General features: G+C 58.1%; 1 protein-coding gene across 1 annotated transcript; it reads left to right on the forward strand.

Annotated features, from left to right (window-relative positions):
* The first annotated feature begins 556 nt into the window (after positions 1–556).
* Positions 557–26,331, forward strand: RTN4R (reticulon 4 receptor). Its single transcript, XM_039242813.1, has 2 exons — positions 557–838; positions 24,658–26,331. Exons 1-2 carry the CDS (start codon positions 817–819, stop codon positions 26,055–26,057), a joined length of 1,422 nt encoding a protein of 473 aa, XP_039098744.1. The 5' UTR covers positions 557–816; the 3' UTR covers positions 26,058–26,331.
* The last annotated feature ends 43,766 nt before the right edge of the window (positions 26,332–70,097 follow it).

Here is a 70,097-nt window from a genome sequence, read left to right on the forward strand (position 1 = left end):
ATGGAGCAATCCTACTCCAGCAAAGGGTTGTTCGGCCCTGGAGGCTCCAGGATTTAGCGAGTCGAGGAAGCGAGTGGGCCAGGCAGAGGCCCACCGCCCCGTTCGGACCAAGTCCTTACCGGTGGCTGGACGCTTCGGTGACCCTCGCACCCCGGCCAGTCGGCGCCGCCACGCCCTCCAGCCCACGCCCTCGGCCCGCGCCCCCGGCCAGCTCCGACCCGCGCCGCCATCCCCGCGGCCGCCTGCAGGGGCCGCCGCCTCTTCAGAAATGCACCGCCTTTGTCTGGGGCCGCGCGCGGCGCCGGTGCACCGGGCGGGCTGAACACCTCCTGCGGCCCGGCCTGCGCGCCGGGGGACCCTGAGCCGCCCACGATCCCTTCTCTTTCCCGCGCTCCCCTACCCACCCCCCCCCCCCCCCCCGCCGCGCACCCTGCCCGGCCGAAGCCCAGGTGAGTGCCCCGCCCGCCGCGAGGCCCCGCCCCGCCCCGCCCCCGCCCCGCCCCGGCTCGGCCGGCGGGGGGACCGGGCGGATTCCTCGCGCGTCAAACCACATGATCCCATAAAACATTCATCTGATCCCGGCCCGCGCCGTGAGCGCCCCTCCAGTCCGCGCTGCCGCCGCCGCCCTCGCCCTCCGCGCCCGCGGCCCCGCCAGCCCAGCCGACCGGGCGGAGCGGAGCGCGCCCAGCCTCGTCCCGCGGCCGGGCCGGGGCCGGGCCGGAGCGGCGGCGCCTGGATGCGGACCCGGCCGCGGGGAGACGGGCGCCGGCCCCGAAGCGACTTTCGGTCCCCGACGCGCCCCGCCCGACCCTTAAGATGAAGAGGGCGTCCGCCGGAGGTGAGTGCCGCGCCGCGCCCGAGCCGGATAGGCGGGGTGGGGACGGTGGGGGCGGCCCCTCCTGGAGCCGCAGGGCCAGGCCAGGGCTGCCGAGGCAGGCGGAAGGGTCACCGGGCGGCCATGAGGGCCACCGCAGTGCCGCGCCGGACTGGGGCCGCGGGCGCCCCGGCCCCGGGAGGGCGGAGCCCGCGGCAGCAGGAAAAGTTGCCGCTTCCCGGGAAAGTTGGCCGCGGCGGCGGGGCCGGGGGGCGGCGGGGCCCTGTGGCCCCGAACTCCGAGCCCTGGTCGGGTGGGGTCTGCTGGCTGGAAGGGCGGGGTCCAGCCTCGGAGCGCCCTGGCCTCGAAGGGGTTAATGAGCAGGGTTTCAGAAACGTGGATACCGAGCAGGCGTGGGGGTACCAGATCGCTTCCACCTTTGCCCCTAGTAGTCCGCTCAGGACCTCTGGTTTCTCTGGGGTCAGGCCGCAGCGGGATGAAATGGGGGCGTTGGCGACAGTAGAGGGCGTGGGGTGGGGGCGGGACTGGCCCAGCGCTGTCCCCCAGAGGGCTGATGTTGAGATAAGGCAGGCTTAGCACCCCCACACCGGCAGCCTGAAGGCCCCCGGGGGCCTCAACTGAGTGGTTCCAGAAGTGGTGGGTCTGTCAGCACCCCCTCCCTGACAGCCCTCATGGGACCCCTGGTGTGAGGTCCTGAAAGTGGGGTCTGGAGGGTGACCTCCTATGGGGGAAATTGGGCATGCCCAGCCTAGAGGGTGCTCCCCTGGTGCCCACCCGGGCTGCCCTGCTGATGTCCACAGTGCCGCAGGCTGCACACACGTTTCCTTGCACGTGCACGTGTCTACAAGGGCTGCACACTTGTACATCGCGTGTGCACATGCATGCCAGACTGCCCCAGTGTGCCCGCGCACACATGCTGTGGATGCACATCCATGTCCTCACCCCCGCCCGCACGCCCACGGCCACGCATGCATGCACAGAGCGTGCCTGCTGTGGTCTCCACACTTGGCACATGCTGGGGCCCCTCAGTGAGACCCACTCCCTTGGCTACATGCACATGTGTTGAGGGGGAGGCTCTGGGCAGCCAGAGCTCACAGATGGAGGGGCGAGAAACCGGCTGCAGGAGCACGGCCCCACCTCTGTCTGCCTACCCCCGAGTCCTAGGAGTCTCCCCTCCACAGCCCCTTCGGGTCTTTGTGTGTGTGTGGGGAGGGGGGTTGTGTGTGTGTGACTCAGTATGCTTCTGCACGTGTGTCTCTGCACGCATGACCATATGTGCCTGTGACCGCATCGGCATGTGTCTCTTTGCCTCCAGTGTGGGTGCCTGTGTATGCCCAGACAGGCTGCGACCAGGTTTTACCCAGATCTTCAGCGGAGGCACTAAGGATGTGTGCTGGGGAGCTAATTCAGTGCGCCCAGCCTAGGGTGTGAAGCAAAAGGGCTCCCAGACACTCCTCCCCTTCCCCCCTTTCTGGGGCAATGGTGGCCGATGGGGGCTGGGACCCACCCGGCAGGGAAGGCTCATTTCAAACCTCGAGGTCAACACAGAGACACATAGACCAGACCCTTCCCCCACGCTCTGCAGTCACTGCCACTAAGCCCAATGGGGGACAGGTATGTGCCCACACTGAGGCTGACCCATGGTGATCTCAGGAAGGCCCTGCCCCACGGTCAGAGACTTACTGGTGAGGTGTTCTGCGGTGTGTCACCTGTCTCAGGTGCCATGTGCGGCACTGAGGTAAGGGTGTTGGTGATCCGCTCTCACTGTGGTGAGGAGGACCTTGGGCCGGGGCTTGGAGAGGCAGGGCCATACTGCCTGGTCCCCCAGCCACCATCGGTGTCCTTGTCTATAGATGCGGACAAGTGGGTCATCCTTACAGAGTGTGTGGGAGTAAAACAGAGGGGCAGGCCGGAGGTTGGGCCTCATGGGAGGGCAGACGGGGGAGCTGGCTTTTCCTCTTTTCTAAGTCTGTCAAGGTGAGGAAGAAGCCAGCTCCACGGGAGGGACGGAGCCAGGTGATGGCCAGCACCCTGCCACCTGGCAGAGGGCCACTCCTAAGCCCTGGCTGCTGGGTGTGGGATGGTAGAACAACAGCCTGGATTTGGGTCCTGGCTCAGCCACCCGTCGGTGGTATGACCTTGAGTGTGACCATTCACCTCTGTGTACCTCAGCCTTCTCACCCGTGACATGGGCCAGTAATCCCTCACGGGTTGTTAGGGGGTACTTCCAGGCCAAGGTCCCCATGGGCTTCTGATGCCAGGACTTTAGCCTTCAAAATACCCCAAACATCACCCCACCCCACCCCACCCCTGCCACCCCAGAAGCCCTATCGTGGTTCCCGCAAATGGAAGTCCTCCAAGAAACCTTGCACTGCCAGCCGGCCCTCCCTTGTGCCTGTCTGAGGATGGGGAAATAAAGGCCCATAGAGGGCACAGGGGAGTTGGAAAGCGGTTGGGGGGCAGGGAGTGAGGGAGAGCACTTCAGAAGGTGGGAAGTGGCCAGCAGTGTGCTTCCCCAGCTGGGCGGCATGCCTGCTATGCCCCTCACAGCAGGGAGCCCACAGAACACCTGGGCCTCAGTTTCTCTATGTGAGGATTAATAGCCGGCTGGGTGTCCTGCAGTTGGGACCGGCCCTCTCCCTGTGGTCACAGATGAAAGGAAGGGGAGAGGGCCCAGTGCGTCTCAAGAAGCAAGAGGGAGGGGTTTCTGTAGAAGACACCCCCCCCCCCACACACACACACAGGCTGTGCTGGGGCTCTAGAAGGCAGAAGAGGAAGTCTTGCTGTCCAAGGAACCCGAGGGCTGGGGCCGAGAGTTTGTTTGCTGTTACTCTCTGTGAGCAACGGACTATGAGGGGCTGGCCGTGTGTGGCCCTGGTTCCCCCATGCTCACTGGACTCCACTCCCCTTCCTCTGCTGCTTCCAGGCCAGAGGACTTGTGCTCAGCCATAAGCAGGGCTACCTCCTGGCTCTGGTCCCCCCTTGCTCCCTGCCCCAGGCCTGGATTCATGACTGTGGCATGGACGCCTGTGGCAGCTGGTGCAGCACCAGGAGGGTCCCAACTGGTGGGGGCAGAGGGAACCCATCTCCCAGGGCTGCATTTCCTGCTCTCCTGGGCCTGTGGCCAACGTCTCCACAGAGCCTCAGTCTGTACATCTGGAAAGGGGTCAGGAGAACAGGAGCACCAGGAAGCAGCTCTATGGTGAATGAGTGAATTGCATTGAAGGAGTGAATGGGTGTGTGAGTTAGTGTGTATGAGTGTGTGATGCCCCTGCCCCTGAGCCCTGTTGTGGGGCTCCTGAGGGCTCTTGACTGTGTCTGGTTAATGAAGTTCATGTCACCCCGCCCCTAGCCTGGTGGGCCCTGACCTCTGACTCCCAGGCAGGGCTGCCTCCCTCGGTGGCCACCAAGGGCCTGGGCCTCAAGGTCAACAGGAGCCGGCCTGGCTGTCCTCCGCTCTCCCCTAAGCTGTGCCGCAGCACTGGCCCCCCAGCCCCCCACTTTCCCTCTCAAGGTAACCCCTCAACAACCTAGACATCTCTCAGTGTCCCCCACCCTGTGTCCCACTTGCCCCATCCCAGACATTGTGACTGCTCCTGATTTACTCAGACACCCATTCATTTACTCATTCATTTGTTCCCTAGCCTGTTAGACCCTATTTGGAGCCTGACAGATAAAGGGATGTGATCCTTGCCCTCCTGAATTTATAGGACTCAATGCTTTAAGGGACAGGTGGTCATAGAGCCAAAACTGGAAGCCCAGCCAGAGGGTGGAGAGGCTGTCCACACCCGCTGTATCTCCCAGAGCCGTCACTGGCGCGTGTGGGCCCAGCCGGGTGTTGTGTGCTGCAGTTTCTTCTTTTGTCACTGTATTTTAAACATTTTGCACATTGGGAACTATTCTTGTGCATCATGGGCTTACTGGTATGTGTGGAATCCCTTCCTGAAGATTCGCTATCATTTATTTATCTGAACCTGCCTCAGTCTCTCGTGGTGTCCATAGTCCTGGAACTGGCCCTCAGGGAAATGCACTCAGCTCATGCCCCCAGTGTCCTCAGTGCAGGACTCCGAGGGTCTCCCCCAGGGTGTGGCCACAAGTCCCTTCCCCTGACGGTAGCAAGCCCTGATCCTCACCCCCTCCCAACAGTTTATGGATGGGCTCCCTGGGCCTCTCCCTCCCCTGGGGTGGAGTTTCTCACTGGTAGGGGGGAATCTGCTTCCAGGCTTTGATCCGGATTCTGACTCTGAGGATGGTCCTTATGCAGCTGGGCGTTAGGCTGCCTTTCTTCTGCCCGCTTCTCACAGCCTCTGCCCTTACCCTGCAGCATCCTGACAGTCCTGTCTCCACGTGGGCCTGCTGCCTTGCCCTGCGGCACCATCCTACAGCCTTCACCACCCCCTTCCCCCCAGGACAGGGCAGCCAGGCCCAGGAGGTAGAGCTGAAAGGCAGGGCTTGAGGCAGACCTCCTGGAGGGGCTGTGGAAGGTGCTGTGTGGACAGAAGCCAGGGGCTTGTGTTGGCTCAGGTGGGTCTGACAGGCTGTGAGCCCCATCTGGGCCTGGCACATGGAGCTGGGCCACTGGTGATACGGGGAGTCCAACTGGAAGGGCCGGGGTGTCAGGAACTGACCCAGCCTTATTTAGGCAGCTCGCCCAGCACCCTGGGGGTGCTTCTCTGCCTGCTGGTCAGCACTGAGGCATTCCTAACTGGCCATCACAGATCACACTCCGTGTAATTGAAGTTCCACAGAATGTTGGTGCAGATTGAACAAGGGTTTTGTGGTCAAGCAAATTTGGGACTGGCTGGGTTAAGTGGCACTGACAGAGCTCCTTTACTGCGGGGTGTCTCGGGGCCTCAGGTTTGCAAGTGGATTGGGCAGGGCCTCTGACGGGCACCCCATGTGACATGCTTCAGGGACTGGTGTGCCCAGAAACTGTTTTGGGCAACCGTGGCTCGGATTCTCAGAGGGCCTGGAAGGGGGACCTTTGGGCCCCTACTAAAGGCCCCAGCAATGGGTGGGCCATCCCACACAAACCCTGCAGCCATGGCACTAGTGGGTGGAGGGACCACGCTTCTCCTGGCAGTGTGAGGCAATGTGCAAATTTAACCTTTGGGTTTATGACTCTATTTCTTCGCGGCAAATGTCACGGGAAATGTCAGCCTGAGGCTGAAGCTAGTGAGGGGCCCATCGAGGAAGGGGGTGGAGTGCCTAGGGGCTCAGGCCAAGACAGAGCTCTGGGTCCCTCACCTCCTCCAGGGAGCCTTCTCGGATTGCCCTTTCACTTGCCCGGGCCCAGCTCCCTGTCCTCCATCTGTCCCAGCTATTGTGACCTTGTTGAGATGTTGTCTTTATTCACATCCTGCCAGGGCCCAGATGGGGCGGGCTCACGGACCTGCCAGAAGTCTCCCCATCCTGAAGTCTGGGCAGGCGTTGGATCAGCCTGTGCAGTGTCGGCTCACTGTGTGACCTTGGGCAGCACCCGCCCTTTCCTGGTCACCAGAGGCCTCATCCGTAATCAGCGGCTGTTGACCAAACGTGGTGCGCTCAGTTCAGTGCCTTAGTGGGTGGGAAAAACGCTCCAAGTCTGAGGCGTGTAGGGTGCTGGGCTCTGGGGGAGACCGGTGGGGGCTGGGAGGCTGTCTCATGGTGTCACGTGGCTGCTCCAAGCACACAGTATGTGCTCCATAAAGAGCAAGCGACAGTGAGTAGACATGAAAGGAGGGGTGGTGGGGGTCTCAAGGCCAGCTGGAAACCCAGAGCCCCCAAACTTACTTGCCTCCCCAGCCACCCTAGCAAGGCCAGCTCTGGGGCCTGGCTTGACCTGTCACAAAGTTCTGTTCTGGCCCTCTGGTCCCCATGATTGATTGCATAGCAAGCATTTATTGCCTCCTTGCTGTATGCCAGGCGTATGCAGTTGAGCAGGGGTCTCAGGCCCCTAGGCTGCCCCTACCCAGCAGTTCCACGTCTCTTCCCCCTGCATGTGTAGCTCTGCCCTACTGGAGTTACAGGTCCCCCAGACCCAGTCTGTCCAGTGGTCATCACCCCTGTACCACCTGCCTTCCATCCCCAACATTCACACCCTAGGCCCAGGGTCCTTGCTGCCTCCCATCCCCCAAAACAAGTCCAGTGTCAAGTTGGGCTCCAGGGAGGTCCATCCCCTTTTATCCCTCACTGAGGGCCTGCTGCAGGCCAGCCCCGTCCCAGGCCGAAGGCCACAGACCCCCATAGCTGCCTGGCTGCCATCTTGTCCTCCATTCAGGCTCTGAGATGCTTTCCGTGTCATGTTGCCTGGCAGCCAAGTTCCTCCTGCTTAAACTGCCACGTCTAGATGAGCCCCCCTTGTTTTCAGGGCCTGGGCCGGGGAGTCTCATTTGGGAAACTTGTCTTCTACCCTCCCTGGGAGAGGCCCCCAGTTCCCTGGTCTCAGTGCCTGACATGCACACCTGTGCCTACCTCCCTATCTCCACATCCCCAAGTCCAGCCCAGGCCTGGCACTGGGATATAGGGAGCCATGAACTGTGCCTTGAGTCAGTTCCCAGGAGACACAGGAGCTGGCAGGCGTGGCCCTTGGGGACAGCTACTGGTTGTCAAGTGTAGACCAGTTGCCTGCAAGAGGGCAGCCCCCTCTCCAGGACTCAGATGAGCAAAGTCATGGGTCTAGACACAGGCAGAGATGCCAACCTGTGAGGGATCCCCTCCGGGCAAGGGCAGAGCAGGCAGTGTCTGGCATTGGGACCCTCCTGGCTTTAGCCCAGAGCCAGGTGAGCACCTGGATGTGTCACTCACCTTCTGAGTCTTTCTGTCACAGGGGAGACTCTGAAGGGGGAATCAATGTTAAGTGCTACCCCCAAGGCCCCGCCCTTTATGGGAGCTTGATTGGCCCATTCAGATGGAACTTCCTGTGGAAAGAGAGGCTGGTGATGGGGTTTCTGGGGCCCTGAGTGGGTCAGGGGGCCTCCATCTCTTAGGGGCCCCCTCAGGTTCCCAAGTCCTTTGCAGCAGCCCTGCCCTAAGGGAGGGGGGGTCTTTGGTGGAACTCAGGAAGCAGGGTGTGCAGCCACTGTACTCCCTGAAGCCAAAGCCTCTGTTGAGCCATGGGAGCAAAGCAGGAGCCCCTGTCTGGGTCTGCCACTCCCCATCAGTCTTCTAGCCAGGAGGGTCCTTGCCACCTATCCCAAGGGGAGTCTGTGACATCAGTTCATGCTAAGGGGAGCCAAGTTAGGAGTTGGGGTGGGAACATGCATAAGTCCAGACAAGGCCGGTGGCCGGGGAGTCTGGAGGGGATGCTGGGACCCAAGTAAAACATCTCCACTTCTCAGCGAGGAGCCCAAGTCCCAGCAGGGCCTGGTCACTCCATGCTGACTTAGAAGGAAATTCAAGGTCCCTCTGCCTTCACAATGTGGAGACTTCTGCCCCACAGTTCATTTTGCAGCAGTTTTGTGGTCCAGCGGAAGGGCCAATGGTCATTGGCAGGGTGGGGTGCAGGCAGCAGAAGCACGGGCCACCTGCCCCCAGGGTGTGGCCTCCAGCCCAAAAGCACCTCCCATCCCCAACACGTGGCTGGAAGAAGCACTACGGAGAAAGGCCAGGCCAGGCCAGTCACCAGAATGGGCTGGACACCTCATCACAGCAGTCTTGGGAGGGCTGTGGGGCCCAAGGTCACACAGGTTGCTCGCACCTAGCTCTCCCACCTGCCTCCACAGCACACCGCAGCCAGGAACTGGGAGTGGGCCCTAGTGCTCTGCCCTGCCCCCACCCTTCCCAGGGCTCTGCCAAGTTCCTCCTACAGCTCCCCACTGTCCACTTCCCTCCGCCACCCTGTTTGAGGTCCCCCTGCCCTCCCAAGACACATTCGGCACCTTCCTTGTCCTCAGGGAGCACAGAGCTGGCTAGTCACCCCCCTGCCCAGCCCCCACTGAGGCTCCATGGGGCTTCCTGAAGGATGAAGCTGTGTGTGACTCAGTGGCCGATGAGCCTGGTGAGAACTCAGCTCTTAGGTCTCCTTCGGGGCTGAGGCCAAGACCCCAGGGCCATCTGAGGCAGCTAGAGGACTGTCACCGTCCCTCGGGCAGTGAGCGCTTCTCACCCCAGGGCACAGGTGGCTTTCCCCACCTGGCAGGAACTGATGAAGGAGCTGAAGGGTGCCCTGGGGCTGTAGTTCCTACATCTGGCAGGTCGCCTCCTCCCACCCCCCATCCCCTGGGCAGGACCCTCCTCACCTTTGATGGGGTTAGCTACGCAACAAGATGTATACCAGGGGTAGGGGCTGGGTGGAGGGGGTCTGGGCAGGTCCCTGGGGGTTACTTGTTTCTCCCTCCATTCTCTTGGTTAAGTGTTTTCTAGCCTTTAGTTTGAGGCCAGCCCTGTGTTGGGCCCAGCCCCAGCAGGAGGCCAGCCCGCTGCTCTGTGTGCTCCCGGCCGTATGACATGTGGCCCCTGCACACCGGCCGTGTCCAGGCTGTCTTTCATCTCCCTGCCTCAGCCCCAATTTATGTCAGGCAGAGGCTGACATGGGGACAGGTGTGACAAGTGTCTGGCTTCCAGTTCGAAAATTGGCAAAAGAAAAACTCTCCCCATAAAGATATTCTATCTACATACCTCCCGGATGTCACTGAGAGGACTCGTCACGGGCCGAGACAGATGGTGGCCCTAATGGACTCCATTCTTTACCTGCTGCCGGAGCCACAGCCCAGCCCCCGGGGATGGCCCGAGGCAGGTTGTGGCAGTGTGTGTGTGTGTGTGTGTGTGTGTGTGTGTGTACGTACTTCAGTGCCCCTATGGAACCCTTCCTGACGCTGTGACTGACTGTTCCCCCCATTCCAGATTACAGGAAGCCTGACGTAGACAGAAAGCCTGACAGAGACATGAGCTTCCCCATCAGTGACAAGGGGGTCTGGGGGTGGGGGGGGTATGTTCCTAGAGTAGGCCGTGGGAACTAGGGAGGGAGGGCTTCCAGACCTTCATTCTCAGGCCCTTGTGGCTCATTTCCTGCCACATGGCCAACACCAGCACTGGTAAATTCACTATCCCTACATTGCCCTAAGGCCCAGGTGGATTCAAGAGCTGCTTGGCATGTAACTCAATGTAGGACCCCTCAGGCCTAGCTGATGCTTCTTCCCTGCCAAGCACCCCGTGGTGGGAGCCCTTGGCTGAGACCCTGGCCAAGCTCCAGGGCTCTGCTTGTTCACCTGCTCCCTAAATGGCCCCATCGGGTCTGAGTCCAGCATTGGGGGTGGGTGTGAGGATGGACGGGACGCCTCAGGCAAGGCTGCGGTGTGGGAGGGGAACAGACTGGGAAGGGTCCATCCTCCAAGGGCTGGCATGGTGAGACTGTGAGAAGAGCCCTTCCAAAGGGGATGTGTCGGGATATGCAGGCATTCTGGAAAGGGGAACTGCCTACGCAAAGGCTCATGGAATTTGCAGGGTCCAGTGCACATGCCAGAGTCAGAGCCTAGAGGGAGGCCAGGTTAGGCACCAGCATGCCCTTTCTGGCTGTGACTTGACCACCCTTCTGTCAAGTGGGGGCATTGGGTCCCTGCCAGAGGTGACATGAGGCACTCCTGAGATGACCCCTCAGGTGGGCCACGCATGTCCTGCACCCACTGTGCAGCACCTCTGAGTGGGCTGTGTGGCCTCTCCATACCCTGTGAGGTGGGTCTTGTTATCTTCATTTTCCAGGTGAGGAAGCAGGTCCCAAGAGGTTGGGAGACCTGCCGGGGGCTCCAGAGAGGCAGAGGCGGCACCAAAGCCCTGCCTTCTCCAGCCATCCTGCAGGGCTGACTGTGGTGGGCGGGGACCCCATGGCATGGGGGTCTTGGAAGGGGGTCCTGGTGCCAGAGCACTGGCTCACTCACCCTTCTTGGGGCAAGGCTGCCCCATCCAGTGTTGGCACATGAGACGCAATAAATGAAACTAAAAACATTTCTGATTTTACCAGTTTGTGTGCATTGTAAAAAAGATCTGGGAAATCTATCAGAGATGTAAGAAAGAAGTTGTATTAGTCAGCTCAGGCTGTCATAACAAAATGCCACAGACTGGGTGGCTTAAACAACAGAAATTTATTTTTTCACAGTTCTGGAGGCTGGAGGTCTGAGATCAGGGTACCAGTGTGGTATGGTTCTGGTGAGAGCTTTCTTCCTGGCTTGCAGATGGCCACCTTCTCGCTGTGTTCCCATGTGGTGACAGTGAAAACAAGCCCTCCGCTGTCTCTTCTTATAAGGGGCCTAATTCTATCATGGGGGCCCCACCCATATGACGTCATCACATTGGGGGTTAGGGCTTCAACATAGGAATTTGGGGGAGACACAAACATTTCTGTAGCAGAAATGAATTGCCTTTGGCTTCCAGGTGCTGTTGCCACACTCCCCCCCCTGCCCACAGGGATGTCAGTACCCCATAGGCTCTCCTGGGCCTGCATATCCTTGGGGAATGCTGTCCCCACAGCCTCATAAAGTCTGCCACTTGTCTGTAGTGGTGGGCATTTCTTACATTCATGTGACAAACATCTGTGGTGTATGCTAGTCACCAGCTGTGGCCCTGTCCCTGTGGAGCCCACAGCCCATGGGGGCAACTGACAGAATCAAGCAACATGGAGACTTGGTAAGTTGACCAGCGAGGTGTGTGGTTAAGTGGGCACCCTGGCAGCGGAGGCAGTTGGGGGGTGTCAGGGACCCTAGGTCCACCAAAGTGCCCCCAAATCCCTGGGGACTTGTCAGACCCAACTTCTCCATTTCACAGATGACCAGCCCAGACCCAAGAGGCAAGGTCACTGCAGTGCCTAAGCTGAGCTGGGCAAAGTGGCTGAGCTGGGAGGTGCTGTGGCCTCTCAGGTCTGTAGCAGCAGTGATGGGGGACAGGGAGGCTGCTGGGGAGGAGCAGGAGTAGGGACAGGTGGGCACAGCCTGGTTTCCTGCAGCTGGCGCTGGGAGGCTGGGAGGGAGGCAGCTGACTGCCTGAGCAGTGGGTTGCAAGGTTTTAAGTACGCATTTCCGGGAAGAAGTCTGCTCTGGCACGTGGGCCAAAGACGCCCTGGCCTGTTCCCTGATCATCTGCTTCCTCCTCTGCACAGGGCTCTCCTGGCCCCATGTGGGGCCACCAAGGCTAAAGGGCCAATTTGAGGGGGGCCTTTGGGAGTGCAGTCTTTCTCACCTTTGCTTGGCAGATACTGAGTGCCTGCTGAGTACAGCCCCTTGCACAGATCAACAGATAATCAGGGCTGCTGAGCCCCTGGGGCTTGGGGCCCTGCCAGGGGCACTGCAGGGCTGGTGGGGGGTCAGACAGACCTCATCTCACACTGGAGACCCTCATGTGATGAGCTGGGGGAGGAGGGAATGAGGATGGGAAATCATTAGGAAAATCATTAGGAAAAAGGAAAATGCCTTTCCAGGCTTGATAAAGTTGAGCCATCATTGGTCTGGGTCGGAAGCCCAGCCGGGCACTGGGTATGTCCTCTGTGGGGGTGAAAGATCAGGCCAGCCCTGGCCTCAGGGTTACAAGGGGGAGGATGAGTGGAATGTGGCCTGCAAATGGCCCCTGACCCTAATGACCCAGCCATGGCCACCCATGCCTGTGGTGGTCCCCAGTAAGGGCCTGGGCTTTCAGGGGCTCCTCCCCTGGCCTGATACTCCTTTGGGTCAAGGTGCATACATGCCCTGTGTCTAGCGGGGTGGGCTCAGGACTTCCAGCAGGTGTTGGAGGTAGGGAAAGGCTGTGCCGGAGCACCTGCCCTGACCCTCCTGGATCCCAGGGGCAGGTGCTGAGGAATAAGGCTGCCCTCCTTAGCCCCCGCCCCCGGGGCAGCCAACCCCCTTCTGCATGCCAGCTCCTGGCGCATCAGCCTCAGGAAGTAGCCGAAATACACTGACCTGCTTTTCCAGGAGGCAGCGGCGCCTGGTCCTCCCACCCTCACTGGTGAGAAGCCGCCAACAATTTCCATCCCAAATTGATTTCAAATAAGGAAGAGTTATCACACACAATCATATAGGAATAATTTATCACTCGTTAATAAAAGAGCAATTACTTATTCACGTCGCCCCTGCCTGTGTGCCACAGGTTCCGTGGCAGAAAGGTAATCGGGGCTCCCACGGAAGCCGAGGAAAGCCCGTTTGCGCTCAGCCAAGGTCAGGGCAAGCCCTCCCCCGGGGCCACAGACCCCCACTCCAGAGGCACCATGTGCACACAGCCCCTGCCAGGTTTACCTGCCGGGCCTCCTGCTTGTGGGAGACGTGAACTGGGAGCCGGGTAGAGGCGAGGAGGAGCTAGGGTGAGACTTTGTCCGACTGTGGAAGGTCTAAGCACACAGCTGAATTTTCAGGCCAGAGCTGTCCTGTCAAGTGTCTAATTTGCAGAGGGCTCTGGAGCCAAGAGCCCAGAGTGTCTGTCCCTAGAGTTGGGAGCAACCTCAATGACCCTTGGCAGAGCATGGTGCTAAAGAGCTTTGTTCAGGGCCATGGAGATGCAGCTTGAGCATTCACAGTCCCACTTTGTCCTGCTGCACCTCAGACATGCCTACTTCTAGACCACATTCATCTCCACCTTCTGGCAGATAGACTTTCTCTTTTTTTATTTCTCTCTGTTTCTGAGACTTCAGTGCCAAATATGTGGCCATTTTGAAAAGACAAAATGGTCCACCGTATCTTGGTCAAAGTTAAAACCTGCACCCAGACCTCCAGGGCTAGTCTGGAGAATCGGCTTGCTCTGTCCCAGCCCCCGTTCCTCCTTGAAGGCAGCCACTATTCCTGTTCCTTGTGTTTCACATTTCCATGGCTCCTCCCCTATCTCCCTCTTCTCTAACATACTTTCTAGTATGGTTGTCTTGCTACCATCAGTTACATTCATAAACAGTGTTTCCCAACCCAGGTCACATAAATACCCTTCACCACCCCACCACAGGTTGGGGGTGGGTACTTTGGTGGCCTTTCTACTCTTGTATGGCCTTTGGTTTTCCTGGAGTTTACAGCTGACTCTGTCTTTTCTCTCTTGTCCCATCTACTAGCCTCATGTGCTTACATCTCAGGTGTTCCTCTGGGTCTCTCATTTGAACCTGGAGGTGTGACCCCAGGCTTTTGTCTTGCTGTCCCCACATGGACCAGGCATGCTTTTGACTCCCTTACAAGTGCCCAGCAGACTTCCCAGCATCACTCAGTGTTTCTGGAATGCCGAATTTTCTTTGTTGGGTTTATATCCTAGTTTTAGCTGAAGCATATCCCCAGCTAACTCTAAGGAAGGCACAGTGAAGAATCATTCTGAGAGTCCTCATATGTTAGCAAACCTATTCAGGCTGGATTGGCCTGATCCAGAATTCCATATTGAAAATAATGTCCCTTAGAATTTTGAAGCCACTGCAACTGTTTTATCTTCTTGGCACCCAGTGTGCTGTAGAGAGGTCTGATGCCACATTGCTTTCCCCTTGGGAGCTTCAGGCCTCTTTTGACCCCCCAGAGGCCTGAAATCACATTGTGAATGTCATCTATTGTGCTAGGCACTTGCCCAATGGAGGGCCAGGTCTTCAGCTCTAGGAGATTTTCTGGTATTATTTCTTTGATAACTTTTTTCTCTCTATTATCTCTGTTTCAAATAGATATTTGACCTATATTTGTCTTCTTAATCTCATCAATTTTTTTCCTCTTTCTCTTTTTGTTTTTCTTTTTAGAAGACTTCCTTGACCTTGTTTTCCAACCCTTCTATTGATTTTTTTGGTAATTTTAGCAATTCTATTTTTAACTTCCAGGTACTCTTCTTATTTTCTGATAGCTCCTTGTTCATAGCACTCTGTTCTTGTTTTAAATCTTCTATCCCTGGATAGGACACTGATTATATTTTTTACCTAATTTTTATCTATGGTCCCCACACTGTCTCTGCTTCCTCTAGAGTTGTTTTCCATACAGTCTGCATTGGAGCCTCTTCCAGATGCCTGGTTTTCTGGTCACATGTTTTAGGGAAGTACTGTTAATAATGGAGCTTATCAACCAGCAGGTTTTGGGTGATCATACAGGAGCCACCCTGAGTGCCCCCAGAAGCCCATGGTGGAGACACTTTCTCTGGGTGTTCTGCAGAGGAGCAGCCCCATCTCCCTTGTCCTTGTCCCTCTTACCATATACTCCATCACCATCATCTTGGCTCTTGAGGAGGGGGGATGAACACATGTTTCTAATATGGGTGGTAGGTGGGCAAGGAAGAGAACCTCCAAGTATGCCAATGTTGCGTGAGAAACAGCAGCAACTTGAGGCCATGCTGAGCACAGGCAGGATCTCTCATGAAGCAAGTCAGGCTGTGCTGGGCTCCAGGCCTGTTTGTGAGCCTTCTCGCTCCACTGAGGCTGAACCTGGCAGAGAGGGTGGAGGGAGTGGCTCTAGGCATCCTTATAGTGCAGTCTGGCTGCTGGGCTGTCCTCCCATGCCTGTCCTCCTGCCTGGACCCAGCCTCTCCTGGACAAAGCAGGACCATCAGGCTGGGCTGGAGTGGCCTCATGACTGCTGGAAACAGAACAATCAGTATGGTCTGGGATGCCACCTCTGAGCTGTGGGCCTTGACTCCCCAGGTCCCTTACCTGAGGCAGGGCTGACTAAAGGTCCTCTGGGATGTTGGGACCCCAGCCACAAAGCTGGAAGCATCTCAGGGTCCCAAGAAGGCAGGTGCTAGCCTGCTGTCATCATGTCATGGGTGTAAAGACAGACTCACAGTCAGCCAGCAGCTTCTCCAGCCACTCCATGAAGGAGTACAGAGCAGCCCACATCTGAGCCCAGGGAACCATAGGCTGAGGATGAGGTGCAGTAGGGGTCAGGGAGCCCAGAGCATAGGGGGTGTGCTCAACAGCTGGCCCACTATGGGAGGAACAGCTGGTCCTTCTGCTTCGTGGATCTCTAGGGCTCAGGGTCTGTTTCAGTCACCTGGGGAAATGGCAGGAGTTCTTAGACCCTGTCCCCTGTCCTCAGCTAGTGTGTGTGGTCACTTCAACTCACTAAGCCTCAGTACCCTTGTCTAAGGAGTGGAGTTGATGGTCATCTACTTGCTATGCTGTGGGATGCCATGAGACCTCAGGAAGTTTGTGCCTTGGGCAGTCCAGGGAGGCCAAGGGCTCATCTCTCCCCTTGTCCTTCCTCTCCCCTGCTACTGTCAGTCCACTCAGGGCCTCAGTGGGAGACATTCTTGGCCAAGAAGCCCCATGCAGCCTCAAGGCACTGATGCTGAAATGGGCATCCTTGGGCCGTGGCCCTGCTCAGGGGTGTCTGGTGTCTACCCTGTGCCGGCCCACTGCTCAGTCACTTCTGGGGCTCCTCACCCTTGTGTGAGGCTTGCTGTACTCCAGATTGGCCTCGGGTTGGTCCCAGATTGGTCTTGGCTGCCTGTGATCTGAGGTCCTTGCACATGGCCAGTGTGATGATGATGATGGTGTTGGTGACAAGGATCATGAGCCTCCACAGCCTACTTTCCATTCAAGATTCTGGCCAGGGGTCCACAGGAAGGTCCAGGGAAGCCTGCTTACAAGGAGGCCCCCGCACTCCACTGCCTCTCTCCTTTCCTGGACAGAGTCATCTTACCTTTACTTTTTCTTTGTTCTCAAATGGGAAGATTCTGTCAGCCCAGACCTCGACCAGCCCACGACCTGGGAAGTGCATCAAACCTGACCTGCCATGTCCCCTCCTCCCAGTCCATGGTAGTGGGTCAGTGGGCTGCCCTCAGTGTGACCTGGCCACAGAGCCCCGAAGGAGGACACAGGGTCCCGGTGCTGTTGAATTGGCACGGAGAGAGTTGTGGCCAGGGACTCCCCTCCCACCCCGAAACTATCCTCCTTAGATTTGTCTCCCTGAAGCACAAGCAGGTGCCACGTGGATCAGTGCCTCCCACTACCACCCCAGTGTCTGGGGACATCCCCTCTGCTCCTTATGGCCAGTTTTGTTTGTCAGTGTTGTAAGTGCCCTCTTTGATGTGTGTTTGACCACTAGCCCCTCAACAGCCTCTTTAGCAAAATCATTGTTTTTCTTTTGACCTGCATACAATTTTGGGGTCGCTTTCCTCCTTCCTGCTCTCCAGCCCCGTGAGAGGTCACCAGGCTCTGTCCATCCCAACAGTGTGGTGTCAGCACGACAGTGGCCTTCTCTGATCCTTGGTTTCCTTTTCATTAGGTGGGGGTTCAAGTGACCTCCGCGGGGCCACTGTGAGGGTGAAGGCAGCAACACCCACACACAGCAGGTGTCTGTGTGCTCCAGTCACAAGCCAGGTCAGCAAGCTTTCTCGGAAGGGTCAGATCCTGAACAATGTCAGCCTTGTAGGCCACAAAATGTGTCGAGACTACTCCGCTCAGCTGTGGTAGTGCTGAAGTGGCACAATAAACACCCAGGTGTGCCCATATGCCAATAGCCTGTTATTTACATACATAGCCAGGCAGTGGCTGGTGGGCTGGTTTGCTGGATGCCGACAGAACAGGAAGCATGACGACCCATCAGCTCTGATGAGGGTTTCACTGATCGCCTGGATGTGGTGCCCTGGCTGGTAGTGACCCAGATGGGAGCACCTCATTCACTGCCTCTGGAAACTCTCATCCCCTAGAAAGGGCCAGACCCCTTGGCCCTTCCTACTTGTCTCTCTCCAGGGATGCTCACCAGCCCCCACTAGGCTTCTCTGTGGTCTCAGCAGGTGCTGCCCCCAGCTTAGTTACAAAGCCCCCAAGCAGCCTTCATACTTTACACCCCTTCCCAAGGCCTGACTGCCCTGATCATGGGGGTTTGCAAGAGCTCAGCTATCCTGGGCCAGCTCGGGCTGGCTGCAGTTCAGCTGCTCCGTCAGTACTAGGGCTGATCCAAGGCAGACGGCCGAGAGGCAAGACTGGCTGATCCCAGAGGGTGAGGGGGTGCGGGCCTCCCGAGACCTGCACTTGTCTTTTCAATACTAGAATAAATCCCACTCGGGCAGAGGCCGCCTGCCTGTCTTGTCGGTGATGTTTGACAAGCGCCCAGGGCTCCAGAGCACACAGGGATACCCACTCCTGCCTTCTCCCATTGCAGAGGAGAGCAAACCCTCTGTAGCCCCGCTTCCTGGGAAGAGTCCCCATGTCTGTCTGGTCTCATCACAGCAACCCGCTGCTGTTTGGCCGACTCACTCACCTAGGCCCTGGCAGTGGAAGGCCCAAAAGTGTCCTCCTATTGTGTACTCCTATAGTGGGCACCCGAGTGTGTGTTCCTACTGCATGCACCACAAATGTGCGTCCCTGTAGCACCCACCCCGAGTGCACTACCACAGCATGCACCCCGAGTGTGCGCTCCTGTAGCATGCACCCCATGTGCTACTACAGTGTGTGCCCCACATGTGTGTTTCTATAGCACGCACTCTGAGGAGGTGCCCCAGGTGTTGTACCCCAGGTGTGCATTCCTGTAAGTGCCCCCAAGAGTGCGCTCCTGCAGAGTGAGCTCCTGCACATTGAGGCTGATGCTCTGGGCCTCTCAGGAATGGTCAGCTTCTGGCGGGTAACAGATGCAGGGGCCTGGAAGGAGGTGGGACATACTGGGGTGGGGACAGGACCCAGCATGACCATGTTGGCCGTGTCATGCTAGATACCCGATCCTGGACAGGAGCTGGCAGTGGAAGGGGGTCAGGGAGGGCGGATGGGCATGGTGATAGGTATGTGGCAATGCAGGTCCCAGGCCCCAACACTGGGAGTGCGCTGTTCCTGAGCCCCCCTGGGGGGAGGCAGGGGCATATAGGCCATTTGCTAATTCCTCATTAACATCCTCTGGGGACTTGAGCCCACGCTGGCCACCAGATTGAATTAGTTGAGGGACCAACTGATGAGCGGTTGTGGAGACAGATTCTCTAGGTAATTAGGCAGCGGGTGTTTGTTGGTGGCCTGATGGAGGGGGGTCGGGGATGCCCTCCTCCTGTGAGGGAGGGGATGCTGGCTGAATCCCTAATTCCACCCTGGGCGGGTTTTCAGCTGAACAGAGCCTCCAGATGCTGGCATCATCAGCTCGTAGTGTGGGGCTCCCTGGGGTGGGGGCCAATGGAGATGGGCATCAGGTAGAAACATGGCTGGACAGGGTAAGGTTCCAGAGCCCTCTGGTCCAGCAGCCCAGCCTTGACCAAAGATGGATTCCCAAGGCATGGTCACCGGGCCAAGGATCCTACTCATCAGAGGGTCTGCCTGGATGCTCACCCTGGCAGTGGGCTCTGGGGCTCCTCCCCTGATCAGGTCAGGCCCAGGTCAGGGTTCCATGGCCCTTTAAATCCCCCATGTGGCACAACTATGGTCAGCCTGCTCCTTGATCATAAGTGGTATAAACCAGGGACTGGTCTTGTGCTTGCTTACAGTGTCCAGCACAGCCCCTATGCTGGGGTGTCCCCTCGGGAACACACCTTTAGGCTGAGCTACACATCCAGAGCCTCCAGGTCACAAGCAGGCCAAACCCCTCCTCTGACAGCCTTCATTTCTTTGATTTGAAAGGAAGTCAAGGCCCTCCCATGTGCTGTATTGGCTGGAAATTTTAAGGGGGAACATAGCTTGGGTTTGGGGTGGGGCTGATGGTAAGCTGGGGATGGGGGAGTTTTAACTCTCCACTGCCAAGGAAGGCCTTTCAGTGACTGAACGCTACAGAGTTGGGAACCTTTCTAGTCCTGGGGCTATGAGCAAGTGGCTTCCCCTACCAAACCTCATTTTCCTTCCCATAAAATAGGAAAATAAAGTAGGCCCCTAGGACGGTTCACAAGACCTCTGTTGGCCCTAAATTCACCTGTGCACTGAGTGCATGCGGGAGGCTGGTCCTGCTGGCTCTGCCCACGCTGGGCCTCAGTTTCCCCCACTGCACACAGCGTTGCCTACTGGAGTTGCCCAGCCCTGGGTCCAGTGTCCTCCTTCCCTAGCAGGTGACCTTGCCTGTATCGACCTGGCCTGCCCCTGCAGCTGCCTCCCCGAGAAGATCAATAAGGAGTGGGGCCTTGAGGGGCATGACCGGCAGCAGGGGCTGGCAGCCACCCCATTCCCAGGAGATGCAGTCCCCCTCAGGGGTGGGCTGCCACCCTCCTCCCCCTAGAGCCAGAGAAGGGGCCTAGGAAATGTCATTGGCATGCACACTGCCCCCCGCACGTGTCTATGGGCCGGAGGACAGACAGAAGGTGGGAGGTGATGGTGAGCAGGAAGTAGAGACTGAGGGGGACAGATGGACGACTGGGGTGGGGGGCGGTGGGCGGGTGGTGAGCCAAGCACTGGTAGAGGGCTGGCAGGGATGGGGAGCAGTCATGGGACAGGAGAGAGTGAGTGTAGCACTGCTGGGGTGCCTTGACCCTCTGCGGTGTGTGGATGCCACCAGCCCCCCAACCCCCGCCCGGAGCTATTTCTGGCCTCGGTGTGCTGAGCTGTGGCCTCCTGTTCTGCCGTGTAACTGCGGTCTGTGATGTGACCCTTCTCGGGACGTTCTTGGTGATTGAGAGGGTCCTGAGCTGACCAATGTCCTGGCTGTGCTACAGCTGCGCAGACCTTCCATAGCCCACTGACCCCAGCCTCCTGGGGGCGGGGGTTAGGGGGCAGGTAGCAACGCAGAGCCTCCATGGAGATGTTGCCTCCCTGCCACAGATGGCACAGGAGGGGCCTGGGTACCCCTGGTGCCTGCCCACGCCCTCACAGACTGGGCTCCATTCCTGTGCAGGCCACACTGCGGCTGCTTTTCAGGCTTGGGCTGGACATGCCTCCCAGCCCCTTCTGGGTGGCACCGTGGCCCCTTCTCTTTCCCACCCTTTCTCCTGGACCATCTCTAGGTGGGGGAAGTCCACGGCTTAATCATTCCCTGCCTCAATTCCCTAGTCTGTAAAATGGGTTCGTGATAGTGTAAAGTAAATGGATTCTTATGCAGCCAGTGGGCGGCGTGCAGGTGGGGTTTTTATGCAGCGGTTTTATGCTAGCTGGTAGACCCCCTGGCTACCTCCAAGGCTGGTAATGCCCCCTTGAATAGGATGTTTCTGCCACCCCATTGCAGCAGGGAGGCCCAAGGACACTGAGCCGGTACTCTGGGCAACCAAGGCTGCCAGCCCTGCGCTATCTCTATGACCTCACCAGGGGACGGGGAGAAGTATCCCATAGGACCTCAGGGGTGCTTCACCTGCATACCTCAGCCCAGGGTAGAGGGCCCTGAGACCAGTAGAGGCCAGGGAACACACCAGAGACCTCTCCTGAGCCTACGGCCTCTGGCAATCCATGCTTCTGAGCTGCTGACCTCAGCAGCCGCCTGCACGCCGCCCACTGGCTCCTGCGGCTGCTGGTGAGTCCCCAGAAACCTCCTGCCCCTCCTGGCTCCCCTCCCTTCTCCCCTCCTTCCTTCTTCCCTTTCCTTCCTCCCCCCACCCCCTTCAGTGACCTTGAAGGAGAAGCTGGGCCCTTTGCTGCCCAGGAGCTAGGGCAGGGTGAGCAGTGCAGGTGCTCTTTGGACACCTGGGCCACACCCAGGCCTGTTGGGGTCGCGGCTGCATGGCGTCCTCAGCTGTCATTCCTGTCCCATCCATGGCTGCCCTGGTGGGAGAGGCGCTGAGCAGAATCCAGTCATTGCCTCCCTCCACGTCCTCCCAGGCAGGAGTGGCTGGTCCTTCACCAATGGTGGCCTTAGTGCCATTGCCACTCCTCCTGAGGCAGACTTGAGCTAAGGTGGGAGCCTCTCCCATGACCCCATGGGGAGGACACTGGAGGAAGACCCCTGGCGGGGCCATTCTGCACTGAGGCCTAAGGAAAGAGGAGGCAAGAATCAGCCCCAGGGATGACAGGAGGGCGGCTGGCCAGGGTTTGTGTGAAGCGCAGGTGGCCTGGCGGCCTGGGGCGGGAGTGTGATGCACTGTGGTTTCCGTGTGGGGGCCAGGGTCATGGCAGGGCTGTTTTCTTGTCACGTGTTTGGAAGTGAGCTGGTGTTGAGTGCTTACCGGGAACAGGAGCCCAGTGAGGGTAGGCACGAGTGGGAGGTGGGGCCTAGGGACAAGGGGATGGGCTGGGAGGAAAGATGGGGGTAGTGGATGGGGGACAAGATGGAGAGGGCTTTTTAGGATTCGGAGGGATCAGATGAGTGACTGGGCCCAGCCCCTGGGGTGGGATCAGGAAACACCATCCTGCAGCCTGCCAGGGCCCTCCGTGTCCCTAGGGCCCCTGCTGTGAATACGCACACAGGCCGCAAAGTTGGGTTTGATTATCTCATAAAAAGATGCCCCCTCTGCTTGCTCAGCGGAGGGGTTGCCATGGAGACCAGCAGGCAGGCCCCAAGGGGGTCCAGGCTGGAGCCAATTACCGCGGCTTCAGCGAGGAGAGAGCCCACCACTGGCCATGCACTGACAGTAGGTCTGTGCACAGGGACCGACCCTCAGAAGTTGGTTTCCGAAAAGCAGTTGGCTCAGCGGGAATGGAGCCATGTCTGCGCCTGATGCCCGATTCCCGGCAGGGCTGAGCCACGCGGCTACTCTGCCACTTACCCCCATGATGTGGCTCAGCACTGGAGCCTTGGGCCGTTCTTAGAGTGGGTGTAGCCCCAAGCACGTAGCTTACGGCCTCGTGGGGCCCCAGACTAGGGAGGGCTGGAAGCCGGAGGAGCGTCTGGTTCTGGTGAGGTCAGCTGAACCTGACACCAGCTGAGCTCACAGACCACGGCTTCAGGCCTGGCAGCCACCGGACAGCTCAGACGGCGATGGAGCAGGCGTGGTCACGATGGGTGGCTGCTGGCATAGCCTGGTTGGTGGTGTGGCCCGGGTGATGACATTGGCACAGTAGCATGGTTGGTGACGTGGCACGTCCGTGGTAGTGAGGTCCAGAGGCCGGCCCGGTGAGTACCTGGGGTCCCCATCCCACCCTGCCCCACGTCTCCTCTGCTGTGAGTCCTCGGGGACAGGAAGTGCTGTTTTCATAGCACAGTTACATCCGGCGGCAGGTGAGATGCTGGTGAGAGCTGGCGTAATCAGGCCTGACTTGCCCAAGAAGCCCCATAAGGAGAGAGCTTGAAGACGGTGTCAGCAGTTTAAATAGAACAGCTGGCTGAGGTGCCCCCTCACAGCCTCCTGTGCATGGCCAGCCTAGGGAAGGGTGCCCTAGGCTTGGGGAGTTCTGGGCCAGGCCAGCCTCTCTGGACCCCCATCCTAAGGCTGCCATGTACCCAGCAGCTAACAAATGACTCGCCATGGAGGCTGGCAGAGCACAAGGGACAGAGGAGGCCCCCAGGATATCGGGCACGCTCCAAAGGGGCACACTCCTTATGCCCCGCTGGCCTTGCTGGGGCTCTGGGCTTGGGGCATGCATCTGCACCAGCCCAGGCGGGGAGGATCCAGTGTGGTGAGAGACCTAGCATGAGTGGGGGTCCCCAAGGTCACAGTTCTGGGTGGGGGAAGCTGGCTCACAGTCCTCTCCTTCCTCCCACCTGGCTCCAGCCCCAGCACTTAGCCGGCCTCATGTCTGCAGAATCCTGCTCTTAGCTAACTGCCAAGAAAGGTGTTAGCTGTCAATGCAGGTGTTAGCTGTCAACGAAGGTGTTAGCTGATAACTCAAGTGTTAGCTGATAAGCCATAACCCTCCCAGGGGGATTCACATTTTAATAGACTCACTCCTGAAGGAGAAAAGAACCTTTGGCATTCAAAGAGGGGGCTCTAATGGTGGGATGATAGACAGTGAGCTTCGTATCGGGGTGTGTGGCCCTGCTGATGAGACCAGGGTGGATACAGTGTGCCTGGAGTATAGTTCTTTGGTGAGGCCGTGTGTGTCTGGCCCCCAGATGGGGGGGAGGGCGTTGAGGAATTACGCAGGCATCGATTGGCTGGGAAGGAGTAAGCTCCTCACCCAGGGAGGAGATCAAGCAGAGAATGAGGCCGAGGGGAGGAGGCTGCAGGAGGAGTTCCATGCCAAGTCAGGATGTGTGGAGGAGGGAGCAGCCTGTCTGGAGGGGGCTCACAGGGCGAGCAGGGCTGCACCCCTGTCCTTAGGCATCCAGGCTCCTGATCATGTGAGAGTAGAGTTACTCTGGAGTCGGCTGTGCCTGTAGCAGTTTCATGTGCCTGTTGGCGGGCCCCAGACCCCTTACAGGAGGGCCACTGGGGGTTGTGGCTCCCAGTTCTAAGGCCCTCGTGGTTTCCTCATTAAAGCACAGCTCTCTGCAGTGGCGAGGCCTGCTCATAATCTGGCCAGCCCAGGAGCCCCAGGAGCTCTGGGGCCTGGGCAGGGGGCTTGGACAGGGCGCAGGGTCTGAGCCACAGCCCCTCCCTTCCTGTAGCCTGAGAGGGCCCTCAGGAGGGGCTGCTCCGAAAGCTTCCGGAAGCCCGGCACCTGGCTGCCTGGCAGGCCTGGGAGTGAACCTGTGAGTTTGGCCGGCCTGATCCTCAGTGTTTACCAAGGGCCTCTCTCCCAGCCTGGCCTGTGGGCTGGTGGGGGAGGGGACAGGCTAGGGACAGTGCTGGGACTGACAGGGAGGGTGGGCAGGTCCCGGGACTCACTGGAGTCCCAAAATGGTATTTGCAGGCATGAGTGTTTATCTCAAGAGGCCTTCAAATGGGCCCTTGTGGTGACCCAGCTAACCCCGAGTGGCTGGGGTGCAGGCATGCCAGCTCGTGTGTTTGAGCGCTGGGCAGGGTGGCATGGGGCATCTGCAGGTGAGGTTCCTCAGTGCGGAACATGTAACTCCCCTGGCACGTTTTGGTGAAGTGGTTTCTGTGTGGCAGGAGGAGTGGGGATCACAGCACCTGAGTTTTCAGGAGTGACAACATGTCCTAGGCCCGGCTCTAGGCCCTCCTGAGGCCCAATTCCGGGGGCCAGCCTGGCTCCAGCCTGACCCCTAGCCTCACAGGGCCCTCTGCCTGTTAACCACCTTCTCCTCTGCCCACAGGGAGCCAGCTGCTGGCCTGGGTGCTGTGGCTGCAGGCGTGGCGGGTGGCAGCACCATGCCCGGGTGCCTGCGTATGTTACAACGAGCCCAAGGTGACGACGAGCTGCCCGCAGCAGGGCCTTCAGGCCGTGCCCACTGACATCCCGGCCGCCAGCCAGCGTGTCTTCTTGCATGGCAACCGCATCGTGCACGTGCCCGCCGCTGGCTTCCGTGCCTGCCGCAACCTCACCATCCTGTGGCTGCACTCAAATGCGCTGGCCCGCATTGACGCTGCTGCCTTCACCGGCCTAGCCCTTCTGGAGCAGCTGGACCTCAGTGACAATGCACAGCTGCGTTCTGTGGACCCCACCACGTTCCACGGCCTGAGCCGCCTGCACACGCTGCACCTGGACCGCTGTGGCCTGCAGGAGCTGGGCCCCGGCCTGTTCCGTGGCCTGGCCGCCCTGCAGTACCTCTACCTACAGGACAATGGGCTGCAGGCTCTGCCAGATGACGCCTTCCGAGACCTGGGCAACCTCACGCACCTCTTCCTGCACGGCAACCGCATCCCCAGCGTGCCCGAGCGCGCCTTCCGCGGCCTGCACAGCCTCGACCGTCTCCTTCTGCATCAGAACCGCGTGGCCCGTGTGCACCCGCATGCCTTCCGTGACCTCGGCCGCCTCATGACCCTCTACCTGTTTGCCAACAACCTCTCTGCGCTGCCCGCAGAGGCCCTGGCGCCCCTGCGTTCCCTGCAGTACCTGCGGCTCAATGACAACCCCTGGGTGTGTGACTGCCGAGCACGCCCGCTCTGGGCCTGGCTCCAGCAGTTCCGAGGCTCCTCGTCTGAGCTGCCCTGCAGCCTGCCCCCACACCTGGCCGGCCGTGACCTCAAGCGCTTGGCTGCCACCGACCTGGAGGGCTGCGCTGCTGTTGCCAGGCCCTCCCGTCCCTTCCGGACCGGCGGGCCTACTGATGAGGAGCCTCTGGGTCTGCCCAAGTGCTGCCAGCCTGATGCCGCGAACAAGGCCTCAGTGTTGGAGGCTGGCAGTCCAGGCTCAGCCGGCAACGCGCTCAAGGGACGTGTGCCACCCGGCGACAACCCACCAGGCAATGGCTCTGGCCCACGGCACATCAACGACTCCCCCTTCGGGACCCTGCCTGGCTCAGCTGAGCCACCACTGACCGGGATGCGGCCTGAGGGCTCCGAACCACCAGGGCCCCCCACCACGGGCCCTCGCCGGAGGCCAGGCTGTTCCCGCAAGAACCGCACCCGCAGCCACTGCCGCCTGGGCCAGGCGAGCAGTGGGGGTGGTGGGGCTGGCGATGCGGAGGGCTCAGGCGCCTTGCCCAGCGTCGCCTGCAGCCTGGCCCCCCTAGGCCTCGCGCTGGTGCTGTGGACGGTGCTCGGGCCCTGCTGACCGGCCACGGATCGCAAGGCCTTTCTCAGCAGTCAGGTGTGTGTACATACGGGGTTCCCTCCATGCCGCCAGCCAGCACCAGGCGGCAGGCCCTCCCTGATGGACACCTCCCGCCCGCCCACCCCATCTCCACCCCATCATGTTTACAGGGTGCAGCGGCAGCGTTTGTTCCAGAACGCCACCTCCCACCCGGATCGCGGTATATAGAGATATGCATTTTATTTTACTTGTGTAAAAATATCGGACGACGTGGAATAAAGAGATCTTTTCTTAAGCTATGGCCTCTCAGGCTGGGGTGCTGTGGGCAGTGAGAGGCGTGTGGGTTCCGGAGGTGCAGCCTTGCCTCAGTCACAGGCACACGGAGGCCCTGAGAGGGGAGGGATTTGCCGAGTAGTGCAGCCTGCCATTTCACTCCGGTGGCACCCATGATGGTCACCAGGAATGTGTCATGCCCCTGCCCTCCACCTCCACCATGAAGACTAACATCGGTGTGCCTTGGCCACTTTCCCTTCTAGCCGGACTGATAGTGGCATCTGCCCAGGGAGAGGTATTTGTCCTTCATGGAGCCCATGGGAGCAGGATGAGGCTGCCTTTGTGGGGGATGTCTGCTCCGGTGCCACACAGAGTCCCCAGAGCTCCTAGCCTTCCACCCTAGCCAGCGCTGCCCTCCCCTCAGCTGCCCCCCAGCTCTGTGTGGGTTGGGTGGTCCCAGAGGCACCGGTGCAGGTAGACAAGGTGGCCCTGAAGGAGAGCTCAGTGGGCAAGGCCAAGCCCCTCCCTTCCGAGACCCAGCACACCACTGCTTGGGGACTCATGCCATCTCGGGCGTGCCCACATAAGCATGTGGCCAGGCACCTGTGCACCTCCCCCATGCTGCACCCCAGACACAGGTCCACACGGGTCCGCTTGCCCCTGTACATACATGTGCACACACAGCACGTACACAGGCAGGGCAAGGACCACACGTGTGCACACACATGCATGTACACGTGTGCTTATAAACACAGCACACACAGCATAGGCAAAAATATGCACATGCACGTTTTCTCAAAGCCTGGGCCCATGAGGACTTGGAAACAAAAGGAAAAGAGGCCACGTGGCCCGTGACTGAGGCTCCCCTATCCCCCTGGGGCAGGGGCCTCCGGGAGCAGGGTGAGGGAGGAAGCACAGTGAGTGGGGGGAGGGAGTAGGGGGAGCGTTGCTGGTGGAGCCAGATGGCGGTGGGGGCGGCCAGGGCTCCAGAAGCCCAAGGGAGGGAGGAGGAGGGGGGATGTGCGCAGCAACCAGGCTCCCGGCTCCCCTACCCAGCTCCTCAGTGCCCATGGTGTGGGCTCAGACCCTCCCCACCCTGGGGGCCAGGGCAGAGTCGAGGGCCTCTCCTTGATCCTGGCCTCATCGGCACTGCCTGCCCACTATGTGGGTCCTGGCAGTTTGCCCCTCTGCATGAAGGACACCAGCACATCCAAGCTCAAAGACCTGACTGCCTTTACCCGGCCCAGAATGGGCAGCTCAAGCAGGCCCTATAGCAATAGGGACACTATTTGCTCAAGGCTCCTATCCCAGCCCCTCTGGGCCTAGGAGACCCCACTGCTCCCCCTTGATAGCCTTCTCAGAGGCAGCTCTGTGGAATCTGGTGTCCAGGTGTCGGACAGCTTCTGCCCTGTGCCCGAAGGCCCACCATCGGTGCTCCCTGACGCCTGGTCCCTGGGTGTTGGTGGGCAGAGGGAGCTTAGACAGGAGTTTGTTAATCTGGTGTTCACCTAAGCAGACCCTGCCCTACCTAAGAAGGTATAACCAAACTGCTAGATCTGGGGAAGAGGCAGGGCTCCAAGCTGAGGCTGACGGGATTTTGCACAGTATGGTGGCCCCTGGGCTCCCACCACCCTCCTGGGAACCAGAAAATGGCTCATCAGTGAAGAGCTTTGAGGCCCACCTGAGCTCCTCAGCTTGCATACCCCCCAGGACAGGGCACTCACTACCTATGCTGAGCCTGCTCCTCACTGAGCGATACCTGAAGGCACTTGTAAGGCTAACTGTGTCTGTCACCAACTGGCCCTCCTTCTGGCAGCTCAGGAGACTACAAGGCTCCATGCTGAGCTGGGCCTTGGCTGACCCCCCAGATGCCCTTGATTGGACCCTGCCTCCACAGCCACATGTTCATTCTTCCTGGCACTGCCAGAGCCCACAGCCCATCTCTTGGGACTCTGCACCCCACCTCCTCTAGAAGGGAGAAACCTAGACCATAGCAAGGAGTGGGGACAGGGGCCAATCAGGTCTTCAGAAGCTGAAGCAGGTGGAGGGGTGAGCCCAGGTGGAACTGGAGGAGGTAGGGGGTGGCATCCCACAGACCTTGGAGACTGTCCTGAGAGGGGCTAGGGCCGGATCTGATTTCCAGAGAAAGTCTCTCTGGCTGCTGTGTGTGCAGTGGAAGCTTGTGCAGTATGGGGCAGGGGGGAGGGGGAGGAAGGCTCAAGCAGGGTAGGGTGGGAGGATCAGGAAGGACATGGCCGCATTTTGAGTTAGATCTGGCAGAAGGCAGAGATGGTGGGCAGGGCTCCCGGCGTCTGCCCTGAGCAGCAGGCATGGGGTGCCCATCCCCAAGGTGGGGGTGCAGGAGGAGCGGCCACCGTTGTTGAGGCCCAGGAGACATCTGGACGGGGGTGTCGCGTGGGCTGTGCGGGCTGAGCTCAGGAGAGGGGCCCAGGCTGGAGGACAATTTGGGAGTCGTGAGCGTTTGGGTGATATTTACAGCCCAGGAAGTGATGAGATCACCGGCCGGTGCTGGTGAGGGGCAGGGAGGCGTGTTAGTGCCGAGCCTGGGGTGGCAGGCTCAGCTCCTGCATACCCCCGCCAGACCTCAGACCCCCCAGGCCCCCTACTGATTCCCTGAGGTGGGGCCCCTGGCCCCGGGTAGGTGGGTGGCTGATGTCCAGCCTCAATCTCTCCAACCCTGAGATCTGCACAGGAAGCTAATTAAAGCCATGAGAAGTGGTGTTGAGTGTATCAACCTCCCCCAACACTGGCTGCTGGTTCACAGCCGATGCTCCTGGCCCCAATCCAAGATGCCAGGCCAGCCACAGGATAACCTGTGGACAGAGTATCCTTCACAGCTCACAGGTCAGCACTGCCAAGAGCAATCAGTGGAGGGTTATCCCGGGGCCGGGGCTTGCCGGGGGTGAATTGGGCGGGTGAGCAGCCCTCTCAGGGTGTGGCGCTCAGGGCTGGGCTGCTCCTGAGGGTCACTTCTCTGGCAGCCCTGGCTCTGGGGCCCTAGGACAGCAGTGAGGCACAGCCACAGGTCCTCTTGGGGGCCACGAGGTCCCTGGGACCACCCTGTGCTGTCATCCACTCCGGGGCTACAGGCCTGGCTCAGATCCTGGGATAGGAGTACCTGCCCCTGTTTATCTGGCTTCTGGGCCTTTTTTGCACAGTAATCGAAATAATTATTTTTTTAATGCTTAAATTAGTTCTGAAATAATAGAAGCAGCAGAATGTTCAGCAGCTGCTGGTAGACTGATGTCCAGCGAGACCGAGAACATGCCGGAAACATGTTTACAGGGAAGTGTTCATTTGTTGGATGAACTGGGGCCTCAGGCAGCGGGATGGAGGCCCCTCCTCCCAGCCAGGTCTCCCACCCTGGTCACAGCGCTGCCCCAGCCCTGCCCCAGCCCTGCCCCAGCTCTCACATGCATGTCCTCCCACGAAGAGGCTGCTGACATCCCCAGTGTACAGATGAGGACATTGAGGCCCAGAGGTGTGAAATGACGTGCCTGGGCAGGAGTGGGCCTACCTGAGGCCACCATGCTCATTCAGACACACCCACTGTCCATGTGGCTCTGCCCCAGAGCTCTGTGTGGCCAGCACACGGCTCCCTTGTCACACCTCAGCTCCCTTACCCCAGTGCCAGGATGGCACATGAATGAGGCATCAATCTCTCTACCTTGTACCAGTCTGCCTGGGAGTGTCACCCGGCCTGGTGGTGTCCCTTGGCCTGAGGGCATCACTCAGCCCTGTGGGTGAATACACTCTGGGCTGTGGTGGACATGTGACCACAGTGACCCAGCTTGTCCCGCTCCCACACAGCATCTCTGGCAGCCCTGCTCTCGGCCCTGCCTTGTTCCCCACCTCCCGTCTCCTTTTTCCCATCCTGCTCTGGGCTGAGGCTGCCCTGGACCCCGCATGACAGGTCCAGTCACTGTGTGCAGCACAGCCCAGGGGCTTGGCAAGGCTCCCCACACAAGGCATGGGTAGCCCCAGGGAGAGAGCGGCCATGGATATGGCACTCCCCATGTGGCCAAACTGGAATCTTGAGGGAATCCTAGGGGTCTTGCCTCATCTCCCACCACTACTGCCCCCCCACAGCTCCCAGTGACCGAACATCTCAGGATCGTCTCCCTAGTACCCTCCACTTTACTTCAACCCTTAGCTCTGATGCAACCCCCTCCCCCAGGAAGTCTTCCATGATCCTCCCAGGCTGATCCTCGCCCAGCTGGGAGGGCATGGAATGGATCCATAGCACCCAGAGTTTGCACAGCCAGGACTCGGGGAGATCCAGAATTGGGTCCTGTCCCTGGGCAGGTCACCACACCTCACTAGCTCTCGGTTTTCCTGCCTGTCCTGAGGAATGAGTAAATCCTCGTGGCGGGCATCCCTGCCACAAAGCTGCGGTGAGAGGGGCTCAGTCCAGACCCAGCACTGGAGCATCTCGAAGACTCCCAGGATAGCTGGGGACCCCCCAGCAGAGGAGCTGGATGGGGTGTTCCTGCTGCACCACCCCAAGGCCGTCCCAGCCTCCAGGCATCCCGCACACAGCAGATTTGTCTTCTTGTCCCTCGGACCTCTGTGCAGAGCATACACTTGGATTCCCAGGCCCAGGCAAGCCAAGGGAGTCCCCTGAGGCCAGGCAGCAGGTGGTGGGGCCAGACTGGGCCACCTGAGCACACCTCACCCCTATGGGGTTGCTGGAACGGGCCTCGGAGGCCCCTCATCCTGACGTCAGCTGAGTGCTCAGCCTGCCTGCAGTCCTGAGCATTGCACACACAGCATTTCCTTCCTTCCTGCCGCTGACTGAGGGATAGGGAGGCTAGGCGAGGACCTTGGAGGGCAGCAGGGCCCACAGCCAGCTGAGCAGATGACCTGGTCAGCTCTCCTCCAGCACGTGGCTCCTCTGGCTCAGTGGAGGGGGTCTTATGCCCAGGTGGGGGAAGGGTGAGGCCCATTCATCCAGAAACTTATCAGTTCACCACGCATTTATTAGGTACCTACTGTGTGCTGGGTAGAACTAATGGGACTCCTTCCTGGGGGCCAGCAGGGGTGCTGCTGAGGCCTCTGCCATCGACCCCCTGGGCCTACCTGAGCAGCAAAGGGCCCAGCCTGGGACTGGGTGTGGGGAGATCAGTTACATGGTCTGGCATGTTGAATCCACACAGATGGATGCACGAAGGAGGAGCCTTCTGTTGTCCCTGCACGCGCCCCAGCTTTGGTGCTCCTAGACAAAGCACAGGGACAGTGAAAGGCCCCTTCCCTGGCCCAAGCCCAGCCTGCTCCTCTGCGGGGAGGGCTAATTAAACCCGCCGCCGACAAACACCGGGGAACTGGAGGCCTCCGATCTGTCTTCACAAAGGGCTGTGCAGAGATTTATAGGCAATAAAGGAACATCCATCTCGGGGCAGTCAGAGGAACGGCAGCCGGGGCGGTGGCGGTGGGGGTGGGGAGGCAGCCCCCTCCCAAGGAGAACGGCAGCCGCATTTTGATGCCCACAAAGGAGAGGTGGGGGCTGAGGCTTCAAGAAATGCTCACCAAGGAAGGAGCAAAATTAATGTGAACAATTAGGGAATGATGAAGACCTTGCAAGGAAAACGCCTTGACACACACGTCGCGGCCTGGGAGGGTCTCAGGGATGCAGAGCCAGCAACGGCAGAGCGGGGGTTGGGGGGGTACCACCTGACTGGGAGCGGCTCAGAGACAGCCTGATGGCACACAATTATTTTTGAAAAATGATGGAACAGAGAGAGAGCAGAATTGGGGGGATGGGGGGGACTGCTGCAGCCTCCGGGGTTCCAGGAGCATCTGGGAGGCAGTCGCTGTGTCCGGTTGGGGGAGGAGTGTCTCAGCCTCAGGACCACCAGGGCTCGGGAGAACCGAGTGAGCGGGGTCCCTTGGCCACCCAGGAGCAGCCACAGCCACACCGGTCCACTTGGAGGCTCTCACCAGTACTCCCTGGCTCCCTGTTCAAAACCCCTCTGCCCAGGATCCCTCTCCTGTGGCCAGCGATCAGAATCTGACTCTGCCTGAGTTCCGACTGCCTTGTCCATGCATCCCACCTTCCTGTCTCTGTCTACCCATCACTCAGTCCATCCGTAACGCCTTCCCTGCTCTTCTCAATGGGCCCCACTCTGTCCATCAGATCCTGGTTGGTGGTACTGTGATTTTCCTGTCCCCAGGGTCAATATCACCCAGGACATGCCCCCCACTTCCAATCACAGACACTCCCCCCTCCAGACCTACAGAGGGACAAACTGGTCACAAGGCCGTGTCCCAGACCAAGCTGAACTGAGTGACCACCCAGGCAAGGGCAGTGGTGCTATTGCTCCGATTCTTGCCTTGTCCAGGAAGGCCTGTAGCCCCCCACCCCAACTGCTGGGTCTGAGCTGCTCAAGGGCCCAGGCTTGGGGGGTGTGGATGACTTTAGCCCTGACGTGCCCAGGGGGCAAAATGCCCCCCAAACCTGCAGGTTAACTGGAACACATAGGCTTGCAGATTTTCCCACTCCATTAGGCTCATTCTGTAAAAACCAACCCCAATTAACACAACCAAATAGAAGCACCCGGCGCGCCGCAATCTAGAAATAGGACATGCACCAGGGTGAGAACGGCAGTGCGACGAAGTGAGGAGGCGCCCGGCATCCACCGTCTCCACAGTAGCATCTCAGGAGAGCCTCAGTGTCCTCACCGGCTGAGGTGGGCATCACAGACAGCAAGCACGGGGTCTGGCACCCAGCATTCTCCACCCAGTGAGTCCTACAGTTGCTCTAAGAGCAACCGGGTCTGAGGACACCTCTTCTCGGAAGCCAGTCCTGACTGCACCCACTCACCGCAGAGTCTGAGCCCTCACTCAGCACTCCTCCCACCATGGACACTGGGAAGGACAGAGAAGGGACAGTTGGTGAAGGCAGTGGGGGCGAATGCAGCTTCACTAAGAGACAGCTCTCATCTGGGGACCCTGCACACGCAGCCACTTACCTTTCACCCAAAGCACTGCTGAAAGCCAGTGGGGAGCTACGAAGCGGTGGACCCTCCAGACAAGGGGCATCCCAGCCCTGCCGGAGATACTAAAATAATTTTTTTTCAGCCCAATGGAGAGCCAGCCTGTGGTAGCTGTCATCCTCCCCTGTGTGTCACAGCTGCTCTGTCCCCAAGGCCCCATGGAATAAAGGACTCACTCCTCCACCCCCCACCTGGCCAAGCAGGTACCAGGAAAGCCATCCTGGAAAAAAGAACAGCCTATGTCAGGCAACAACACAGGAGAGCCAGACACCAATGGTTTACCCTGAGCTTGGAGAGCTTCAGTGGGGGGATGGGACAGAGCAGAGACCTGAGCCAGGTGTGCATGGGCTCACCTGGCTCTCTTACCTGCCTCCCATGACGGGCGGGGAGCAGGGTCTCCCCAGGGAGTCCAATGAAGGATGCTGAGGAGGGCCCTGGTAAGGGAAAGAATGGAGGGAGGTGACCCTGGACCACAGTAGAAGGATGAAGCTGTAGGGTTTGCCCCACCTGCCTCTGGGATCCCCAGGCCCCTTCGATGGGTGACTGCTGACACATGACACAGAGCCTTCCTTGCTCCCGCCTGGCCTCTAGCTTGGCTGGCTGCATATCAAGCTGGAGACCCAAGCAAGCGCCCAGTAATGCAGGATTTGACTTGCAAAATTGGCAAAGCAGTGCTTATAAGAAGACACACTCGTGTGGGAGTGGGGGTAGGGACCTGAAATCCAGGCTTGAAGGGCAGAACGCCCCCGGGCTCAGGGGACCCAACCTGGCCCCTGTCTACTCAAGGCCCAAGGGCATAGAGTGTTTCGAGCAGGCAGGCAGCCCCAGATGGGAACAGTTCACCCCACTTGTCAGTCCCACAGCCTTCAGCAGGCACAGCCACTGGGGCCAGGGTGGGGGCCCTCAGTCTACGTGTGGCAACCTTTCCTTCCCTACACCCTTATAGGAAAGCGGTTAGGAGCAGGGGTCTTACCTGTCTTCTCCCTCACGTCATCTCATTCTGAAGGCCTCACATACCCCTGCTGCCCGAGCCAGGACCCCCACTGCTGTGGCTCTGAGTGTGGGTCCTCCTCAGTCCTTATGACAGCAGCTCACTCCCTCCTCTTGGTTCCCCAAGGGGACTCAGGGGCTAGCAGGGTGGGCCTGAGAACGGGCTGAGCTTAGCACACGGATGGGGTCACTTAAGGGTGACATGTCGGGAAAGGTGCTACATCAGGGGCGGGTGTCTCCATGGGACGGGCCACAGGCACATAGCTGGGGTCAGGGTTGAGGACCCCTTCCTGGGCGGTGTGCAGGCTGAGACAGGCCTGGTCTGAGTTAGGGCCACAGACCATGAGGAAGCTCCTTCGTGGACCCCTGTACATGTGGCCCCTGTGGGAGGGGGATGGAGGGAGATCGAGTGAGAGGCAGGCCAGGGCCCCCACTGAGTCCCAGGGTCTCAGCAACTATCCTCCTTTCCCTTCTTACCGTGTTCCCATCACAACACTGGCCACACCGAGTTGTGGGCCAGCCCTGGGTGCTGATGAGGATACAATCCAGCCTGGATACTTTGATCAGCTGTTCATTTAGCAGGAAATTCCCCAGTTACATCTCTGTCACTGAGGCCAGCAGGTGTGCTGGCTGCGTGTGGCCATGGCCTAGATGGGGAGCTGATTTGGGACACCTGACAAAGGTTTGCAACTGGGTGGCATTTTCCCAGCAATGGCTGAGTGGATTGGAGGGGTCCTTATCCCCCAGCCCCTACTGCCCCCAGGAGGTCCTTGTCCTCCTGTGTCCTGCCCAGGGCCGCTGTGGCCACCCTCCACCTCCCCTCTGCACCAGACTGGAGTCTGTGCATCCAGGTCCTGTACCCAGAGCAGACCCTGCACAGCGGCCTACGGAACCAGCAGGTATGACACCAAGTGGACATCTGAGGAGAAAGACTCCTTCTTGGGCACCCAGCATTGTCACCGCAGCTGCCACTGGCTGCTCAGGGCAGGCTGGGCCCAAGGCCCCCTCCCCTCTGCACTTGGGCTGGCCTGCTGCACCCCCACACTTCCCCTTTTAATTGGGCCTTCTCCCTGACAGGGTGCCATGTAGGCCTGTTCTGTCAACGTCGGCACAATCTTTGCTCACTGAAGCCTGGTGGAGCGGAGAGGCCAGTACAGCAGAAATAGCTCCAGCCCCTGGGAGCCTCAAAGCAGGAGGGAGGGGCTTAGATCCTAGGTGTGTCAGGGACATCCTGGGTCCATGGAGGCTTCCCAGACCTACCCTCCTCAGGCCAGGGCGTGGTCCAGGGCCCAGACACCTCCAAGAGACTCAGGGAGGTTCCGTGCCCAGCTCAGGCCACGGGGGTATTGTGCCAAGACAATGTACATGGTTAGCACTGGTGGGGCGTCCAGCCTGGGCAGCAGGACGCAGGAAGATTCAGCACAAACTGCAGTCCTGCCTCTTCCTCGATAGCTGGTGTGGGGCCTGCCTGGGACTTGAGTCTTTTCCCTCCACCATCACCTTCCTACCTTGCCTGAGACAGAATCTCCTAGTTCTTGTTACAAATGCAGATCCAGTTCTCCCACTGGAGGGTGGGCCCATGAGTCTGAGAGTCTGGAGCTAAGCAAGTGCCCTGAGTAACTCCTATGACTGGGCACATTTGGGACATGGACGCCAAAATGCTGCCATCCAAATAGAGAGATTTATGTAGGAAGAAACAAAAATGAACGCTGTGATTTTGTAACCAGGGAAACTACAGATAAAGACACAAAGAGGAACATGGAGGACCAGAGAGGAGACTGAACAGGGCCGTCGGGCTGGCATCTTGCTGGCCTCCAGCTGCTAAGGGGACTGCAACTGTCACTTTGCCTCCATAGGCCTTGATTTCCTGGTCTGTGAAATGGAGTAATGATGAAACTCATAGCAATGTCTTCAGACGATCACCAAAAGACCGTGGCCCAAGCAGCCCTCCCCAGCCCAGCCAAGCACACTCACTGAGAAAACTGGGCACCGTGGGCTACACCCAGGGAGGGCCAACTGCAGGTGCACACACTGCATGCACACACAGACTCTCATGCACACACATATGTGTACGGTGTACAGAGGGAGATCCCAGCCCCACACCAACACATCACCTAGCCCACCAATGCTCAGCCTGGGATTTCAGTGGATTGTTCTCTTCTGGGGTTCCTGTGACTGTGACTCCCCTCCTCCAGCCTGTGTCACCTCCTCCTATCACCACACAGCCCACAGCAGCAGCAGCTCGCCGCAGACTCGTCAGCCCAGGGAACCTCACCAGGGTGCTAGGGGTTTCCTCATAGGTCCCCATGAGGGACACTCCACGTCCTGGGACTTGAGCTTCTGCCATGGGCTGCCTTGCCCTGGGAAGCACCACTTATGCCCACATCAGTGTGCTGTCACCTCTAGGCACTCACTGGTGTTCAGTGCTGAGACACAGAGGTAGGCAGGTGGGCCCCACCTTTTGCCCCTCCCATCTGTGAGCTGATCCCAAGCAGCAAACTGTACTCAACCTGCAGTGTTGCCTTCTCCTCAGACATTGCCCACCTTGACGGTGGGATCCCTGTGCCTAATTCAAGGGAGGGAAGGTGGCCTGGAAGGCCCTGTTCCAGAAGGCTGCAGAAGCCAAGGCTCCGTTCTGCGTACTCACATGCTCTTCACTGTTGCATGGCATATCGTTCACAGTTTACTCAGCATTAAAATCAGAAGCTGTTGCTGAAACTCCAGCAAATTCTGGCCCCAAAGGGCAGTCACTTCAGTAAGCAGTGGAACATGGCAGGAGGGGCTGGATTGATCTGAGATAAGCACCAAGAAGCAAGTGTCCTCACTACAAGAAGCAAGTGTCCTCACTAGGACAAGTGATAGCTAGGAACCTCCTGAGAGCTTGGGGGCCTCTCCAGAGACAGGCGGAAGCAAGTCTGGGTAGGGCAACCACAGCTCTGGGGTCAGCTCTTAGCAACTTAGCCTGATCTTGTGTTCTCCACGTGTGATGGCACATGGGCAACGGCTGCCCCACAAAGGGCCAGAAGGAGCATGGCAGTATCTTCTGTGACTGTCCCTACCAGGCACATTCCCAACAACTGAAGCTGGGCCTTCGACTCCATGACCACATCACTGGATGACCCCCAGGACCCAGACAGGACCTGGTTGTGTCTGGGAGCCACAGTCCTACAGCCCCATGGCAGAGTCAGAGGTTGTGTTAGGGTCTTCGTCCCTGATCTCTTCTTTACCTTGCCAGGGCATCAGCATGGCCTCTGAATCTTCCCCCCAGGTCTGTCTCTGGAGAGCACACTGTGGCTCCCCACCCACACCTCTGGCTTCTCTCTGGCTGAAAGCGGGGCCACAAGGAACCCTGGTCTTCTTGCCCCAGGACTCACACTCAGCTCCCCTCCTGAGACCTTTTTTTTACAAGACCCTACAGTCAAGACTGGACTTCCAGGGATCTTAGGGACCTGGAGGGAGCAACTGGCTTCTTGGCCACTGTGGTGTTGGACCTGGGAGTCCCCTTGGTGACCCTGAGACAGAGGTCATCACCTTACCCATGCCTTCTGGCCGTGCAGTGCCAGGGCCTGCTGAAACCCACCCAGTGTCCCTCCAGAAGCCTTGTGGGCTTCCCAACAATCTTCCAGAATTGCCCTGTGTGTCTCCCGTCTGCCCAGGAGCCCCCTTCAAGCCTTGGTCTTTTCACAGGGTGGGATTGGGATGGAGATGGGCATAACCAGAAAGCAGAGGAAGCTTGGAGCTGTAGAGGTGAATGTGACCTCTGGGACTTTTTATGCTGGGCTCACCCAGAGCACAGCCCAAGGCTCCAGGCAGGCAGTGAGAGGCCCTGAATGTGCACAGCCCTGTGCCTCAGAGGCCCCTGTTCCTTGTTGTCATTTTTCAAATTCAGCAAGTATTTGTGAGTACCTTCTGTGCATGTACACAGTTGAGGGGGACCCTGGTGTGGCCCTCATGGCAGGCACAGATCTGCAGAGTGGGAGGAGCTTATGGGAGTCACAGAGAGCCTACCCCTGGGTCTTTGCACTTGCCAGTTCCCCACCACTCCCACTCCTTCTCTGTGCATTCTCTCCAATCACACCCTCCCTCCTGCTCTAGGCCTGTATTTCCAGACCACCTTCTCAGCAGGCCCCCCTGGACTACCCAATTACCTCAATGGTCCTCCCTGACCTCCTTGAGTTCACTGTGTATACCCAGGATCAGCCCCCACAGAATGCTATTGTATCTCCGTTATCACTGCACTCTACCAGGCCTGTGTCCAGAAGCCTTAATGACTACCTAAGACAAGTGCCAAGGGGATGTGGACCTGGGGGGTCAGAGGCATCTCAGCGTCAAGGAAGTGGCCAGGAAGAACATGGCCCAGCCCTCAATGGCATCTTCTGCCCATCTTAGGCTTGGCATCGTCCTTCCTTATACAGGAAGCCAACGGGAAGCAGGATCCAGTAGAATCACCACCCCAGGGAGTGGCTCAGACACGCTGACTGTAAACAGCTGTTAGTTTCTTGGAGAGCAAAATTAATTGTTCTAATGGCAGAGCAGTTATGCTTCACTATGCAGCTTGGGGCTGAGAGCTTTGGAAGTTTTGTGTCCTGCTAGTTGGCCCTCACCCTGGACAGCCCAGTCGGCTTTGGAACCTTGGATAAGTCTGTCCAGTGAGTGATGTATCCTTCCCAGGAGTGGGCTGGGTCCCTGAGACCCTCACAGGGCCCCCAAGCCAAGCCTGGAGTCTTATTCCCTCTCTGCCACCTAGAACATGGCTTTTGGCCTACATCCCTCACTCCCTCCTTCTGCATCTTCGCCCCCAACCCACTTCTGCTCTTCTAGGGAATCTGGGGAAATGGGGGGCTTGCAGGGACCTGGGCACGTCCAGCCTCAGAGAACACACTGAGTAGTCCCATGTCCCAGGTCTCCTGCCGGAGGGGAGGCTCATGGCACACTGTAGCATGAGAGTGGGGGGCCTCAGAGCCCCCTCCCCGAGATGGGCTGCAGCTGCCCTTTGGCTTTAGAGAGGATGAGCCAGGCCTGGTTACGAGGGGCCAATTATCACTGTAGCAGCTGGCCGTGCCTGCCCGGGGCCCCTGCCGTCCTCACCACAGTCTTGACAGCAAGTTCTGGGTGTGCATCTGTGAACATGCTGCAGGGTGGGAGGCAGGCCACTTGGGCATGTGAATGCATGTGTGTCTGTATGTCTACATGAGGGGGCGTGTGTGTGTGTGTGTGTGTGTGTGTGTGTGTCCACCTGTGAGGTCATGGCATCCGTCCTCCTGTGCTGGAATACCTGCATTTGTCTCCACCTGGCATCTTCCTCTTCCCCATCCATGGGTCCCCAGGTCAGCCCCTGGCCCCAACGCCCCACCCAGTGCAATGGGAGGAGGGATCAAGGACCAAGAATGTGCACTTCTCCCTTCACAGAGGGCCTGTCTGTGTGATGCTGGGTGACCGATGGCCCCTCTCTGGGCTCCCTGACACCGTACTACCCTCCACATGCGGTCAATTGTATGCAGAGCTCAGCAATTTTGTCCCAGTCACCTCAGCTCTAGAAAGGGTCCTGGGATGGTGCAGAGGGTAGGACCCTCTGGGGAGGGGTCTGGGCTGGACAGCTGCCCGCACCACATGGTGGGGTCCAGTGCCCATGCCAGGTGAGGAGCTCCCAAGCTACAGGCAGGGGAAAAAGCTGGAGTTCTGGGCAGCACAGGCCCGCTTGGCCTTGGCCCTCCTCAACCACAGCAGAAAACATCCCGAGGCCGGAGTCCGCTCAGCAACTGCTCCGGCTGGCACAGCAGCCTCGGTGAAGACAGGAAATCCATACTGAGCTGAGCAATATTTCCAGCGAGGTCAGACCTGTTGGCAAAGGGGAGGCTGCTTGCGGGGGCAGGGGGGATTGAGCCAGGCTGCCTACCCTCACCTTCTCACAGGCTGAAAGTGGGCCAAGGTGTCCAGGCCAGCTCCCTGCATGCCTCTGTGAGCCAAGCCAGGCCATCCCAGGGCCAGGCCCCGCCTGGCTCCATCTTCCCTTGGGAGGCATCCAGCACATGAACCCTGGGACCAGGTCCTCTCTTGCGGATGGCAGGTCACAGGCACCGTACCACTGCCTGCCTTAGCACGGGGGGCGGGGGGGAGGGGATAGTCAGGACAAGGATGGCCTTGCTGACCAAGAAGGAGCCCGTGTAGCCTTCTCCTAGCAGCCCCTTCCCCCCTTCCCCACGGCCTCCAGGGTCTGACAGAGGTTCAAAGTCCCCTCCTGGGGTCCCTCTCTACTGCTGCCTGAGGACACAGTTGATTTCCACAGGAAGCTGTAGTCCTGGATACCACCTGCACCCCACCTGTAGCTGTCAGTGCGGCTCGGAGATGCTCCTCTGGGCCCCCAGACACTGTGGCCAGGCAGGGTGACTGATGGGATCAGGGTCCTCTGTCCCCCAGGAGATCTACTTACCAAGTGTGAGCCCAAGCTGTCTGGCCCCAGGTGGGAGTGGAGTGGTGCTTCTGGGTGTTTGTGAATGACCGAATGAATTAATGAGTAAATGAATGAAGAAAAGTATAAATGTCTCAGGCTTCCTTGGGAATTACCCCTGGTGATGACTGGAGCCAGAAGCTCCAGGGTCCCATGGGTGGGGATGCTCTGTTTAGGGCCCTGGACCAGGCTTTGTTTGAGGTTCCTGTCAGTGTTCTTTGGCCACCACAGGACGGCCAGGGCAGCCCATGGGGAACTAGAGGCTTGAAGCAGAAGCTCCTGTCGCTGCTCCCCAAGTGTTTTCCATCTGCACCTTCCCACCTACAGGAAGCCAACCCTAGTCTCATGGTTCTGGATAACAGACTGTCGGGCAAGAGTAGGGTAGGACATGCCTGGACTGGTTCAAGTCCTACAGATTCTCTCTTTCTCTCCCTCTGCCCAGAAGCCAGTGACATAGCTGCCCATCAGCCTGGGTCAGTAAGTGACTTAGAACTGGGTCCCTCTGCCAAGTGCTGTGGCATTCAGTGTAAAAAGAAAATGCTCCTCTGTTGCTTTAAGATTCGGGACTGTTTGTTTCACCAGCATACCTTGGCCAGGCTGACTGATAGAGGGGACAGCCGCTAGCTGGGTCCCTCACTAGACGCACAAACGGCAACAAGCAGGGTCTGAGGCTGCCCCAAGGAGACAAGTGCGGAACCCTCCCTCCCAGGCAGATGTTGAGCTGGTGGGCCAGCCAGTCTCTGCAGGCTTGAGGTCCCTGAAGGTGAGCCCAAGAGAGAGGACTTGACTGCGGCAGGCCAGCAGGACACGTATGCAGCCACTGTGGGTGGGCGAGCACTCGGTAAGACAGGGAAGAGCCTGGGGCTGCAGTCCCAGTGTGGTTGGACTCTCCCTCAGGGGCTGAGTCCCATTGGCCCAGCCTGGCTGGCTCACTGACGCGTCCACCCCAGCTGGCCCTTGGACTGGGTCATCTCATCAGGTTGAACTTACCAGGTTTCATCCCTGTTTCCCTCCTCCAGGAGGGGCCTCTGCCACCAGCCACCCCCCTCCTAGCTCTGTCTTCCCTCCCCCAAGTCAGACCCCACCCTCCTCCCCTGACCTGACCACAGAAGCCAGGAATGCATGTGGACTGGCCCCAGTAGCGACCAGCACTCACTGTTCACTCCTCCAGGCTGGTCTGTCTCCTTTGTCCCCTGTTTAGTCCCAAGTGCTAGCGCAACCTGTGCCTGACACACGCTGAACAGCCTTGAGGGGGTACCGTGGTCACCCCATTTTATACAAGGGGACACTAAAGCTCAGAGCCACCAGCCCTGGCCCCACAGAGGTCTGTCATCTGAGGCATCCAACCCCCCCTCCTCAGGCCAGGCTTATTGAGGAGCCCCAAGACCTCCATGGCGGGGCGGAAGGGGGGTTACTGTGTCGCCTGCAAAGGCATGTTTTCATTAGCAAGAGATGAATAATTAATGCCACGGCGCCTTTGAAACTGTTTTGGTTTTTATTTTAAACCTTTTTTCTATGTATAGAAACAGCACTTCCGTTACGCACCAAATTTATTTTTTAATAAACACGGCAGTTATTTATTCAATCCCTCGTACTCCCTGGGGTGGACTAGCCCAGGGGCGTCAAGGACCTGCCTGGCGCCACCATCAGCTCCCACCTTGCACCAGTGCAGCCTCCAAAGTGCACAGTGGCGACAGAGGACAGAGGTCACGGGTCAGGGCCCCCAGCTCTACTGCTTCCTCTCATTTCCCTCGTCACAGGCCTGGGAGGGGGTGATGGGTGGGTGGTGCCATGTCTGAAATAGGGCAAAGTGGAGCCCAGGGTAAGATGGGCCCCAGGCAGAGTTCAGGTGGAGGCTGAGAGCTCCCATTGCAGGGGCAGCACGTGATGAGAGGCAGGTCACCTGTTCTGGGAGGTGAGGATGTACGGCCACTGGCCCCAGGGAAACACCTGCTTCTCACCACTCATGAGGCCTTCCTTCCTTCCAGAGCTGAGCCTAGAACTTGAGCTGGGGTTCTGAGCTGAGATCAGTGAAGCACTGACTCCTCGGCTCTGCAAGTCCATCCTCAAATGCTTGGTGTTTTCTCAGAGAGTAAGTCAGAAACACTTATTTTTAAATTACAAGCCAAGCAGAGTGTGGGCAGCAGCAGAAAAACAATATGTTAACACTTCCCAGGCTTGAGGCTCTGAGTGCCGGGATGCCAGAGTCCCTCGGTCCGTCCGTGGCCAAGATCATGGAGTCGACATCTCGACCCCACGCCCCTGTCCTGCTGCCCAGCCACATTTCCTTAGCTCAGCCATGATGGAATTAACAAAGGAATTAGGATGTAGACATCTCTTTCTTGCAAGAAGTAGTCATTAATTTTTTAAAGTGTGCAATATTGTCCTCAACGAAACATGTGAAAAATGAGTTGTCTGTTCCTAATAAATATTTTCTAGATTAAGTATTTGCAATGCTATCAATTATTTATTTCCATATATGGAGAATGCATAATTTGTAATAAAATGCAGAAAGGGTTTTAATTTTTCTGCACAATATATGAAATTGAGTTTTTGACTAATACACAAATAAATTGACTCTAATCCCATCCTGTCATGGTGTACGGTATTGTTTTAGGTATAAATCTCTTATTTTATAGATGTTTTCAAAAAATTAATCTCCAATATTTAAGGATCGGAGTAAATCTCCCTAACGGGGTATTTTCGGTGGGTTCCCATTTATAAAACTTGTCATTTCCACGTGCACTACCGCCCCCCACCCCCAATCGTCAACTGCACATGCCAAAATCTCGCCAGGCCACTGTAAACCCTTTCAAAGGTTCATAATTTACAAAAATAAATGTCGTGTTGCCTGTAGTAGGGAGATTCCAAGCCCATTGACAGTAAGATGAACCGAGGCTAGGCAGGGGGGGGGGGGGGGGTTCCATGTGGTTCAGGGTGACTGGCCTGGTCGCTGATGACAAAGTGGAGGCCAGGCCCATCCCACACATGAGCGGGTCCCAGTTGAAAAAGCATGTCCGGGCCCTACTTGTGTGGCCCAGAGACTTGGGGAGGGAGGCATAAAGGGATCCATGTGTGAAGAAATCAGTGGGGACCCAGGAGAGCTGGCATGTGGCTGGGTGAAGGTCAAAGAGAGACAGGCGAGAGAACCCAACCACAAGTATTAACCTATAATTATGGACTCCACAAACATCCGGGTCACTGGGTACGCCGACTGAACCCAGTAACTGTGCACCAAGTACTTGCCCTATTCTGGACAGTGAAGACAAGTGCATAGGGGGAGCGTCTCCCACTTTGTAGTGTGATATCTGGTGCTGACCACCTCAGGCTCAGCTAGACCAAGTCAGGAAGGCTTCCTGGAAGAGGTGGTGTGGTATAGTGAGGGGCATCCAATCACACTGCGACTTGACACAGCTCACTGTGTGACCCCAGTGAGTCTGTCCCAGACCCGGACCTTGGTTCCTCCAACTGGAAACACAGAGCCCAGGTTCAAGTCCCCACAGGGCTGGAGGTCAGGCTGTCCACTCTCATCTTGAAGCCCAATTCCCAGTGAGGCTGGTGGCTCTGCAGGATACAGTGCTGTTGGGACGTTGATACCCCAGACATCGGGGTGGGCTCAAGGCCCAGGCCGGGCCAGTCCCAATACCTCCCTCTCCTAGCCACATCACAGTGATTGGGTGCAGGTAGAGTTACATGACTCAAGCCAGGCTAATCAAGATGCCTTCTTGGAATTTTTTAGGTGGAAGCAGAAGGTGGACCCCCTTTCTTCCTGGAGGGAGGTCAGGAAGCACAAGCCTGCCACCACTAGGGCCACAGGTCCAGCTTGGTGTTAACCACTCAGGAAGGCCGACCATATAGGGCGGTGGCAACAGGGGTTTGGAGGAGCTTCCTCGACACTCTGCGTCCTGAGTTCCTGTGTCCCAGGGCCAGCTCATCCCTCTCGTCCTGAGGCCATCCTGGGAGCCACAAAGTCACCACTCACAGCATCCTGAAACACTTCCCTGGGCCCCGGGAGGCGGGGGTCACATCAGAGCCTGAGTGCTCTCGGGCCCGTGGGAGCCAATGCTGATGCCCTAATAACTCAGGGGACGGGTTGGAGGCGTACAGAGCCGTCTCAGATGCCTCTTCCAGGCTCTGCATGTTAGGAAGCGACAAGGTTTGTTTCATCAGAGGTACTTGATCATTGGAGAACCAGAGGGTGCAGTGTATTTGTGAAAACCGGGACTCGAGCCCTGAGAATTAAGAGCAGGACATCTATCCACCTGACCACCCATTGCTGCAGAACACAGAAAGCCAAAATGCCAGGCAGCAAAAAGGTATAAAGCAGAGGGGTGAAATAGGCCAGTCACAAAAGGACAAGTTCTGTAGGAGTCCACTTATGTGAGGTCCCCGAAGCCAGAAGATTCATAGAGACAGAAAGCAGATGGGGGGTGCCAGGGGCTGGGGGAGGGGTGGGGAGTTGTGTTTAATGGGGACAGAGCTTCAGTTTAAGAAGATGAAAAGTTCTGGAGGTGGATGGTGGGGGCGGCTGCACAACAATGTGAGTATGCTTAATGCCACTGAACTGTACGCTTAAAAATGATTAAGACGGTAAATTTTATGCTACATGTATTTTACCACATTAAAGAAAAAAAAGAATATTTCCCTTCCAACCCCCTCCCTCAACATTATAGGTCTATATGCCATTGCATTTTTTTTAAATACATAAAAATAGGTCTCTGGTTCATTCTAGATTTACTATGCAGAATCACCTACCGAGTGAACGTCCTGAATATGCAATCTTTAACTCAATAAATGGATCATTTTAGTTAAAAAAAAAAAAAAAGGAAGGAAGGAAAGGGAGGAAAAGAGCATAAAACAGGGCCCATAAAACTGGACAACTGAAGCAAGACCCAGCACCAGTCATGAATGATGTCAGTGTCTCACATTGTCCTAGAAGGCAGATGCCCTCGGATGGGGACAAAGCAATGTAGTGTCATCTGCGCAGCCTCAGCAGAAGCAGTGAAGGAGTTCATGCAGGTCATGTCGAGAGGGAGGCAGGAGGGCAACCAAGGACCTACATCCGGAGGGGCTTGGTTCCAGGTCACAGGGGCAGAGGGGCATTCTCAGGGGACACAGAGAGCACGAAACAGAAAATGTCCCAGGTCTGAGAGGTCCCCTCCGGAGGGGATGGCTCCTCCTTCTCTTACTCTTAAATTTTCCCCAAACAAAAATTTTAATGGAAGACCACATGAACCATGGGAAGATGGGCAGCTAGGAGAGACACGACCTGGGACAGGGGGCTCTGCCCACCCCCACCCAGGCAGGTCTTCAGGCCCCAGTGACGCTAGCGGGTGACAGGCCTGAATGGCTCAGTGGGACAGGCATGGAGGGTGGGCCCTGGGGTCCCTCAGCAGACAGGGAGCCCTAGGCGTCAGCACGTGCGAGGAGCCATCTGCCTTGCCTTGGGCCTTCCCAGCAGGTACAGTGTTAACCAGGCTTTGACATATCAGGTCCTGGCTGCCCCTGGAGGGACTGCCCCTCCCAAGGCTAGCCAGTCCCTAGAGCACAAACAATTCACCCTCCAGCATGCATTTCATAGACAAACTAATCAATCCAGAGTCCACAACCACCTCTTCCATGGCTCCCACGCACTGGGCCACTGCCTACCAGTCTTGATCACCCAGGCCTGTGTGCCAGACAACCGGGGATAGCCCCCAGGCCCCCGAGTGCTGAAATCCTTCAGACCAGCCAGTCCTAAGATTGCTTCCCTGTAGCCTTCGGTCAGAAACCACAGTAAAGGCTCCTGCCCCCAGTATCCTTCTCCCACTCTGCCTGCTGACCCACCCTCCCCGGTGGCCCCCTGGAGCCTGGAGTGCCCCCTCCTTTTAGGATCTGTGAGTAACCAGCTATCTCCTCAATGACAGTCATCTCTTACTCTGTTGGCTTCAAAATAGCTGAATAATAATAAAACCTAGATTTAGAACAGGCAACTCATCCGAAGAGGGACAGTGAAGGGAGGGTCACCAGGGGCGGGCAGCGAGCCATGGGGGTGCACAGGGGCACGGTGGACCCCATCCCTCTGGCCAGCTCCTCCCTCACCTGGTGGCGGCTTGAGTGTAGAGGGGCTCAAGCAGCCCTCCCTCTTGGGCCCCTGAGGATTCCTGGGGACCACCAGCTCCCAAGAATGGCACAGATAGCAGTGAGCATGCAGGGGTGCCAGGAAGGTGCCGAGAGCCCTGCCGGGCAGAGGCATCTGTGGGGTGAGGGTGCAAGGGCAGTCTGTGGTGTGACCCTGAGCCCAGGGCCACAGTGACTGTGGCCTCACCCAGAGCTGAACTGCCCATCACACTGGGGGGACCCAGCCTTCTGCCCTGAGCCCTGGCACATCTGTCTAGCACGGAGGGCACTTCTGAGGCCAAGGACATGGAAGGCTGAGTAAAGTGGTTACCAGGGAAGCCACACAGCCTCAATTTCCCTGGGGGCCTCCTCATCCTGGGCTGACAGGCAGGAGAATCCGTCTCCACGATGGTGACAGGCAGGATGGTGCGGGAGCGGCCAGGGCAGAGCTGACAGGTATCAATGAAAACCATGTCGTCAGAGAAGCAGCGGGCCAACTGGAGGTTGGGGATGCAGAGCTCAGGGGCGCTCAGGAGCGCCAGGGCCAGGAGAGACTGAGGGCTGGGGTGCAGGGTGGATGCAGAGCAGCGCAGGGGTGGGGGCAGGCCTCACATGTCTTCATGCAGAGAGTGCAGGAGCAAACACAGTGTGTGTCCCCTGTCCCTACCCACCTCTGCTCTCACCCCAGGCTGTTGGGTTTGACAGCAAAGGATCCTGCACCAGACTGGGGGGCCCGAAGCCCCAGTGGGTTGAGATCAAGGATGTGAGGGGAATCCCAGGGCCCAGGATCAGGGACATAGTAACACGTGGGCTAGACTGGGTGTGAGCCGCAGGTTTGGGGTGTGAGTGCACAGTATAGGCCAGGGGACAGTGAGAATCAAGCTGCTTTTCCCTGCATGTGGCACCCCACCCATCCCCTGGGAACCCCCCCAGAGCTGTTCTCTCAGTGGCTAGTCCCTGTGAGGGGCCTCAGGGACTCCTGTAGCACAGCCAGCACAATGCAGGGAGGCCCACCAGGAGAGCAGGGCCCAGGCTCCTCCTGCTATCGGGTAGTCCTCTGGGACCCGGATCGTGTCCATGGGCCTGGGGGGCACAGGCGAAGCCCCAGTGGCTGAACTCATTACCCATAGGATGGCTGGGTAGGCTAGCAGAGGAGCCTGGGGTCACAGTGTAGCATCCTAAAGGCTTTGAGGACTGAGGCTTGGAGGAGCTCTTGAGTCTGGAGCCCAGGGCTCTCTGTGGTCAGCAGCACTCAGATGCCCCAGACCCATGGGGTGCACTCCCATGCCCAGGTGAAGCTCATTCACATATGCCGCCCCTCCCGGGCTCATGGAACCTTGGTCAGCCCATGACCATGGTGCAAGGGGGTGGCCCACAGCACTGGCCACAACATCCCATAGGCCTGATGCATCTCCTCTGTGTCTCCTGCACCCGGGTTGTGGGACCCCGTGTGCCAGGTGGAAGGACTTATCTAACTCCCCTGGCCCTGAGCTGGGATGCAAATCCCCGACTCAGATGCCAAATCCTGGCCCCACTGGCTCCCTTCCTCCAAAGAGAACGCCCAACTCTCCATCAGGTACAAGGAAAGGTCCAAGCCTCAGCCCCAGCCAGCCACCAGGCCTGACTTCCCTGGGCCCTTGCTGGCCACAGTTTCTCATCCGGCCTCCCTGCCTCTAGCCCCACCTGTGCGTGTGTGCTTGTGCACACTCTCCTGTGCACCTGTGTGTGCCTGTATACATGTAAATGTATGTATGTATGTGCATGCATGTGAGCCTGTGTGCACATGTGTGTAGACAATCAAACTACAGCGGCTGCCCCAAGGACTAACTCTGGAGGATCTCTGCTCCCACGTCCTTGTGTCATTATATGTTCAGAACATCGTGGGAACTAATCCCTAAATGGGCTGAGGCTGAAACAGCCCCCACACTGGCAAGGCACTCATGCCCAGGGCCAGGCTGCAGGGAGAGAAAGGCCAGCCAGGGCACCCCTTAACCTAATACTCAAGTCCAAGTTCAGTGTGTCAGGCACAGGCAGAGGTAGGTGGGCCCTGGGAAGCACTCAAATTCTGGATTCTATTGCTTAGAAAAGGACAGGCACTTCCTGTGTCTGAAGAGAGGGCACTCACCTTGGAGGACAGCAGCTCTGCCTCCCAGGGAAACAGGTCCTGGATCCCCAGATGACCCGCGTGTCGGCTAAGGACAGAAACACAGGACAGGAAGAGGCTAGAAGCCTAGAGGAGTACCATCTTCTCCTGCACATGGAGATTAGATGTCATTTTATTAGTGGAGACAGGCTTGGGGTTGCAGGCCTTGACCAAGGAGCCAGAAGTTGCTATGAGCCTCAGAGGAACTCCTGACTATTGGAGCCCCCAACAAGGGCCAGAAACCGTGGTGAGGTTCGTGATCCATGGCAGGATCCCTTCCCCATGAAGGCAAGGGTGGCTAGAGGTGGGTTTAATGACAGGAAATTCAGAAACTGCACATACATGACCCTGGCAGGATACCAGAGTTGGGCCTTAGAGGACCAGGTTCCAGGAGGAAACCAAGACTGAGAGGGCAGCGTGGCCCCTGCTGTCTGGCCATGCTCAGGGGCCTGGATTTGTACCCAGTTACCCCCAGACTCGGTTCCATAGCCCTGTGGGCTGTCAGGGAACTGGGGCAGGCGCCATCCCCTCAGGCCCGCCCCAGTCCCAAGCGTGTGGACCCCTCTGCACCCACCTTATCACGGGTGGTAAGAACTCACGGATGCTGCTGTGAGCACCAAGACGCTCCTCTTGCCGTGCAAATCGACGGCACAGCTAACGCCCCACCGGGACGCCCAGCACCTAGGATCTGGGCCCCCAGAACCAGCCAAAGCCGGGCAGTCCTGATCTCCATCTCCATCATTCCCTGCATCTAGACTGTGCAGGGCCCAGCTGAACACTGCTCTTCATGCCCACCCACAGCCTGTGCCCATCCTGGCCCCTCTGTGACTCAGTTTACCCTTTCCTCCTTGTCTGGAGCCTGTGGAGGCATCCCAGTGGTCAGGCATGGGGCAGGTGGAGGCACAGTCCAACAACCTCCCTGCCTCCCCCTGGTCCAGGACTCACTGCGGCCCTTGCCCTCAGCTCCTGCCCCATTCCCTACAGGACTGCAGGGCTGATGATGCCCCCAGGGATTCAGGGTCAGTAACGCCCTTTCAGGACTGTGATGTCCCCTGCCCTAGGCACCTATGTGATGGGCCAAACAGCACCCTGTTCTTTCAAAGCACACAGCTTTGATGACAGTAAAGCTGAATCCTCCTCCTCTTCCCTAAGAATTCTTATCATTTTGTTTGTAAATTGCAGAGCATGCTGTTCGCCGTTTTCTGTCCTTTTTTCTTCTAAGCCTCAGGGGCAGTATGGAGTTCACAGTGGCTCGTGAAGATCTTTGGACGTCAAGCTCACGGACCTGCTGTGACCTGGGCAGCAAATATTTCTGAGAAAATCTTCCTCATAGTCCTTGTTGCGCTCCAGCAATCCCTGGGAGACCAGCCCCAAGCAAGGACAGGAGGTAACAGAGGACGGTGTGTCCCTCCCACCCCTGGGGATGCTGCCAGAGTCTGCAGGTAACATTTAGCAACAGAACAGAGTCAGGTAACGGCAATGACAGCAGAGCCACCTCGACCCACAGCCAGCCACCTCGGTCACTCTTCACAGCAGCCCCGGGACGGGCTAGCAGGGTCGGGATCTGAGCCAGGGCCACGAGGCCAGCGGGAGCAATGCCAGGATTCCAACCCACCCAGGCTGGTTCCAACCCACCCCATGTGACGTGTATCCCACAGGCAAAGCTCCTGCCCTAGGACCACCGCTGGGTCTCTACGTGCGGCACTGCCAGCAGGCATGGACTCAGGACCCGAGTTCCCCAGCAGCTGCGCCTGCCCCGGAGACCCTGGCTCTTGCCCACCGTCCGGTCCCCATCACGCTGCACCGCCCCAGGCTAGAGCCGGCTCCCTGAGTGACAGCAATTAAGGCCGTGGCTGGCAGAGCGTCCCGCTCCCCCCAAAGCACCTGACGTGGCAGCAGCTCCCCGGGGGCCGCCGGGCTCCGGCTGTGGCTGAGGCGCTTGGAATCGCTGCTTTCTGCTATAAAAATGGAAACATCCCCTACGTGAGACACAAGCTGGCAAGGAGAACGCCACTGTGAAATCTCGCACCCCGAGGCGGGCAGGCGGCGGCCAGAGGCCCGCCAGGCAAGAAAGGCTGTGTGGGGCGGAGGGGGGGGGCAAGAACTTGGGGGCGCAGGGGCGGAGCACAGAACCCCCAGCCAGACAACCCTGATGAGAACACGGGCTAGGCCCTCCCTGTCTAGAGGGACCATTTTCCAAAAACGCCAATGGAGCCAGTTGCACCCGGCTTTCAGCACCCTCCTGGTGCTCCTGGAAGAGCTGTGAAGGAGGGGGCGAGTGGGCGTGGTGGGTTGGGTGGGATGGGGGTACATCCAGATAGGATATAGAGTGGGTCCTCTGGGGCCCGGAGGGGCAAGGCTGGCCCGGAGTCTACAGTTCTGCGGCCAGGAGGCGTGTGGGGTCAGTGATTGTGCGTCTGTGCCACAAGGAGGGTCCCTGAGCTGTGCCCAGCTTTCCCAGCCAGGGCTTCAAAATAGAACATGTAAGCCAAGCATGCACAGGACCTCAGCCCGTGTTCTCCAGGCTCAGTCAAGCTGGGGACCCTGATGATCCCACCTGGCAGCACTTTCCTGGCCAGGACCCTCCTTCTTCCCAGCACCCCTGGGCACTGCTCAGCCGCAGGCTTGGCAGCTCAGGTCTGAAATGTTCTTCGTGCTAACTAAACTAGAGCCTGCAAACACCCACTGGTGCCAGGAGTCTGTGTTGTGCATGTAAAACACCCCCACCCAGCAGGGCTGTTCGCACCCCCAGATTCACAGGGAATACTGCAGAGTGCCCATGTGTTCTCATGACTGTGGACATTGGCCAGTGCAGACCGTGGGCTGTAAACCCCAGATGGCCCGGGGTGGGGTTGAGCCTCCATTCGCCCTCTGGGGATAAGGGAATATAGCAGCCACCTCTGCAGGGTGTGGTCAGGGTGCCCCATGGCAGGCCTGCCTTGTGAGCACTTTCCTTGTGAGTTGTTAATTATCATGAGGAAAAGAGGGTCAGTGCCAGTCCTCTAGCCCAGGGCCCAGGCCCAGCTCCCAGGCCAGTAATGATCTCCACCAGTCAACACCATCTGGCCGAGGGCTCCACTCTGAGGGCCCCTTGCCTGCTGGGCGTGACACCCAATGCCAGGAACCAGGCACTTCCGCTTTAGGACTGTCCCAGGGCTCAGCCACCTTTATGGAGCCCCCAGCTATCAAAATTAATCCCCTGGAAACCAAAATCAGTGTAAAACCTGGACCACCTACCTGCATACTCGCACATATCTGCACGCTCAGACATTTATCAATATACCAACTCACACGTGCACATGGACATATTCATCACAAACATGCACACTCACAGTATGCACCTTCTGTGTACTTTGCACGAACTTGAATGCCTACATGCATGCAAACACACATCACACCGGCCCATTTTTATGCTTGCTCACTCACATTCCCATATACACAAACACGCACACTCACACACGTGTGTGCTGACATGCTCTCAAACATGCAGCCTTGCACACACATATGCTCAGGCTCACAATTCACATGCACACACATGAGCACATTATGGCTTCTCATTCTCACTCAGACCCTCTGTGCAGACCCCTCACTGGCATTGAGAGGTGGGTGTCCCACCTGCAGCTGCTGCCAAGTGCCTTTCCCACATGTCGAGGGCCCACCAGCTTCTCCAGACCTTGCTCTGCACCCCAGTGACTCCAGGCCTACCCTCATCATCCAGAGACGCCCTGGGCTGAGCAGTGAGCAGGTGGTCGGGAAGTGACTTCAGGGGGTGGCAGCTGGCTGGTGGTCTGCTCAGCTGCCCGCATACTCAGTGGCTGTAGAGATGGGGCACCATGGGGTGTGGCGCTCTGGGGACCACCCTGGATGGGGCCACCGGGTGGGCATGCAGTGGGGTATGAGACAGCCAAGGATTTGGATTCTGTCCCATGGAGCTGGGAAGATGAAAATAAGGCAGCAATGATGAGAGCAAAGGCCTCTCTCCATGTAAAACTCATCCCTGAGATTACCAAAGGTCTCGGGGACATGTCGTCTAGGGGTGACCGCCTGATGAGTGGCTTTGCTGGCCTCTGGCAGCACAGGCCAAGAACACACTGGGTCCGTGTCCTGTGCCAAGACAGAGCAGGGGTCAAGACGGACCCCTAGAGCCCCAGCACCGGGGGTCAGACAGAGGGGCATCGTCAGGTAGACAACATGGGGTCAAAGCTGCATGCAGACCCCCTGCCTGCATGAGGCCCCGCGGGTCTCACTGAGGCACCAGGACTACCCAGCCAGTAGTCTTTCCCGCCTTCCCGCCCTCATGGCCGTCCTGGGGGAGCCACACGCGCCTTCCCCAGGGACTTGGGGTCTGAGTCCGGGGAAAGGCTGGCTGGGGGGTGAATAAGAGTGGGCTGCAGCCTGTACCCCGGTGGTGGCAATGTGAGAGCTACAGCCACCATCCATATGGACTTCTGTGCCTCTGGCTGCGAGCCTGAGATGACTTTGAAAGTGACAGCAGCTGTGAGGCCCTCGGGGCCAGATACTGTCATGGAGGCCAGCTCCCTGGAGGCTGGGGCCATGACTCTGACCACAGGTCAAGGTCCATTCAGGAGGACCTCCTCCTCAGCCAGAGGGAGCCCTGCCACTCCAGGCACCAGGCAGGAGCCTCATGGCAGCCACCCTGGCAGGGCAGGTGAGGGTGGGGCCGGACCAAGATGGGAAGGGAGGCTGGGGGACTTGCTGGCTGGTGGTTGCCAGTCTTAGTGCAGCCATGCATGGAGGGGGATTCTCAGGAGGCTCTGTGGGGAGAGTGAGAGAAGCTGCACAGGGGAGGGAAGCAGAGAAGAGATGAGCACTCAGTGAGGCCGAGGCTGGTCTGATCTCAGGGGAGCATAGAGCATGAGCAGCATCCAGTGTTGTCTGGCCCTGGGGCAGAGGCCAGCTCTTGCAGCCAGACACAGGCTGCAAGCTGCCCTGATGGCACCCTGTGCCCAGGCCTGAGCCCGCTGACCACCTTCCTGCTTGCCCAGCCCTTTTCCATACACAGGGGGTCCCTGAGCATTTGGTACAGAGCAAACAGGCTTGTTGACCAAGTTTGCACTGGCTTTGCTCGGTGTTCTTGACTTCCAGCAAGGACCACCTACAACTTCAGGCCCTTCCCCGTGCCCTGGGCCCCACCCAGCATGGCCCAGATTCTACACTCCCAGATTTGCAGGCCCAGTTCCAACATGGTTGTCCATGGGCCGGGGGGGGGGGGGGGCTGCCCCCACCCTCGGGCAGAATGCCAGGCTCATTCACACAGTGGGCTCAGGGCAGGACCATCCGCCACCAAGAAGTTCCAGTTTCCAAGAAAGAGGCTTTGTATTCTAGGACAGCTTCCAAGACCACCCATGCCTGTATTCAGAGCAACAAGTGAGGAGAAGCCCACCCAGCTCTCGAGGGTTGGCTGGGGCAGGTGGGGGTTTCTGGCTGCTGTGCCAAGATGCCCTCGTCACCCAGGGGAGCCCGGACCCTCTAAGAGTAGACTGCGGTAGTGAGTTGGGGGACACAGTGCTTGTCATGGTGAACAGAGATGTGTGGTGCTTCAGGAACAGAAGGAAGCAAGGCTAGAGACGGTGTGACTCAGCCAGCTGTCATCCCTGCAGTGGTGGGGGACAGCCTGGGGGTCCCTGCTTGTTCTCACTTTCTGATTGTCATGTGACTCCCAGGCCTCTCTGGCTGTGAGGATGAATTGGCCTGTGGAGAGGGCCTGGGCAAAGTCCAACACACCTGTGGGGGGTACAGTCGGATTTGGACCTGGGTCTAACCCCCTCCCCTCCTCATTGCCTGCTGCAGCTCAGACACTCAGAGCTCAGAGACCAGAGCTTCCAGAGGTGAGGGTGTGAAGACGTGGCCAGCATGGCAGGGCCTTAGCTCAAGCCTGGTTAGCATCATGGGCGCCCAGTATCCCACCTGCCCTGGTACTGGCCCAAGTGGACAGTGGGCTGCTTTGCTCTAGTTCCCTTGTAGATCCTGAAGTCACCCAGGGAGGCTGGCCCTCAGCATGCCTTTGGTCTCCTGGCTCAGCATTTCACCTGTGGTCCACGGGACCACTAGAAAAGGTCAGGGGCCACACTCTGATTGGGAGGGGCTGCCAGAGACCACGGGACAGGTGGTACACAGGGGCCCTGACTCACCCTGGGCTAGGATCTGCAGCCTGGGGTGTTTCATCAGGGGCTAGCACTGCTGATTTCCTGCTTCATTGCACCCTTACATCAACCCTGCGGGGCCAGTTGCCAAATGCAGGGGGAAACTGAGGCTCAGACACACACTTGACAAGCCCCAGGATCCCCGGGCAGATCCTCAGAGATGGGGGACAAACAGAACTTCCTAGAGAGGGACCAGTTTGGGCCCGGAAATCCCAGTCGTTATCTGGACTGGCTTGGTCACGACTACCAGGGTTTTATTTGTGCCTCTTTTAGGGAGGGGCAATGTGTGTTACAGGGTGTTCAGGGATGAGTGTAACAGGCTGGTCATGCTGACACTACCCTGCAATCCCCAAACACAGGGCCTGGAGTGCCTCTCTTCCAGGCTCCAAGAGAGGCAACCCCTACTAGGGCCCCCTGGAATGGGCTAACCCACTGCCTTGGGCCTCCTGGGCCCACAGTCTCCCAAGGTCAGACTGGAGTGGGCCTGCAGCACTGGGGCCAGGCCCGGCACTGGCTTGCCTGTCCTTCCTCAGCCAGTGCCTGCCGACACCACCTGTTACAGTCCAAGGGAGGGCACAGCAGAGACCGCACTCCAGCTGCTCAGGAACCTGACCCAAGGCCACCTGAAGTGCCCACAGGGTCCCTAGCCATAGTCTCAGGCCACAGCAGCCAGAGCAAGGGGGTGACCATCCTCCTTATCCTAACTCAACCCATGCCTGCCTCCCACAGCAGACGGTGGGAGGCTGGGGTGGGGACTGCAGAGCAGAGGGCACAGGTGAGCTCCAGCAGACGTCCCTGAGTGTAGGGGGAAGGGGTCTCTTGCCTGCTGAGGCTCCACAGATGGGTCTGGACTGTCTCAGTCGCCAACATGCGTCCTGTGCTCATCACTATCCCTTGGCCACAGGGCTTGTCAAATGCACGAATGAATGAGTGAATGAATGATGAGTCACTGGCTCCCCTGGGCTTATGCCAAGGCCACCAAGGCTCAGAGGGGACAGGATTGGCCTCTTCACACAACCAGTGGGCAGGGGGTCACCCTCTGATCCCTGCCCAGCCAGAAGAGAAGGGACTTTACACAAGGTTTCTCCCAGAGACTAGGCTGGAGCATGACCCTACCTCTGTCCCCAGGGCCTCCCCCTCATCTCTGACTCTGTCCCCAGGGCCACCCCTGCCCAGGAGTGGATCACCTGACTGAAAGCAGCATTTAAGTGCCCAGGGAGAAAAATCAATTCTCCTCGTTCTACTTTAATCCATCAGTTCCATTTCTGATAAATTTCCTGGTGCCCAGGGTCACCATGGAGCCGCAGTGCCTGGGCTGCTCAGGTGGCAGGGGCTTCCCCGGGGACCTCAGCTCCTCCCCACACATGTACAGTCCAGGCTCACTGCAAGACCACCCCAAAGCCCACGCTGTGCCTGTCAGGAGCCACTCTGGAAGCTCACTCTCTCTAGGGTGTGAGTGACTAGCCTCAGTCTCAGTTGAGATGGTAGGAGGCATTGCACAGGTGGGCCTAGAGGACAAGAGCCTGAAAAACGAGTGGATGTGTTTTCCTATGCTTGGAGTTTCAGGGGTACCCCTCAGGGAGGCCTGTAGTGCACTGCGTCAGAGGGCCATCGAGATAGGACATGGCTGTCCCTCCTGAATCCAGACTCCAGAATCCAGGAACCTGACTCCACCTGCTCTGCAGATCCAGTTCAAGACTACCATGCAGTGGTCCACAAGCAACAAGGCATGACAGAGGCACAGTGCCCCTCAACCCTCCCCTTCTTGACCCCTCCCTGAGCCCTTTCCAGCCTCCCCAAGCCTTGAAATCACACTGAGGGTACAGGGGTCTCGGTCAAGAGTGTGAGGGGCAGAGTCAAGTTAGTGGATAAAGCAAGGGGAAGCTCCTGAGCAGACAGAGGCTGGCCCAAGGAGGGGCAGGAAGAGCTTGGAGCACACGCTGTGTGCCCAGGGCATCTGAGCCTATCTTGCCTATAGGGAAAGGACCTTTGCAAGGAGTGGCTTTATCCTAGCCTCCATCTAGCCACCAGGCCCTGTGCTAAGGTACCCCACACAGGTCTAGACTCAGGGTAGGCTGGGCTCACCCAACTCCCCACCCTGAGGGTCCAGACAGAATCTCTGGCCTCTCCCCAGCTTGGCCCCTGGCCCACCAGGCTTGGTAGACCTCCCTCTGGTCTCAGCCCCCTCTTTATCCCCCCAGTCACAATTCGTGGCTTTTGGTGGCCTTCCTGGGTGCAGAGGTCAGACCCCAGCCCTAGCCCCACCTGCTGGGGGCCTGGCAGAACCTCCATGCCCTCACCGTGACCCAGTGACATTGTTGGGGCCCGGATTAAATGGCTTGATGCGGCTGCCGTGCTGGGAACCTCAGAGGAACAAGCCAGAGCTGAAGGACGAGTGGATTAGACAGTGGTCAATATTTGTGGAATTGAATTGAATCTGTCATCTGGGAGCTGTGCGTGTTCTGGTTAGTTTTGTGGTTTCCGCCACGGGCGGGCAAAACCCAGTACAAGGCCCCTCCAAGGTGCCAGTTGGAGCCCCGTCCAGGGGCGGGAGGCCCATGGGAGCCCTGCGTCCTCCGGGCATAGCAGGCTGGACTGGGTGGGCAGGGGGCTGAGGCTGGAGTGGGCAGTTAGGGACAGGAAGATCCTGGGAGTGCCAGCATGGGGGTGGGGGGGTTTAGCTGGGGTCTCGGGCTGAGGCCAGTCTGCCCTGGCCCCCCAGTGAGGCTGGGGTCTCATGATGCAGGTTCTTCCCACTGTTGGCTCCTATCAGTCCCTCAGGAAATGTGGTACTTTGGGCCTGGTGTCCCAGTGGTCAGACTGCAGGGCTGCGCTGTGGACTGTGCCAGTCATCTAGGGGGGGCACATGAGGGACAGTGGGGACGCGGCAGGGACAGAGGCACAGGGTGGGGAGCTTGGTCAGCACCCTCACAACTGCCCTCCTCTGAGGCCAGGCCAGGCACACAGTGCCACGGGGACGGGACCATGACTCTGGCCCAGAGCCCACACTCACAGCCCCAGTTCCCGGCCTCAGCCCTGGCCATGGGTCCTCTGAGGGTCGTCCATGGGCTGGCACTGCCCACCTCCAACCCCCAAAGCCCAAATTGGATTAGTTGTGTTTAGAAAGTGGCAAAGCTGCTTATATTTGAGCAAGGGCTCAGCAGATAACACTGGGCCAAGAGGGTGCTTGTCTGCATGAAGGGGGGGTGACAGGGAAAAAACTGCACCAAGCAAGTGTTAATTGAAAACAAACTCAAGGGGATGATCTGCCTGAGCTCGAGCTTCCGTCCACCCAGTAAACGCCTTCTCCACTGTGCGCTCCAGGGTCTACGGGGAGCAGGACTCCACCACCGGGACCCAGGACTGCCCACAGGAGAAGAGGGTGGTGGTCCACATGGAGGCAGCTCGGATCACATCATGAGCCTGTGACTCAGTTGCCACCTGTCACCCTGGCACATGGGAAGCATGATATGGGAATGTTTTCTTATCCATTCCTGCAACTGGGAAAGCCCAGAGGGGCAGAAGTCCCACAGGCCGGGCCTGGTCCAAGGTTGACAGGTGGCAACTGAGTCCTGCAGGGGACACTGAGGCAGGGCCTGTTGGGTGAGCTATGGAGTCACATGGCCATTCGTGGCAGTTGCTTCACGGGATGCCTCTCTACCCCCCCCTCCCCAGGTCCCTGCCCTCAGCGCCACAGGAAATAATCCACCTGTGACCCTCCAGCCCTTAGCCAGCCACAAGGGAGGATGGCAAACATTTATTTAATAAAAATGCAAATAAAATCCCCCCACTGTAAAGATCCTGGCTGGTTTGGGGAGAGCGAGGTGCGCAGGAGTTGGGGTGGGGGACGGGAGTGGGGGGTGTGAGCACCTCCCTTCCTAAAGGAAAGCCACCTTGGGGCAGCCAAACGGTGGTAACTGACAACCCTGTTACGAAAGAAGAAATGCTCAGGGAGGGGGCATGCCCAGGCCTCACTGTGGTCTGGGCTCCAACCCAGCAGCCCATGGGGCCTGGCTGGTGCCTTTCCTGCCTCTAGGTCCAAGCAGAGTGCCCCACCCCCACCTGGATAGCTCCCCACCGGCACTCCGCCCTGTCCCTGGCCTGTGTCCTTGGCAGGGGAGTGGTCCCTCGGCTGCTGGGGATGGGGTAAGGGACAGGAAGAGACAGAGGAGAGAGAGCATATAGAGAATGAGGACAGATATGTCCAGCAGGTGGGGACTATTCCTCAGAGAGAAGCTGAGGCTGCCAGGAAAAGGGGTGCTCAGGGTGGGCCACAGCCCATCCCCCCATCCCCTACCTCCACTCATCTCCCATGGCTCATCAGAGGAAAGCAGAGCCCCGAGGCCCAATGGGAACCACATCCAGCCCAAAGGTGCAAGTGGATGGCAGCGGATGGGACAGACAGAGCTGTGAGGTTGCTAAGTCGATGGACAGAGTGTCCGGGGGAGTTGGGGGTAAGCTGGCCCTGGGGTCTTTGAGCTCTGCTCCTGGGGACACTTGTCCCAACGTGCCTGTGATCCCAAGTCGGGGTCCACCCCCATCCTCTGGTTTCCCAGCTCCCTGCGGTCGTCACTCTGCCATCCCCTCCCCTCACACCCCAGCCCTGGCTGATCCCCGAGCGAGCAAGGACCATCAATTATTTAGCTGCTGCCTCTCAGCCTTCTCTCTGTTAGTACCTCGTAAAGTCGGAGGAGATAAATCTCCTTTCGGCTTGCTTCCGCCGGCTGACAGGGAGCAGGCAGGCGCCTGGGTGATGGGGGCCCGGCCCCGGCCCGCGGGCCCCCGAGCCAGTGAGGAGCATCCCTGGCGGCCTGCTCGGCTCCTCTTGCTATTAAACCCATAACTCAGCGGAAACGAAGCGGGGCGCGCTGCATCTTGGTTCCCGTGATGAGGTGAGGTCCGCCCACCAGTCATAACTGCGCCAGGCCCCAGCGACAGTGAGGCTCCCGGCTGCGCACGGGGCCACTTCTGAGGAACCTGTCAGGTTTCAGGAGCTGCGTTTAAATCTGTGCCCAGTGGAAGGTTCCTGGGCACAGACGCGGGTGAATCATGGAGCCCGACTGCCCACGTGGGAAGCCAGGCAGCCAAGGAACACAAGCATAGGACCTGCAGAGGCGAGTGAGGGGCAAGGACACCTGGGGCTCACAGCGGCCCCTGTCTGCATGTCCCTGGCCACACCCAGGGTGACCATGGAAATTACCCGGGTCAGCCCTGGTGGAAGAGGCAGTCCGGCCACACCTTTCAAGAGGAGAGCCATCCACCACCAGGTGAGCTTCAGAGCCCGGGGACTGCCCGGAGAGGACCAGCCCCTGCTCAGGCCACCCTGGAGGAGGGCTCACAGCCCTGCACCTCTAGCAAGGCACCTGTCCCAATGGAACAGATGGACAATGATGTCCTGGGAGGTCCAGGAGGCTCTTCGCCCTCTGCATAGTGAGGAGAGAGTGTGTTGACTGAGTCCATGACCCCCCACCTGTGCAGGACTTGGGGTGGCCCCTGCAGGAAGTGGCGTGTGGGCAAAGGGGAGCAGTCACAAGGGAACAAGACAAGGTGGGCCAGGGAGGAGTGGAGTGGGGGGTGAGGGCCGGGCTTTGGGACAGGGTCATGCCCACCCTGGGGACCCTACCACAGGTGGACCTACCCAGGGTTCCGCTCTTAAATACCTCGGGTGCATGGTGAGACAGAGCTCCAAGAATCCCGGTGATTCCAGGCCAGGGGACAAAAATGCATGCAGAGCAGAGGGGCCTGGCCCCGCTGTGGGGGCTCGGGCTGCTGGAGGCCCCACCAGGAGCGACTACCTGACTGGAGCTCCAGCTCCTGGTGGGTGTTCCCTTCCCCACTCCCCTCTCCCACTGGCCTCCGTGGGGCAGGGCCTGAGACCCAGGTAAGGAGTTCAGAGGTGCCACCAGTCCCTGCAATTAGCAGTAACGAGTTGACAGGCGCCCGGTGCAGGCCACAGGTCAAGTGCTAATCGAGACTGCTAATTACTTCGACAAGGCTGGGAAGGGAAGCAGTCCCTCCCCTCTGACCATTAATTCTCTGGATGTGGCTCCTGCCCCGCCCCTGAGCTAATGGGGCTGCATTTCAGCTGTAACCACGAGGCTCCTGCACAGAGAGAGGCTGGGTGCGTGGGGGGGGGGGGCCTCAGGGCCTTCCACCTTCGGCCCCGGTCTTGATGGCCATGCTGGGTCCCTCTCAAGGCATTGGTCCTGATTTTCCATCTCACATCCCTGCAGGCTGAGCACACCAGCAGCTGTCCTAGGCCTTTGTCACAGCCAATCCAACTCTGCAAACCACCTTGAGCTCCCAACGCTGCCTCTTAGATACCAGTCACTCCAGAGACACAGCCTTCCTCATCCACCGCCCCGCATTCCAGGCAGCCATCAGGCCCACACCCAGGTTTGGGTGCTAACCACCTGGTACCTGCTTCTACCACAGCTTCAGGCTCCTCCCCACCCTGTAAATCTGTCCCCTTCCTCCCTTTAGGCCCCAACCTCTGTTGAAATGGCCAGCGCTATTATATGAGCAGGGTCCAGACACATTAGGGACTCATGGGGCTTTATAGCCTGATTCCAAATCTCTTTCTTTTCTGTGACCAGCCAAGCCGACCTTCCACTTGACCCTGGTTTTGTGGCCAAGGTTTTGTGGCCAAGGACGGGGCCCATCCATCACAGTTAGGGCCCATCTTGTCCCATCCGAGGGCAGGCCTGGTCATGCCCTTGTGCCATGCCTGGCTTGGTAACACCTCCACAGCATCCCCAGGAACATTACCTGCTGGGACTGCAGGGCAAGAGCTTGCTCCTGGGGGCCTGTCCTGAATTCTGTCAGCTCACTCTTTGGGAACTGCTCCCTCGGAGCATATCTCATCCATCCTCACTGCCCAGCGGCTGGGGCTGAATACACTGCATCCCAGCCTCCCCTCACCCCTCATTGCCATGGGGGCAGGAAGGGTGCCTCCCTCCTGCTCTGCTTACATGTACCTTCCCCCACCCACAGCCCCTACAGCCCTCCAAGTTTGGCTGCAACAGGACATGCCTCCAACGGGACCATGAGGGGCTACAGAGATGAATTGTGTGGGAAGATGTTCAAAGTCTGGTGCTGATAAAGCCTATGGTGCCTCTGCTCTGGAGGGAACCACCATCAGGAAGGGCTCGTTTCAGGAGTGTATTCTCTATCCTGAGGAGAGAGTGACCCAACCTTTTTGCTTCCCAGGGCACAAACGTTTATTCCATCGACTTCATTGCATCAACTTCTGCTGACTCGATTGCCCTTGAAGGGTGAGGGGATCAAGCCTCAGTGCCTATGGGGGACCTAAAGCAGCAAGATCCACACACACCTGAGCGACCCACTCTGGGCCACACCTTTGTGGCACAGAACTCTCTGCCTGCATCTCCTGCCCTGGGCATCCTGCACGGGCCACCGCAAAGCTTTCTAAAACCCACTGTCTGGGGCTGCAGAGGTTTTATCTCGTGCTCCCACGCTGGTCAATGAGCAGGGCCAGTGACTGCTCTGGGCACAGGAGAGAGATCTGCCTTCAATGGCTTTGTGTCCAGCCCCTGCCCAACTCTGCCACCTCCCCACTTCCCTCTGTTGCCCTACCCCCTGCTCCAGGTGTTCTAAACACCTGATACAGGGACAAAATGGGTCTCCTCAGAGCACAGTCCACCGCTCTGCTCCCTGAAGTCCTGCACTGCCCGCCCCCACCAGTCATCACTCCAAGAGTTTTCTGGTACGCCCCACTCTCTCTGCCACCCTCTCCTCCAGCCCCCAGCTCAGACCTCAGTTCTCAGCCCTGATTCTACACCTGCTTTCTTTGCTTTGCACGTCTGCACTGAAGTACCTGCACTTCTGGAGGCCAGGGTCAAGTTTGTCCCCTCGGTAGCTGCAACACCAAGGCTACTGAGAAAAATGTATGCAGGAAGGTGAGGAGAGAGGGAGGGAGTGTGGGGCCCGCAGATGTGGGCTGGAGGGTAAAGTGGCGCAAAAGGAAAAGAGCTGAAACCATTGAGAGGAACAGGAAGTAAGCAGGCAAATATTGACCAAATTTCCCATGGGAAAGAACTTTCTAAGAACAAAGGCAAAGATAAGTACACTTTGTGTGAAAGCTAAATTCTCAGGTGGCTCAGAAGAAACCATATAGTTAAAAGGCAAGCAATGAATCTGGCAAATTTTTGACACTGACATAACAAAAAAATTAATAATATTAATGTAACATGAGCCTATCCAAAGCCAAAACACCAAGGACTTCAGCAAACTGCAGATGAGGCAACACTCTGAAGATAAGCCCCATTGAATGCCCCAGCCCCTCCAGCCAGGTATCACATAAGCCCCTTGTCCACTGCAGATGGCTTTAGTGGGGCAGGTTTTTGATGTCCTGAGTCATGAGATGTTGAACCCTTAGCTCAGGAAGCCCCTTTCCTAGAATCTGTGCTGACGGAGTCTGATTCAGAGGGGCAGACCCAGCTGTGTGGACTCAGTGTGGCACAGCATTTACTTGTCACTGCAGAAAAGGTAGAAACAGCTAGAATATCCAATAATGCAAAGTGAAAATGAACACCAGACACAGAGTCACGTATGAACTTATGAGAAAGTGCGTGCACACAGCAAAATCGGGAGAACATAAATAAACTACCATTAACCACAGAGTTCTCCATTATTTAGACTGAATATATAAAGCATATAGACATGAGGAGGTGGTTCCTGGGAGGTGAAGCTCAAGGCAGGAGGGTGTGGGGGCTCTGGCCAAGTCCAAAGAAATAGTGTCAGCATTTCTGCATGGTGATATAGGTCCTCAAGGCTTTCCAAGGCTCGGGTCCTCTCTAGGGGCAGTTCTATCCCCTGGTTGAAGGGCAGCTATGGGGGGAGGGAAGGGTAATGGACAGGTGGGTAGGTAGATGGAGAATGGATGAATGGGTGAAAAGACAGATAAGTAGATGAGCAGATAGGTGGATAGATGATGGGTGGGTAGACAGGGGAATGAATAGAAGGATGGATAGAACAATGGATGGATGGATGGATGGATGGATGGATGGATGGATGGATGGATGGACGGACAGGTAGCTGAATGGGGGGATAGAGGAATAGATGATTTGATAGATGGATAGATGGGCGTGTGGAAGGATGGTTGGGTGGATGAATGAGTGGGTAGACAAGTGGATGCATTGAAGGATGGATGGAGGGATAAAAGAAGAGATGGATAGATACATGAATGGATGGATAGATGGATAGAGTGGATGGATGGATGGATGGGCAGGTGAATGATTAAGTGGATAGATAGGTAGATGGACAGACATATGTGTGAAGGGATGGTTGGGTGAATGATTGGATGGGTAGACAGGTGGATAAATGAAGGGATGGGTGGGGGTCTCTGGTGTGTGGGGCATAGCCAGTGGCCCCTCCCCAGACTGTCCCTTTGTCCCTCTCTGCCAGGAGCTCTACTGGGATCACCACTTTTCAAGGAGCATAACTCCCTTTGTTGTGGCCTCTGCCTCAGCATCGCCAAACCAGCCTGTTGCCTGGGGGGCTGTGGGCCAACCCTCTGCCATGAGTCTCAGATCCCTGGTGGCTGGCCCTCCCTTCTGCCTTTCCTCTGGGCTGTTCAATATGCAGAAGGATAGGACCCAGCATGGCTACCATAAATCTTGCCCCCATCCTGCAGCCGATCAATCATCAATCGGCTCCAAAGCCCCTTGATGTCTCAGTGGCCCAGCCTGCATGGCTGCCTGGTCTGTCCATGAGAGACAGGGCTGCAGCCGGCTTCGAATGCCATTGGCTACATATATTGAACTTGAAGCATCGGATTACATGTTTGTTCAATAGCAATAAACTCCCAAAGTTTTATGGGGTCATAAAACCGCTGCCTCGGCTCCCACTTAGGCAGTGCGTAATGTACACAGGCCGGTTTCCCCGCTAATGGGGCGGCACGAGTGATTTGGGGCTATTAGCTGGAAACATCACATCTGCATTTCCCAAATTCTCATAAATAAAGCTGCCCGCCAGAGCACACCAGACCTAGCCTTGAAGTTCTAGGAGAAGCTAGAGAGGCAGAGTAGGCTGCAATCATGAGACATGATGGGGGGCGGGGGGCAGATGAGGGGGAGTGGCGAGAGGAATGGAAGAAATATCAGTGAAACACGTGGCAGAGGGCAGGTGCCCCCCCACCCAAGTACTGTCTCTGGAGTTATCCTGCTCAGTCCCTCCCTCAAGAGGGACTCAGAGGGTGTCCTCCTAGGTCCCCAGTCTCACCTTCAGGGAAGGAAAATTCCAGGCAGGTGGGAGTTCAGAGGAAGGATGAGGGAGGGTGTTTAATGGTGGCCAGAGAAGGGAGGGGGAGAGCTCCAGGTAGAGGGAGCAGCAGGTGCAAAAGCAGGGAAGGGCAGTGAGATCCCCAGGTCCCCATGGGTCAGTCAGGGATCCGGGCTGACTGAGGGCGTAAGTGATCAGAAAGATGGAGGAGTCAGTCAAAGTGGCAGTGGCAGAGCTGGGGGAAATGGCCAGAACAACCTTGAGCAGGTAGAGGCTGTCTCCTGGAGTGCGCATTTGGGAAGGGGTGCCACCTCTGTGGGCCTGGGGCCATGGTGAGGAGGTGCTGGGGGCAGAGATGGAAGAGACAGCTTAGGAGGTGGTGAGCTCCCATGTTGGGGGCATGCCACAAGGGGAAGGAGAGCAAAGACCGCAGGGAGAGCCCTGAGGAAGGGCCTCTGCTCTGGCCTGAACCCCAGCCATCAGGCACATACGTAGCAGTGGAAGATTCTCAGATGGGTTGGCATGAGGAAAGCCCTGGCAGGCATAAGGACACCCCCTCAGCCATGGCCAGGTGAGGACGAGGGGCCAGTGTCTGCCAAGCCCCTCCCCTCCCCTCCGCTCCCTCAGGTAGACCCAGCCATGGCACTCACTTCCTGGACATGCGGCCAGCACTTTTTCAGTCCTGCCAGGCTCTCAGTGATGCTGGAATTGGGTGTGTAGATGACTTTGTCCTAATCCTTGTAATTTTGCTATCGAGCTAGGTCCTCAGAAATACATCGATTTGCCAGAATCAATATTTATTGCAGCTTCAAAGGCTGGGGGAGAAGCGGGGGGAGGCTTCAAGTGATGAATGGAGGCTAGGCAGGCAGGGAGTAGCTGCCCTGCCCCCTGTAGGCCTTGCCAACCTCAGCGCCTGCCTCGCCCCGACCCGACAGCCTGGCCCAGGCGGGGGCAGAGGGCCGGGTGGTGCACCCTATGTCTTGGATATCCTAATATACTGTTCCCTGAGGGCTGTATGCTTGGTTTGATTTGAGCTTCCAAGGAACCAAGGCAATCCAGGGTTAATTCTCCCCAGCAGAAGCCCTTCCCTCCAGTAATCAACTTTCTGCAAAAATCCTAGGAGGGTTGGGAGGTGGTATGAGTGGGCAGTACAGGGGCACCTTCCCATCCACACAGGGAATCTGTTTTGCCTCTGAGCCTGGGCCAGCAGTGGTTGTGCTGAACAACCAGCAGAGCATCCATCTCCAGGAGACCTTCATGGATGATCTCCTGGTACGTGGCAAGCCCCATGTCTGGCCAGTGTGAGGTGCTGGTCAATGCCTCACAACCTGCAGGAACTGGTCTCTGGTTTGGAGCATCTGCCGATTTCTGGGCTGTGAGTGTTCCCACGATGGCAGATTCCAGAGCTACCAGTGGGCTGTCGCTGTGGTCAGAGTTGGGGAGAGCCAGGTCTAGCACACCACTGCCCTGAGGAAACCCACTCTAGAGCTGTTGCTCCCTCCCAGGAATGCCATAGCCCCGGGGCTCAGGCAAAGGACAGGAGGAGACCCTCCCAGTGGACCCAGAGTTGGGCCAGTCGGACAGGAGGACAGGAGGCTCTGGGCCATCAGGGAGCTAGAGGGGCAGGCAGTCCCTGGCCCACAGGGCATCAAGAAACTCATTTCAGGAGATGTCCAGGCTCCTGCTCCACAGACAGCATGGAATCAAGTAATAAGATCTGCCAACCGATAAGTGTGGGGGCAGAAGTGAGGATGTCAGGACATGGAACGCACATTCACAAAGGGTAATATGGGAGGCCCGGAACCATGGCAGAGCTCAGCTGGCTGACAATGAGAGAGACCCCTCTGGGAGCAGCTGCAGGAGGGGGAGTGAGCAAACAGAGAGCTTGAGTCGGGGCGGGGGGGGGGGGAGCTCCCAGCCCACACAGTGCTGGCAGGAAAAGATCCCTACCAAGTCTAGCCCATGGTCAGGGAGTAGGAGAGATGGACCTGTTACCCTTTGAAGGTGACACAGGGCCATGATCTGACTTTTTAGCAGCACACTGGCCCCAGGCCACCCTGAGTGAGTCCACCCCTGGAGAGGGTCCGTGTTCGTATCCATCCCTGCCCCATGGCTTCCCTGCTCTCCTTTCTGGGGTCAGGAAGGACCTAAAGTTCCACCATTTGGAGGTACTATCCCCGGAAAAGCCAGCTTCCCAGATGCCAGTGTGGATTGGAAGGTGACCCAGGATGGCCGTGTGACCTGGGCAGGTGCCATTGCCTCTCACAGCCTCAGTCTCCTCATCTGCAAAACGCCTAGAGATGCTTGGGGAGGTGGTAAGAGGTGGGCTCTTATGAACTGATAACTCCCCCACCCTCCAAAGGTGGTAGTCCTGACTGGCTGGCCCACAGCAACTGGGCAAGGAGGCAGAGGAGCCTGGCAGGGTGGGAGGGTAGGGTAAGGACTTGAAGGACCACCCCAGCCACAAGGGAACCCTCAAGGAGCAGGGCAAGATGGAATTCCTGGTGCAAGCCCAAACCCATCTAAGTCCTGACCGGGGCTCAGAGGGCTTCCTGACCAGGCCAGGGTCCATGGCAAGTGAGGGGCAGACCAGCATGGAGATCCAGGTCTGCAGATGTCTCTGGAAGTCTTCTTGGAGGAGGAGGCCTTGTCCCCAGCAGACTCTGGAAACCACTAATGCTTCATGGTGGGCATGGCCACTGCTTGCACTTCGCTGATCCCTAATGATGTAGAATGAAAGTTGGGAGGAGGCCAGAGCCTGGCAGACGGCTGCCCTATAGCTGGGTTCAGTTTCAAGCAAGGCCCGAGGTATTCCCCTCCCTTCTCCTTCCAGACCTGTGCCAAATCTCTTCTTCTGTCCTGTCCTTGGAGGCAAATCGCTGGCTCCACTGACTGCTGGCCCACCACTAACACACTGTTGCTTGTGCCCCGAGCATCTCAGCCTTCCAGATTAAATACAACTGTTTAGGAAATCCTTCCAAGAAACTGTGAATTCTGACACCTTTTTGGCAGGGGCTGAGAGCACAGCTAGGTTGGCCCAAAAGGTGGGACACTCCCTCCCCGCCCGCACTCCAGGGCATGGTTGGAGGCCCGGGGGCCCAACTGTAGGCAGAAGACAGGCAGAAGATGGGCCCATGTGGATGGAACAGCATCAGCCTCCAGGGCCCCAGGAAGCAGCTCCATGACAATGACAGGAATTCTGGGAGGTTAAGTGCCCAGGTGGGTCTCAGGACAGGTTGGGGAGGAGCCTGGGCAAGATGGGAGCTCTAGTAGCCACTGGGAGTTGGCAGCATTCCAACCCGACCTGTGAGCACAGGGCTAGGCAGGCAGCCCAGGCTGTAATACCCACATTGTTGTGTGTCTGCAAGGAGACGTCCCTGCCACTGTATCACAGACAAACAGGGAAACTGAGGCTGGAAGGGTTGGAGAGGTGAAAACCCCTGCCCAGTGTCTCAGCCCATCCAGGCTGCTATAACAAAAATATAAGACTGGGCAGCTTATGAACAACCGAGCGGTATTTCTCACAGTTCTGGAGGCTCGGAAGTCTGAGATCAAGGCACAGGTAGACTGGGTGAGACAGTTCCTGGCTCATGATTGCCATCTTCTCATTGCATCCGCGTATGGTGGAAGGAGTAAGGCAACTCTTTGGGGTCCCTTTTATGAGGGCTCTAATCCCATTCTTAAAAGCTCCACTCCTATGACCTAATCACTTCCCAAAGGCCCCACTTCCAAATATCATCACCTGGGGTTTAGGATTTTCAACATATGAATTTGGGGAGGGACTCAAATATTCAATCAACACCACCCAGCTTGTACCCAGCTCACAGACTCACATGCTAGAGCCCAGTTTTCCTGCCCTTGGCACTCACTCATCTGGAGGCCTCGGCCCTGACAGGGAAGACTGCCCCTGTCTCCACTTTCTCCAGGAAGCTGCCACCTCCCTGGTTCGAAGATGGGTGCCAGGTACCAGGACGCTGAAAGCCCTGGGACAGACTAACCCGTCAGAAGCTGCCCCACATCTGCCACCCCTTCTGACTGAGGCACCAACTCCCCCAGCAGAGGAAGAGGTTGGGGTTGTTGAGGTGAGGCCCCGGATGGAGAGTGGGGGCTATAGAGGCCCAGGGAGCCCAGGGGCTTCCTGGAAGCTGCAAGCAGGGCAAAAGCCCAGAACACCAGCAGGAAGCCCTCAGCAGGTGTGCAAGCAAGTACAGGGCACCTCCCGTGTCCAATTCCCATCAAGTAGGGGCACTGCCTTCTCAACCTGGCAGGCAGGTGCATGCCCTGTGTATGCCCTGCGCTGGGGCATCAGGAGGTACTGGGGTCAGGGGACCCATTGCTACCACTGGAAGCAGCTGAGCCAACAGTTACTAAAGTAACTAAAGGAGCCAAGACCACGAGGGAACTGCCAGCCCCTCCTTCTGATCAGGGAGTCTGAGATCAGGAAGGTCTGCACCCCTGGGGGAAAGGGCCACCACAGGACACATCCACTTGTCAAGAGTTTTGTTTACCTGCCAGCCCCTCCTTCCCGTAATCACCTCCTGTGGAGAGGCCACCACGCTAGGCCTATCTCAGCTCTGTCCTCCCTGGTTTGTGGGCATCGATTTCCGTGTTTCCAACAGAGCCTGGAATTCATATCTGGCATTTGGTTGTTTGGGTGGAAACAGCATCAATATTGTCTGCGGGTTGTCC

Source organism: Hyaena hyaena, unplaced genomic scaffold (assembly GCF_003009895.1).
Source record: "Hyaena hyaena isolate Hyena2069 unplaced genomic scaffold, ASM300989v1 scaffold_219, whole genome shotgun sequence".
Classification (NCBI taxonomy): Eukaryota; Metazoa; Chordata; class Mammalia; order Carnivora; family Hyaenidae; genus Hyaena; species Hyaena hyaena.

Excerpts from the sequence above, each read along its gene's own strand:
- RTN4R (XM_039242813.1), top strand. The coding sequence starts at position 817 with ATGAAGAGGGCGTCCGCCGGAG. Across the intron at positions 839-24,657 it reads GAAGAGGGCGTCCGCCGGAG|GGAGCCAGCTGCTGGCCTGG; the intron begins GTGAGTGCCGCG and ends CTCTGCCCACAG.